The following is a 57,233-nucleotide window of genomic DNA, read 5'->3' as shown; positions in this document are numbered from 1 at the left end:
GGCTTCTACCCATCTGGTTGCTCACCCATCCAGATCATAATGTCCCATCCTGGGTACAAGAATACTGTGGGAAAGTGTGTCAAAAGCCTTACTAAAATCAGTGCAAATGACATCTACCGCTCTTGCCTCAACCACAAATCCAGTCATTTTGTCATAGAAACCCATCAAGTAGGTCAGGTGTGATTTACCTTCTCGTAAATCTGTGCTGCTTTTCTCCTTCATGTACCTGGAAATGTGCTCCAAAAGGACTTGTTCCATGCTTTTCTCAGGGACTGAAGTGAGGCCAACTGTCCTTTAGTTCCCTAGATTACTCTTTTGGCTTTTTTTGCAGATGGGTGCAACGTTCATCTTACTCCAGTCATCAGAGACCTCCCTCAGTCTCCACAACCTTTCAAAAATGATAGAGAGCAACCTAGCAAAGGCATTGGCCTGACCTCTCATCAACCTTGGATGCAGCCTGTCAGTCCCATGGACTTGTGCAGGTTGGATGCACTCAAGTAGTCCCTGACTCAGTCCTGCACTGCTGGTTGTTCTCCTTGAACCCTTCCAATGCGCACAAGGGTCTGGGACACCTTTTTTGGTGAAGACTGAAGCAAAAGAAGGCATTGAGCACCTCAGCCCTGTAGGTGTCCACTGTCAATATATCACCTGCCCTATTCAGCAACAGGCCCACATATTTCTTGTTCAGCCTATTACTACTAATGTAGAAGCCCTTCATGTTGTCCTTCGTGTCCCTTGCAAACCTCAATTCCAATTGTGCTTCAGGTTTCCTGACACCATCCCTTCATGCCTGGGAAATGTCTCTAAATTCCTTCTCTGTTGTCTGGCCATGCTTCCACCTCCTGTATGCTGCCTTTTTGCACTGGAGCTCTACCATGAGTCCTCTGCTTTACCAAGCTGGTCTCCTGGTCTACTTGTTTTCATGAATTTTGGGATGACCTGTTGCTCAGAGGATGATGTCCTTACAGACATGCCAGCTTTCATGAGGCCCTTTGCCCTCCAGAGCAGCCCCCATAGGATTTCACCTACCAGTTCCCTGACTAAGCTGAATTACGCTGCTCTCCTTCCTCACTCCAATCAGGATCTTAAACTCCACTATTTCATGGTCGTTATAGCTAAGGTTGCCATTATCACATCCCCAACCAGTTCTTCCTTGTTAGAGAATAGCAGATCCAGCTATGCATCACTCCTGGTTGGTGCGTCCAGTTACCTGAGCGAAGGAATTATCTCTGACACCATCCAGAAATCTTCTTGACTGCTTGTGTCCAGCTAAGTTGCCCTTCCAGCAGATGTTAGGTAGGTTAAAGTCCCCTGTGAGACAGACCAGGGTCTGTGATTCAGAGACTTCCTCAAACTGTTTAAAGACTTCATATGCTTCCTCACCCTGGTCTGCGACAAACTCCCACCATGATGTCACACTCACTGTCTTCTCTTCTGGTCCCATCCCACAAGCTCTCAACCAGGCTGGAACACTGTGATGAGGTCCCCACTGAGCCTTCTCCAGGGAGAAAAGACCTAACTGCTTCAGTCTTTCCTCATAGGGCAGGTTCTCCGGCCCTTCAATCATCTTTGTGGCCCTCCTTTGGACCCTCTCCAGTCTGTCCACGTCTTTCTTGAATTGTGGGGACCAGAACTGCACACAGTTCTCCAGGTGCATCCTGACAAGCGCTGAGCAGAGGGGGATGATCATGTCTCTGTCTCTGCTAGATTTCCCCACTACATTCAAACTTATTTCCTCATTTCAATCTCACTCCAGTTCTGTCACTGCTCCATCTGCTTAGAGTTGGAGCAGAGCACATGCTTATGCCTGTGCTGGGTGTGGAGCACTGGCAAAGGTTGAAATCCTGTCCTGCCTGGGAGGAGTGTGCATGGGGAAACTCTCCTTGTCTTCACAGATCTTGCAAGTTGCCCAAATAACCTGTCATTCAATAAGTTATCCTGGGAGCAATTATCCTGCTAAAACCCCATGAACATGTTTTTTTGCTAGGCTTATGGTATAACCAGACTCCAGGAAGGCTGGAAGTTACAATTAGTGCTTACTAAGGGCAAAATCATACCAAAGCAGCACAAAAACTGTAAGGGCTTTTGTTTGTGGGAACAAATGGCAGCATTAAATCCTCCACAAAGCTTCTATTCTGCAGAGCCCAGCCTAAACCAACAACTGATGACCTGGATCTAGAGAAAAACTTCCCTCCATCAAGATTCGGGAGCCTGGGTAGGGGCCCAGTTACTCTGCAGCAGGTTGTCTGCCTCACACGGTGTTACGAACCAAGTGGTAATCTTGCATTGCTTTTCCTGAAATCGGAGCAAATCAGTGTCTCTGTGTAGCTCTGGTCTCCAGAGGTATTCCTGCTTGTGCAAGGCATATGGGAATTCAAAGAAGTTCAGGTTGAGTTCACCGGATTCAGTTTTAAATGTATTTTTATTTAAACTGTAATCCTGTGAGCTAGTAACTGTCACAACTTACTGTGATGAGGTAGGGAGACATAATTCACAGTTTATAGATTGAAGGCTGAGGGACAGAGAGTTGAAGTACACTTGGATACACTCTTTCAGTTGAGCCTTAACAGCTTAAACAGTTACGACCCTCTGGCTGTTGGTTGCTGTTTGAATTCACACTGAAAGGCTCAATGTGCCTTGCACAATAAGTCACAGCATCACAGCCAAAGGGGCAGGGGGCAGTTAACAGCTGAGAAACAATAACTGGAAATTAGGGGGCTAAAACTCCTTAAAATCAGTCACAAGAGTACATCTGGAAAGGGGGGGAGAGGCCCAGATCAACTTACCTACCTTCATTGCTTGCAGATAAAGCTGATAGTCTAGTCCAATTCCTCAGTGCTTCCTTGTGGGCTGATGGGAATGTTTTAGGCACCAGAGAGTGGACTGCAAAATTATTACAAACAAACTTTGCCCTCTCAAACAATTTGGGGGGGGGTGGGGGGGGAGGGTAATAGGGCAAAATTTCAATGATTGTTTTAGTGGGCTGTAAGGGAAACAACATGACAACACTGCAGAATATGATCTGTAGGGTGGAGAGGGGAGGTTTCCCGTCCCAACAGAACAGGTTAAAAATTAAGTTTATTATGTATTTATAAAATGAGGAGAGAGAAGAGAGAGAGAAACAATACTTATTGGAAAGCTAAAGAGATCTTGAGAGCCTGACCTATCCTGTCTAGCCTGGAGGCTAAATTCAATTCCTCAAATACAGGACTGCCTCCAATTCTTGAAGGCACTACAGTTATACTGAAGACAGCCATCTACAAATTTTGTGCGCAGGCACACAGAGTGTCTAGGCTCATCTCACTGTGCATGAGGAAAAGCCACGGCTCCAGTGGACGATTCTTCCTGGAACACAAAAGTCACCTTTTCAGGATGCTCTCCATTAATAACAGAGAAGCTGTGTAGAGGTGCGTAGACCTAACTTTCAGGTGGTTAAAATGAGGTGGAACGGCTCCCTAATGACTTCCTTCAAGGAAGCTTCAGTTATCCCTAGCTACCAACCTCTGTAACCATTCTGCTCAGTTTCTCCGACGTAGGACTGACTACAAGATCAGAAAGCATCTCAGCTATTTTTTTACTTTCACTCCTACTAAGTCAAGTTTGAACTGTTTATGAAGAACCTCTAGCAATGCCAGCTACACAGGGAGTTCAAGAGGAAGCGGCTGGTGGTTCCATTCACAACCAGGACCAGCTTCACACATTTGTAGAGTTGCAGAAAGCTTTGATTTTGGCTGTCTTCAGCAATGTGGGTGCCTGTTCTGAAACCATTTGCTTGGTTGGCCTGAAGTCAAGGGGAGGTGGGGCTGTACCAAGTTAGCATCTTTTGAAAAAGATCTTTTGAAAAAGAATCAGGCCCTCAGAGTGAAAAGACGAAGGGTGAACCCAACAATGAACATAACCCCAAATTAGAAGCCAGATTTTAAAGCACGGCTTTTCACTTTTCTATTAGCTTCCCTTTTTTAAAATTGATGAGCCTCACTGGGGCATTGTTTTACCTGTGATAACATTGCTTGCTTTGCAACTACCTCAGGGTACCGAACACATTTTAAAAGGGAGCTTTGGAAAAATTAGGGCAATTTGCAATGTGACAGACCCTAAGAGACGTTAACAGTTGTGCACACAGAGGGTACTAGAGAGCTAAGCTTAGACACTTGAGCGATGGAAGTTCTTTAAAGACGTAAAGCAATGTGCCATTTTCTTTAGTCTTTGCATTACTTTGCAAATTGACTTTATTGAGCTAAGCAGTGTAAACGCTATTTCATATTTAAATAGAAGCTGCCTTAGTGCTTTGTCCTTAGCACTGGTAATTCTGTTTCTATTGATAAGTGCTGGCGAGTGATGGGTTTATGAAATGGTACAAATCTTACTCCTTTTCTTGCTTGGTTCTCAGTAATATCAATAAACCAACTTGACCGCCAAATAAAAAACCCACCACCCTTTGCATTGCCCCTTGTTCTCCGGATTTTACAAATGAAATGGCAATAACTCTCCTAACAGCCTTGAAGCCTCATGTCAGCACTTCGCACAGCATCATGGTGATACCAGTATAATGTTTTGCCAGAGGAACAGCTTTTCCTTTGAGTTTGATTAACATGGAAAAGAATTGTCTATCAGTTCTGTGTAAGTCTGTGACGGAGCACCTATATACTACATATGTGATGGCGAATAACGCAAAATAGGTAAAAAATTACATGAATATCACATCATTCTCTTCACCCCAACTCTCCTCGTCCTGCCATCGCTCAGAGGTTCACCACCATGTTCATGAAAATCAAAATGGCCAGAGTACTTAGGCCAACACCTATATGTACACAGAAATGGGTTCTCACTAGAACATCTGTACAGTAAGGTCCTCAAGGATTAGCCTAATTGCTTCATTGAATCTGTCTTAATGAACTTTTAGATTCGTATCTATCTCAGGATTCATTATTTCCTTCAACTCAGTCTAAGGATTACTGACTAGCTTGTGGAGGCTAGCAGTATCAGTAGCCTGACTGCACTGCATTTTTCTTTGTATTTCTGTGAAATTACTGAAGTAATAATCAACAAATTATTCCAAAGGTATTTATTTCTTTCTTGTACATGAATTAAAAATAAAATCTTACAAAAAAATGGAACCACACTTTCCTGAAATATGTAACCTTATTCATACATCAAGCATTTTTTTTAATATAAGCTAGGAAAATAGAAATTTCACCTTGGACCCATAAAATATGTTTGCAGTACCGCCTAGAAAACTGTTAAAATAAGTATTTTTTCCTTGAAAAGGGACAGTGCACATTGCTTAACCAGACAAGCATAAAAGTAACAAAAAGAATTCAGTGCAAATTTCCAAAATAAGCATTCAGATCACATTTCCGTTCATACATGATTTCTAAACGGTTAACAGTTCAGGTCTTTCATATTCTGAAACAGAGTTGATCAGAATCAGTTGAAAAGAAAGTTGACTAAGCTATTGCCTCTTTGCCTTGGAATTGAGTTTTCAGCAATGTCCTAATAAACTCTTCCTGGAGCTCTCGTTTGACTTGAAGTTAGACAGAATTTGCCAGAGTGGAAGCAAAATTTTTTTTTACTTCTTAACTAGAATGCTTCAAATATATTCAAGCTTTACAGAACATTTTGGCCATTTGCTGTAGGTGTCTGTGAACTGGGGTCATAGTTAATATTTACAGAAGTACACATTCATTATGTTCAAAATCCTGTCAATTATTATTTTTTAAAAGTTTTGTAGCAAAGAGTCAGATATTAATGGCAGTTTGATAAACAGGTATTTAAGTTCAAAACATCAGACTGCATCTGACACAGATCACATAAGGATCTCATTAGCATCCATTTTCTGCATGTTTTATGTAGACTTAAGTTGACATTTTGGTTGAAGTTCACTCCACAGAAAGTGTCTCTTACATGATTTAAAAAAAAAAAAAAATTAGGTCTTTTTTTTTACCTGGAGGATTACATACGTTTTGGGTTTAGTTCTCAACACAAAATGTACATGTTATTTTATACATATTTCTAAGCTTTCAATCCCTTAGAAAAAAAGAAGTAAAATCAAAATACAACTTCTCCATCTGCCCTTCAGAACACACATCCTACCTCAAGCTTTAGCACTTCAAGAGTCAGACTGTCTGCACAACCAGAGCTAGGTGACATCTTCTGGATAAAATGTCAGGCTTGGACAAAACCATTTAAATCAAACTCTAATTTCAAAAAATGTAAATGTCCTAAAAAAAAGAGAGTTAGCTTTTTTTTCATTTTGGATGATTCTAAGTCTGAACATTGGACTTCTAGTCCAAAAACGCCATCTTGCTGAATTTGGCTAGATTTTGAAAAAGAAAGGAGGAAATTGCATACGACATATTTTGCTATGCAGCTGCTAAAACTTGTAATTATGGCCACTAAAATCATATACTCTGTTAAAAAACAACGAGTACAAAAAAGAAAATTCATACAAAAGCAAGTAATTATTTAAGACTTGGTCAAGGGTGCTGTTGGTCTGACCTTGCAAAATACTTAGGCAGGTGCTTAACTTTAAGCATGTGAGTCATTGTGCCAAGAGAAATCTTACGGTGAACACTAATGCACAAATATTAGTTAGACTGGCTCTTCCACTTCAAGATAAGCATGGATGTAAGTGCTTTGCTGGATATGGATCAGGATGCTCAGCACCTAACAGGACTTTAGGCGCTGATCCAGCAAAGCACTTATCCACACGAACACCGCTGCTGACTTTAAGATCGCTGCTCATGTGCTTAACATTAGGCATGCTCGTAAGTGCTTTCCTGGAAGGGCCCGACAGACCAATAGTGTATAAGCTATAAAATTTGAAGCAGTGTATATTTAACACACCGCATATTTAACAATGTTAATCTGCTGAGATTTGCTTTTTCTTGGAACAGGGCATGTCTAACTTCAAGTATTTATTTTCAGAAAGTGCGTAAAAAAAGCCTTTAAAAGCTGCTTTGAGATTATGGCAAGTTAAAATAATACTAGCGAGTCTCCTTATGCTCCTTTCATTTCTTCTTTGCATGTCTTTGCGCAGGCATCTAAAAAGGAAGGAGAAAACCCCAGTCATAAACATTAATCTATTCAAATAAGCATCCATGCATTTAGTTTCCCTCTAAAAAACCATCAAGTCAGATGCAACTGAACACCTGAAAACAAGCATCACTGAACTCTTCTAAATTTCAGATCTGAATGCAAATTCTGCCAACTATGCCGCCTTTTCCACTGAAAATATTCAAATCACCAATTGCCACTTCTACAAATAGAACTAAGTTTATTACTTAAGGCTGAAAATGATGTGCAAGTCCAACCCTTACATATCCCTAAGTCGGTGCTGGTATTTCCATATGAAGTTTTCCGTGCCCACCGATGTCAATCCATTTCAATGTGAAGTCTAAAAAAGCGGAAACGCAAGAGCTGCTTAATCCCAAAACAACAACTATAAAAGCATCACAACTCATCAGATATTTACATGAACATGTAGAGGTGGCATGTTAATGCCAAAAAGAAATAAAGTAAGATCACATTTCTATAATAGTGCTGGCATATTGCTTCACACTAAGCTCACCAAGGAAGAAATAGCAAAGCAGCACTTCATAATGACCTACTGCTACTGCTGGCCAGGCATAGTAACTATATTTAAATCCTCATTGTGGTAGGAAATATTGTTTTATGTATTTGGCACCACATGCTCTTCATAACTTCTTACAGCTACATGTTGAGGAAGTTTCAAAGTTACTAAATGTATTTCATTTTTTCCTAAAGGGAAAAGTTTTTTGTTTTCACGTGAAAGCTCTAACGGCTTTTGGAAATGGCTTATTTTTTTTGTCATGCACAAATTCCTGCTCAACCAAAAGCACAGTCACTAATAAAATTACTATTGTTGTAAGTTACGGCATAGCTGACAGCTGAAGTCGAGATGTGACACACTAAAGCACAACGCATCAATGCACAGAGGAAGAACTCTAGACTTAGTCCTTGAGGGCAGGGGCAGATGTGAAAGTCATGTACAGAGAAAGAAAGAAAAAAATCGGTACCCCAGATCAAAGTCAGCACAAAGGCCTCCCATCTCTATCAGAATTCTCCTCCTTCTGTCCTAAATTCCGACCAGAGAAACTGCGACGTTTTCTTAAAAGAAAGGTTCTTGAACTGCTCAGTCGACGAAAAGACGCATTTCCAAAATTTATTTCACAGAACTTTTGAACTATTAAAAACCAAACCCCTAAAACTAGCAGATTTAAATATCTGGAAGAAAAGCTTCTACCATGTATCTGTCCTACCTCATAGTTCCTGTTTCTAATACAACTCTTTCCCGCTCTTGGTTTTCCACTCAAATGTCCATCCCATGCTTGTCTGCCTTCTCAACATCTTCTAGTGCTTGGAATTGGCTTTCCATTAATAGATATACAACTCCTTTCCTCTCATTTACCAAAATACTCCCTAAGATGTTGCTTACTGCACAAAACTTCTCCATTAACACGACAGTATGTGCCTGTTCTTTTTCTTCTTCTTTTCATAACATTATCCTGCACTTTGAGTGGTGGTTTTCAAAAGTTGTCATCACTGGTGCCTCCCTTCTCCTGCTGATATGAAGTTGGGGCGTTTCTTTGACTGTCAAATAAACTGCTGGGCTAGGCCGAATGTTTTTCAAAATCTAACCCTTCCGGTTCATGACCGCAGTTGCTCATTCCGGGCTCACCAAATGCTAGTTCTTTCCAGTCGCAGCAAGGACCCATTGGATAAACCAATACGTGCTGCTACAGGGCTGGTCTTCACTTACAGACTGGAGAAGTAAGGTAGGAAAAAAGCAAGATGGCAATTCTAAAGGTGGTGCACGTAGAAACTGTCACATACATTGACACCTACTATTAATTTTTAAACTCGTCTGAGAGTTAATGTCAGAAAAGGAAACTTTACTGATAGGGCTGGTGAAATTCTGCTAAAGACAGATGAACAACAAGGCAGTGTGGTGTAACAGGAATTTCTCTATGGCTCCACGTAGCAATTCCTGGGGTTTTTTGTGTCCCCTACTGCCCCTCACCCCCTTATATTGTTTCAGAAAGTTGACATTCACGACTGGAATTTTATTAAAGCACCAAATGGCTTGGGATAATGATTCTAACTGAAAAATCAAATAAAGTCTCTGCATCGAAATCACGCACTTCTCAACCTATGTTCACACACTAGTACTACGGGCTGATTTTCAGAGATAAGGAAGACTTACAGTAGTGATTCCTTAGAATGCCTGAAAAGCATTTTTTTCTAAGGAACTTCATTTTGGTTCTAGATAATCCACTTCAGACAAACATTTTTAGAGCTGGGAACACTAACTGTACGCTATTGGGAGGCCATCCACATTTGTTAAATAAAACTCTGTAATCAGAGATAATTCCACAGATTTCCAAATATTTTCCTCTATCTGGAATTCCAACCATACTGACTTCCCCATTTACAAACTATGCCCGAAAAAAACACTGGTTTGAAAGGGATACAAACCCCAACAACTGCAAAGCTGCACACAACACACAGCAAGGCTTCTCATTCATTTCTGGTTGGAAGAGAATGCCACAGAGCTCTTTAACCGAACAGACACCACTGTAACCCATGGGTTGTAAACAGCAGCAAGTCTGAAGTGGAAAAATGGCAGTTACTAAAAATGAAGAAACTCCCAGTTTCTCTGAAACTCCCCATTATCAAGGGATACAGGCAGATTCTCTACTGAGCTGAAGTAGCAAAGAATGATGTATTTTAAGAGTGTCTTTCTAAAACACACACTGTAGTTGATCCACAGTAATGGCTCAGTGCAACAACTGGTGGATGAAACTATGAGTTAGTGTCATGCAGAACTGGCCAGACCTATACAAATGATCCCAGTGACTCCATCTCTTTTTCAATTCTGTGAATCAGGGAAGTTGCAACATAGCAGACAGCTATCCCTCTGAATATATAGGAATACTCCGTAATGAGGAAAGAACACACCCAAGAGTGAGCAGTGCGTTTTAAGTGCAGTCCTACCTTGTGCAAAACTTGATAAAACTAAAACTTATCCAAGCCACTCATACTTAAGCTTTTGAATTGCACATCCAGCTCCAAATAGGCTTCTTTAAAAGCCCCAGTTTTGCCTTTAAATAAATCTTTCCCTAATTATTTTTGTAAGGACCTATTGACCTTGGAACTGAACATAAAAATACCCCTATATTGCTATGTGTTAAGAGATTTATCATGTAAGCCCAAAGTAATGTTGTAATTCTTTAAGGATTAAAATTTATACACAGGAAAATACCAAAACCCCTTCAGAAATGTCCCGAAGCCTAATCTAACTCTTGAAACATACAGCAAATACAACAAGCACAAATTTGTTACACAAAGCACTTTATTGCATTACATGCTCATTGACATTTATTGCAATTTGTTTCTAACATATTCAAAACAACCAAAATCCCAATAGAGACACTATCTTTGCCTCGATAAATTGCCACCAATGGCAATGCTTACATCAGCACTTAGATTGGGGTCAACATAAAAATCTAACGATGCCATCCTACTCTTGTGTTATACTGGGCAAAAATCTCCAGAAAGTCTCAAAACATAATGCTCCTTAAAAACAAAAAACCCTCTCTTTAAAAACTCATCAAAGGAGGGCATGTTTCCAGCCCAGAATGGAGTGCAACGGAGAAAACTCTGTGGTGGCCTTGAGGGAGCTTACTCTAGAACAAGCAGCAGTACAGTATGGTACCATGCTAAACCTTGCTTCTCAGTTCACAGGACCATGCTAATGCAGCTAGGCTGTCCTCCTGACCCAGGCTGGAACATCTGCACGGTACTGCCTTGCCCCACTGAGGCGTAACAGCTCTGGCCAACGCCAGCTCACAGATCTCTTCATCACACTCCACCACGTAAGCAGACATGCCCTGCATATACTATACTAACAAAAAACCCCAGGAGACATCTTTAGCTTAACATAAAAATAACCACTCTTTCAAGAACAAGTCTTTATTTTGATGCTTTAGGTTTGGAGCTGAAGAAAGTAGAAATGGCTTTCATTCCACTCTTATCAACTTTGGCCAGAGCCTTCTGTGCTGCAGACATCTTGCTGTTTGCCTGTTAGTGAAATGATAAACGGAAAAAGTTAAGCAGCATCTCCTAAATACAGAAGTCAAGCAAGAAGTCAAATTGCTTTTTTAGCATACAGCAGTAAAGATAATGCTATGCAGGCTTTAAATTGTAGGACAAAAACCTTACTAAACAAATCTGAGATCATTCAAACAGAAAAATACTTGTCACGAATTACTTAACCTCAGACAAAGACAGAGAATCAATTACAAGGACAAGGAGGTGAAACATCTTTCCTTTCTGCAGAATGAGGTATCCCAACTCAAACGTTTACTTTGGGATAATCCCTGAGTGTACATTAAGAGGAATAATGCATGCAATATAACAGATGCATACTGTACCCTCCGATTCAATCTCATGATTATGCTGTCAGCAGGCTGAATTACAGCCTTGCATTACAGATGATGAATAATTCATACTGATTTATTATCAAAGACTCTACGCACAGTGAAATAAAGGGAAAAGAGATGGAAGAGCTAAGAATGAAGAAGGTAACTAACATTTGCAAAGCACTTCGAGGCCACTGGGACAACTTCCCAGACTTTTACACCTAAAACACATTTTATGAGCCACATTTTATAGAGCTGACCTCTTTTCTTTCTTACATTTTAAAATGTAAGATGTTTTAAATCTCTAGCTGTTTTCCCTATTAAGAAAACTTTGCATTGACCTTTCTTTATGATACTCCTCAGTCTGCAGGACTTCACAATTACAATACTTGGGATTAGCTAGAAGGTTATGGATAGGATGAAGACATGCAACAACAGTATGATCGTCTGTGTTACTATACAAACAAAAACACTGCCAAAGTATTTAAGAAAGAGTAGTACACTGTATAGACTCCAAGAGCTATCTTTTCTTTCCCAGATTCTCTCATCAATGTGCTTCATTATTTCAGAAGTAAATCATATTTAACGTTAAAATGAATTATCTCTCCTCAGTCTATTTCTACCTTTACGCTCAGTTCAAAAGCTATAGGTACATAATGGGGGAAAGGGGGAAACATGCATATTTTAAACTATCACCTTCACTTAGGGAGCAATCCTCTTCTTACTTCAAAACTAGCATGTGCCCTGAATACAAAAAATTCTGGGGGTTTTGGGAGGAAGAAGGAATGCATCTGTCACCAGCTGCTTCTCTTTGCAAAGGGATAACGAGTAGTCAGCATTAGTCTGAAGGTCACAAGACCAGCACAGAGGGCCTTTTTGGTTCCCGATGGACTGGAGAAGGATTAATTTTCTTTCAAGGTTCAGAGGAATAAGCCAGTGCAAGCCTCACAACTTTGGCACACACAGACAGAATCTATTTCTTTTCACATCTCTGTTGGTCTCCTAGGAATAGTACAGTGGCAGACACCACTGGACTCAGATTTGAATTGGCCTCCAAACCTGGGTTGGAGCTGGCAATCAGCAAGCTCTGTGTTGATTTAACTTCATTAAGTTGACATAAGTAAGCGCACAAGCAATATTTCTAGGCAAAAATAAAGCCTGTCTTAGCATCCCTTGGAATTTAAGTGAATGCTGCCATCTTTGTTTCTTTTCCAAATAACTGAAATTTAACAGTTGCTATCACTAAGCCATAGGATTTCTCATCTAAAGATCTCAGAGAGCTTTGCAAACATTAGCTGAGCACCTTAATACGTGTCAAAGTCTGTGAGGTTCACTGGAATGTTCACTGATAAAATAGTCAAACAGTAACAGTATAGAAGAATTCAGAATGGGACATCAAGACTATCAAAGTCAAATTAAACGTGAATGAAAAGTTCAAGGAGATATAACTACAGACATCTGCCATTTCGTATTTGTTTTTCTGATGTGTTTTGGAGGAGAAAAATAGGCACTCTTTGCTAATGTTGGATATTAATCTATGCTTCAGCAAAACATGTATGAATGCAAGGCTTGCTTACCTTTTTGGTTTTCAGATTGCTGCTGTTAAACTTAGTATAGTCTTCTTCTGCTTCCACAGGGACATCTGATAATTTCCTTTTCTGAAACGTTAGAGTGAGGAAGTTGCTCTGTCAACCACTTTTATGATGTACACACATGGAAGCTTAAAGCTTTGGCTTTATAATGTAACCATAGCACCAAAACAGGACTGGCAATCAACTGAAGAATCTGCAGTAACAGTGGAAGATTTCTCTTTGTAATTGTCTTCTTTACATGTGAATATATACCATCTCTACAGTATTCAGAAGAGATCATTCAGTGTCATGGGAAGCGTTTTCTTCTTCCCAGCCTTCTGAAGAATGACTTCTGGAAATCACTTGAATCCCGTTTTTAACTTCCATGACTGTGACTTTGGTGTCAGAGTCTATTTAGAAAACCTTTACGGAGCAGCTGTTCGAAGTTAGTATCTAACAGCCAGGGAACCTAGACTCTGGTCCCCATGGTCTCATGGAACCGTGCAGCAACTCCAGTGTTATTGCTATCTGCCAACACAAGTGGATCATCATCTAGTCTATTATCTGTTTGTGCAAAACTTTAGAAGTAATTAGTTTCTACAGTTTGGCAACAGTGAAACACTGACATAGTTCTGCTGACTGCTTCATCACTTGAATCCAACAGTATATTAAGAAGCTTGACTCTGCATGTGCTGGGTGCCGTCTAACTTCAGAAATAATGGAAGTGAACGGTTCTCGGCACTTCACATGATCAGGCTGTAAGAATGAATATTTCTTTCCATAAACTGTGAGCATGTGTTTAGTTTAAAGGTGAAAACTTCTTGGTATGTTTCCAAAAGGGGAAAAAAAGTATATAGTATTTTACAACACTATTTTTATTATAATTATATATCTGATATTACTACCCTGTCCTTAATATCCTGTGAAATCTAAACTGTGGCCTTCCTAGATTTTGTGCCAAAGAGAGTGATTTTGCAAGCAACTTGGATGGTACCATACATTTTAAGATCCTGTTTTATTCATTTTGTTTATGGTGCTTGTGATCTCTCTCTCTCTCTCCCCCCCCCCCTCTCTCTTTGGCACAGAAGCCAGGTCTGCAGCTTAGATTTCTCAGCTCTTAGAACCAGATCCAACAGCAGCCTTTTGTTTTTGATTTCAATGGGATCTGGATCAGCCTCTCTAGGAGGCTGTTTACTATGCTGTGATTACATTTTCAAATGACAATCTAATGAACAATTACTATTCTCCTCTTTTTGGAATCTGATAAACAAGTTTTTAAAACTTATAACAAAATGTTTGCATTTCAGCAAAACATTTGCTGTTTAGTTGTAGCACAGCCTACATATTCTTTGTAGATATCTGTCATCATCTGCCAATGGCCAGACTCCCTATGCTGACAAACTGGACAGTATGACGATTACAACACAAGATCAATGGCTTACAATTAATATGAAGAACATGTAATTTTGATTTAATCATTAAATCACAGAGTCCAGACTGTACCCAGTTTACTCTTGTACTACAAGAGAGAGAATCTGTCGTAGCTTTTCTGTTAACCACTGAAGTTTCTAAATCTCTCCTCTCTTCAGAATGTATTTTAACATCATTTCTAAACATTCAATTACTTTACCGTAATAGGAAATACATTTTAGACCCTTCTTTATTTGCAATAATCCTATACTATGTCTGTCAATACACCTTGCCCTCATGAAGAGAAATGTCAATGTAAGTGAATAAAAATGGTCTGAAGGGTACTAGAGGTTCCAGTGTACAAGCCTGCCTTGCTCCTCTGAGATAGTGAAATAAAGGGGTGTTTTAATCTCTGAAGTTGCAAAGACTTAAACACAGAAGCGTCATACGCACCCTGGTCAGTGCTCTGGAAATTAATCAGATCCTCAGCAAGATTTCACTGCCCAACAACTGAACAGTTCTAAGCCTCATTTCCTCTGTAACCAAACTGCTGAAATAAAACTATTTTTAAAAATAGATTCTCAGAACTATCCCAATGGTATAAAAGCTATTCGTACATAATATGTAATGTACATCACATGTAGTTTAATATAGTTGTTGTAACATGCTTATATGGCTAATGAATATCAGTTGGCTCCTGATGTGTGTTTAATATTTCTTACAATGCATAAAGATAATTCTTAACTGAATCAAAGGGCCAAGTAACTGTGCAGCCAGAACAACTGTCCAACCACATGGAAGTAACTTATATCCATGGATATACATTGGAGAACAAATGCTATTAATAACAGTAGGGCCCAATTATTCCTGGATGTGCTAGCTGACATACTGCTTAACAGAACAGTCACTGAACCAGCCAGAAATGAGGTTATTTTAGACTTTGTTTCGGTAAGTAGCAGGGATATTGCAGGAAAGGTCAGTGTAGTAAGTAACCTAGTTTCAGTAGACATAGGGTGCCTCATTTTAAATTAAATGGAAAGGATAATCAAAAGTGGGGTTCTTGATTCTAGAGGGGCAAACTTTGCAAACTATATGCCTTACTTCTCTAAGCCAAAGCAAAAGGACTTGATGTGTGAGGAGGACACTTGGAATGTAAAACAAAAAGATGGAAGAAGTTATTTTGGATCTTTTACTTCAAACAAGGTGAAAAATATTGAAGGAAAGAGCTTCTCAGACTAAACTATATGAATGCTGCCCCTTGCTCACACAGATGCACACATATTCCTCCCCCCCGCCCCCCCCCAAAAAAGATACTAGGAGTAAGCAGAATTCTACAATGAACCAGTAAAAAAAGACTGCCAAAAAAAAAAATTGTTTTAGGAGTCAGGTAATACTGGGATAAAGTGAGAACTGCCAAAAAGTCAAGCCGACTTAGACCTTGGAAAGGAAATTAAAAAAAAAAGTAGAAGGTTGTTTAGCCACAGAGGCAAAAAGGGAATCAAAACCTGAAAAAGTGAAGCTGCTAAACAGTAAGGATTGGATAAATATTAAAGCTAACCTATGTGTAGCCCCAAAATGGAATAAATCCTTTGCCTCAATAAATTGTTTTCAATAAAGATGAAGAGGTTAAACACAGGGGCAGAAAAGAGAATAGAAATCACTCCATTCAAGATAGAAGTAAAACTCAATGTGCTGACACTGTTGGGAGACTGCCTCAGAAATCACAAGTCCAGAGGCAAAATCTGGCAACTGTTCTATCAGGTAGGGACTACATTGCTGCAGAATAGCCAACCACCCATCTATATGTAAGGAGGAGCAAAAAGTGATAGTAGGCCTCAGCAGAATGGAGGGGGGAGAAAAAGTGAGAGACGGAAGAATAATTGAAGATATAGAGTAAATGAAAACTAAACATAGGTAATGCCTACCAGCTTATCTTTTTTTCTCAAAGATAACACATTTTCTGGTGACAGAAAAGGATTGCCAGAGGACTTGACATGATGCCACTTAAGCAACTGAAATTATAGAAAAGAAAGATTGCATAAGAATTTTAAGGTAGGTAAGAAACTAGGTAAAAGGGAAACAAAGGCAAATAATGCAGAAAGGGATGTCACTGGATCAGATGGAGATTACTAGTGGAGTGCCACGAACAATATCTATTCAAAACGGTCATTAATTGTTAATTAAAGATAACAGCATGCTAACATTTGCTGAATATACACCACTGAGTAGCATTATGAATACCTAAAGAGCTTTTAATACTATGAAGGAAGAGCCAGAGAACCTTCAAGATTGGAAACATTAAAAACGGATGAAATGTCCTGAAGTACAAGGTCATGTACACAGCAGCTAACTGCATGAATTTCTTGTAAATCTGAATGCTGATCAGCTAAAAATTGCAGTGGAGAAAAAAAACACAACTGTGTGTCTTAACTGTTCACAGCATGACTGTGAGCTATCTGGTACTTCATACAGTAACAGAGGCAAATGGGATTCTAAGATGTAATGAAATAAAGTACTTCCAGTTAAGACAAGAAGGGAAGAATGCCATCATATTGTCTCGGTAAAGGTTTTATCATGAATAATTATATATGATTCTGGTCACCTGCTTTGAAACAATTGAATTTATCTTGGAATAGGTGTAAAGAAATGTTCCTGCAATGATGAGGGAATGAAGAACCCATCCTACACAATCAAGTTTGGCTTCACAAAATGAAAACAGAACGAATATATGTTTTCCCTTTACACATTGAGAGAACTAATGTTAGGGAGGGAAAAGAGCCATTTCAATTAAAAAAACCAATGATAACGTTAGCACAAAAGCGCAGGGGAATAAATTGGCCATGAATAAATTCAAGGTGGAATTTACAGGAAGGTTTCTGAACATCAGAGGAATGAGGTTATAGAACAGTCTTCCAAGACAAGTAATGGAAATAAAAAATCCTAATGAGACTTACAGTGAAGAATGGTCAGTGTATGAGAGATTATCCAACATGGTTGCCTGGGAATCCATGACCCAGGAGGTCCCTTTCAGGGTCCTCATAAATTACATATGAAAGAAAACCTATGAGGTCATATTGTCCCATCAACCTCAATAAAACTAAATAAGCAAAACACATATGAAAAGACTGCTGACCAAAACCATAAAATACGTCTCTCTCTTTCCATCCCCTTTTTTAAACAGGAAAACCAACCAAAATATTCCTTATAAAAAATACGAAGTACCCAGTAAATTTCTTGTGTTCTTTCAGACTGGCTTTTCACAAGGCCAACTTATTTATTGTATTGTACCCAGTGCTTGGCCTAGTCTAGTTTTAATAATAATTCAGAGAAATTAGCTTACAACACAATGTATCTGTCAATATCTTAATGTTCTCCTACCTTCAATGGTGGCTCTGGTGCTGGGCTTTTAAGTTCTGGGAGCCTGTAGAACAAAAGATTTTAAGTTATAAATTAAGACAGCTGGATTGCACAACCTAAAGCTTATAATTCCTTCCCCACAAAGGCTGCTTTGGTTATCAGCTGCTCACACATGGCATGCGTTTGCAAAAAAAGCAGCTCACGGACTCTGTATTTCTGACTTAGATACTAAAACAGAGCCAGGCACCCTACAGAAACATGGGCTCTTTTAAAAGTTCTTAGATCTGGCAACCAAAACAGGAGAACTCCGCCTTACTTTTGAAAACCTTGGCTATTAGTAAGATGATATTATAAAGCACATAACATCTCTTCAATGAAACTGTTAAGCTATGGGACTTCAAGCTGCAAATTGCACTTTTTTCCATAGGCCACCATAACAGAACCCTTTGAACAGAACTGAACTGAGGGGCAGGTGCAGGGTCCCGGTGATGCTCCAAGCAAAGTCTGCTGCTGGCAGGGAACACCAGGATGAGGATGCTGGCTCACCTTCCAGATTTAAATATAAACTAACACAGGTTAGATATGCGAAGTCAAATCGCAGCAGCACTGAGTGAGTAGGGAAAAAGAAAGAGGACTGGGGATGAGGGTTCTACTCCTGGCTCTGGTGCTTGTGCTTGACAATTCTGGACAAATTGCTTTAACTCTTCAGATTTCCTTCCCTGCCTTGCTTTAAACTGGGATACATTGCTCAGGGTTTCATGATGTAACTGTGATAACAGGCATATCAGACTTATATATTACATCTCTCCTCCAGCCCATGGTCCTTAGCATCATAGGAACAACAGAAGGGCATAATCTACGTTTGAAAAAACCACATTTTAAGTGTGGCATATACAATCTCATTGTGTCATCCACTGTAAACTTGATGAACAAATCTCAGTATTCAACAGAAATGACCAAAAGGACACTAATGCATGCCATATAAAACTAGCAGCTAGCTGGAACAATACTTACGCTAAATATTTTAACAACTCCTTACTCAGATCTTCCGGGATATATTCTGATATTAACCCATGGGCATACCGTACGTAGTCTTCAGGAACAGGGCAGGAAGTGGGAAGAAGAAAAAGAACATTCACATTATATAGTCACGTTGCCTTAGCCATGTTCCATGCGCTACCATAAATCATAAGGTTCAATTAGTAGTAAGATACTTCTAATGGATATACTGTGATGGTTCTCTGTGTTGAGTAGTTTATGTTATATGACACTTGTAGGTTTATTTAAAAAGTAAAGACTTACTATACTCACTTTGTCAGCACATGTTATTAATATCTGCTGTATGTACTTTACAAAAGCGTTCACTTTCTGAGAATACTAGATATCATGTATTTTTCCGAAGAAATTAAATTTTAAAAACCTGCAAAAGTAAAAAGCTGACTCAACAGAACACGCAATCATTAATTTTAAAGCATCTGGATCTTACAATTATTTGGCAAGGGCTTCAGGACTAAAGTACATTTTCTGGCTTCAACTGAAAACAATTAGATGAGACAATGAGTCTATTTCAAAGTCTTGTACTTAATTTCAGTACTTTACGGAAAATGCCAAGGCCTATCTAAACATCACTGGCAAGACAGGATAATTATCTATGGAAATATGAACTACTAGAAGCTGTTTTCAGTACAGGGCACTTCTGTTATAAATGTTTTTGTGAGAGACTGGGAAAAAAAAAAGTGACCCTCTTATAACATGAAGTCCTAAACCAGATCTTTTCCAGTCACGTTGTACACAAGCACTTACTGATCAAGGGCTGGATCTTTTAAACTTGCTGTTGTTGGGGCTGCTAGGGAGTAACTGCACCCATGCACAGGAAGTATTTGCCAGACAGACATTAAGCTAAAATCTCGCCTCTGAATTCCATCTACAACAGGCCAGCTCTATCTGTTCATATGCCTACACACTCAGAGAGTTCAGAAGCATGTTGTAAACTAGCCTCAGGGTGGTAAAGAACTATTTCTTCTGTGCCAGAGATATTTTCCTCTTTTTTTTTTTTTAATCTAAAAAGCTCAATGCAAACTGGCATTGAAGCAGAAAGCATTAACAAACTGACACCAGCATATGCATTTCAACTATACTGACATCAAATTCTTAGTATCTCCTGTTGGCACTTCTCCTTCCTCCACTGCCTAGATTCATCAAGGATTTGTCACTCCCTAAGCCCACTTCAGGGTCAGGAAAGAACAAGAAATAATTATAATCCAAGACAATTTCACCTCAACACTTAATATGTCCAATTCATTGCTCAAGAAAAATATTCCTATCATTTCTCTTTGCATTATGACACTGAATGGTGAGTCCAAGTCAACTGCTATTATTTTGTACTAAATACAAAATCCATTCTCTTTCCATTTCTGCCTTGAAGCAATCTTCACTGACTTCCTTTGCCAACTTTCAAATACCACTGTTTGCCTTCTAGGGAGTCCGTGTTCTCACCCTAGCCTTGCTTTGTTATTAACCTCCTGTCAAACATCAGGAATACTTGCGCACCTCCCTTCTATGTCTTCTGAATGATATAGTCAGGTCTCACATGTTAAACCTCCCCTCCTTCCCCATTTGCACTCATTACATCCTCCCAGGTTTCTGCCCTACAACATCTGTAGATGCTAACTACATATACCCATCTATTTATAAGGTACTGAAATTTCATAATACCCCTATGAAAGCAATTCTCTACAGAAATAAATTGCACTGCCATGACTGTGAAAGGATAAGAAAATTAGTCTTATTAAAAATAAGTGTTGAGTAAGGTCCATTTGACTTCCTGTCATTCACCTTGCTATATACAGTGGGACTGCCTCCAAAACTTACCTACTTTTAACTCCCAGTATTCCCTATTTCAGTGCTGCTCTTTTAAATCTAAAAAAGGCTTAATAAAAGACTACTATATCCATGTTACTATAAGTAAGGAGGAAGGTGGAAAAAACACTGCAGATGAGCTATTTAATTACAAATTTCAGAGATAAAGCATTTAAGCATAGTCAAGATGGTTGCTGTCAGGACAATTTTCCTTTTCTTTAAAAAAATGGGGGTGGGGAAAAGGATGAAAAGCTACTGTAAAGTTTAAGTCACAAGTTTTGCAGCTTTGCCTCTTTTTAAAAACCATGTATTACAATCTCTGTTCTATAAAACTGTCTAGTTGCCTCTTAAATCTCATTTATGTTGTTTCCTTTGATATCATTACTTGGTAACTCATTTTCCACTTGGTCAGCAAGTTGCTTTGTTTCTCCTTATTTTTCAACAGCATGCAGACTTCTGAATGTCTTTGTAATAAGAAACAATTTGCTTTTGTTCGTCTTGTTCTAAACTTTTCTTAATTTTCATTAACATTCAAAGAATTTATTCCGAGTCCATTTTCAGGTTTCTCTACACAACTTCATATCCCAGTAACATTCAGGACATTGCCCTCCCCAGGGAAAAGGTAACTAGAAGCAAACAGGATCACTCCAAACTTTTTGGTACCAGGATTGTCAATTTCAGGGCAATTTAATACACATTATTACATATATATGTAGTGTATATATACATACATACATAATACATATATTACAAAAGTTTTTGCCCTTAATAAGCACAGACTTGTGTATTCTACACATTTGTCACATAAAGTAATGTCTGGACCAGGAGCTTTTACTCTGTGACTATGACCTCCTAAGATGCCTTCCCTTTTTGGAGAATTCTATGAAGACCATTTGCATGCTAATAAAAATAATACTAAAAAAGAAGTCTGTTCTAATACAGAGACACTTATTGGGTGGATACTCATACAAATCATAAGCATATGTCCTACTGTCCAAGACAGTCTCAGTTCAGCAAAACACTTCAGCATATATTTCACTGAGAAAAAAGTCTTCCCCTTGAACTAAGGAGAAGCTAAAAGAACTCCAGCTGAGACCTACCGTTAATTACAATGTAATCCGATGAAGATACCAAAGAACTGAGAAAAATCAAGGCACGCAGTCACAACTTACATGGAATTTTCTGTACAAGGAATAAATTTACTGCAAAGGCCAATTTCAATACATTTTAGATTCTAATCACGTGTTTTATCTCCACGTATGCCATTTCACAAAAATGGAATTCATTACAATGTTTAGTTTTCTTACCTTCTTTAGTATCTGTGATCTGTTTACCGCTGATAAATGTAGCTGCATGTACCCTTTCACCTACAGATATACTGTTGCTTTTAAGTGCTTTCACTGTTTGATTGACCTATAGGAAACCACAAAATGAAATGTCTGTATCAGTGTTGTTATGCACATGTTAATGCAGTGACAAAGCTCTTGTAATTTTGTTTCAAGCATATAAAACACTCAAGTTATGGACTGTGGTGAAATTTAATATACATTTGTAATGACTAGCATATGAGCTCAAAAAACCCAAAGAAACTAGCATGTCTTTGAACATGTTGCCTTGGCAACACAGCACCAGTTTTGCAGCACCCTAAGATGAGCTGAGCTACTCAGATGCAACAGCCATGATTATACAGGTGAGAAATACACCTGCTCGGAGAACAGAGAATGCCTGAGCTCAGCTGGATTGCAAGGAGGCAGTCCTGATGGAAATCAAAGATTAAGGACTTTACAGGGCACTGCTATACTGGATCTAACAGAGACATAACTGGCAGAAGATATTTTCAACAACACAAACAGGTACTTGTTCAAATGTAAAGATTCAGGTATTCACTGCAAAATGGATATCTCCATGCCTCATCGTTGCAGAAAGTAGACCAGATTTTGTGCTTGTGTTGGCTAATTTAAATGACAAGGCTTCCTTGTATCATGTGATGCATACAATCTTTTTCTACAAAGTGGCATTATAGTAGGGGCACTTGTGCGTGTGTGAAATGAGATTCACCTTCTTTATACCAAAACACAGACCACATCAAGCTTAGCTGTAATGATAGTTTATTTTCTGCATACTGTACAAACCTCTTGAACAGCATGATCGGATCAGGATAGCAGCAACCATACCAGGACCATTCTGAGAGACTCTGCCAAAACTTCATGAGGAAACCCATTTGTAGCACAAAACCAAGGCATTTCTGTCCAGCTTTAAAGCGTGGCAGAATTTCAAAGTTGGAACAGTCAAAGCTCTCCTCTAGCCCATTTGTGAAGTGGACAAAGCAAAAGACAAGTCCCTCACCTTATGCAAAGCCTACAGAACACAGCAATAAGCTGAACTTCAGCTTCTGCTTCTGCCTCCCCACACTCCATGAATCCCTTTCATGCCAGCCCCGTCAGAAAGAGAAACGTAACAACCTTGTCATTTCTCTAATACCTCATCACATTCCTAAGTACAACAACTTTACTGTGATGTCTGTCCTTCTTGGACAGGACACGTACCTTGAACTGAGGCACACCACATGGCTCAAATGCAGATATGGACAAGGTAATAGGCATTTTCATTTTAGACATAAGCAATTTTGAAAGCAAAAGAGAAGCACGATACCTTTTTCTTTAACCACTTCAGTGTCTTCTCCTGGCTGTATTTGTGGAATTTCTGACTGCCAATCTCTGAAAAAACAAGGAAGGGGAAGAAAGTCATGACTGGTTTGGATTGCATTTTCAATACATTTAAAATCTTTTACGTTGTAGATACAGCATCAAAGTTAATTTGCGGCTTTCACATGTTTGGTATCAGGGCAGTAAGTTTCAAAAATACTGGAAAAATAAACAAACAGACTGAGCCGATATGCACAAGTCTGAACAACTTGACAATTCTTTAATTAGGCCCTAATCCAGCAAAGCACATATTTTTTTTATTTATGTGTAATCTTGGGCTGTCTGAATTCACTAAGACTCTTCTCAAGCCCTTGTAGTTTGCCAAACCTTCACTGCCCTGTGTCACCAGACTGGTCATTTTAACTACAAAGTTCACCACACAAAATGTTGGTTCCACGACTGCTTTTTTCTTTAAACATAGTATCTTAAATCTTTACTTATTGAATTCCAGCACCTAGTAAGGGGCCAGGACAGAGAGTTGGTTAGTGAAGACAAACCATCCACCCTTTCAATAAACCCTTTTCCGATCAGTCCTCCCAGTTCTCCCCTCTCATTTCACAGGGTGACTAAAGCAAGTTTTACTTCTATCCCCCTTTTACGTAGTTTAATATAGTGTCAAAAGAAAATACAGAATCCAAAACAGTGAAACACACTCCTTGTGGGAGGAAGTACATGATTCATTTATGATTTATTGAGCAACATAAATTAACTCAATGATATAAGAATTTCAGAAAGTGTTTCCCCTGTGATAACTAAGGTATCATGAACACTTGCTATTCACATGTGATCAGTTATCTGGAGATATGAGTTCATGATGCTGAGGCAAAGGAGAGAAAATTACAAAGGCTCATGGAAATTTCAGTATAAAAATTCAGTATTAATTCACAGAAAGCTACATTTTGGAACTGGAATGAAATGCCTAATAGGATTTCACAGGAGATTTTAAAGCCCACTGTGTCTCAGCCTTTTTCTTTAACAGGTATTTCAATAAGTTTTAATCTCCTGTATACCATTCCCGTAAATACCTACATCTGTTTCATGTCATTTACTGATCCAGTATCATATTCCAACACTCAGTTCATGGAGTTTCCTTCTCCCCTTGCAAACAACAACATATTATTTATGATTCCTTCAGCATTTCCTTCTTTGGGGCTTATCCTGGCTCTTTCAAATTGCATACAAATAGCTAACTATTATGTGCTCTTTGTATATGCATGGTAGGGGGTAGGGAGAGGTCGAGCAAAGCTGTTTACAAATCTATCTCAACAGTTGTAGAACAGTAAAATGCAAAAATTCTTCAGAGCAAAAAGGAAAAACCACAAATACACACTTTTCTTCATAAAGTTAATGAGTTGTAGGTAAAGTAATTAGCTGTGACATTGCTGGCTGCAGCCTTTAGGACTTAGAAGCTTCTAAATGGCTCTGAAAGAAAAGAAGCAGAAAATGGGGGAGACACTCTGAGTACTTGAACCTGCTTCTCAAAGAGCTAACATGGTTTGGGTCCAAGTACAGTGAGTACGATTCGTGGATTCCTCTCTTATCTAAGAAAGTTCGAGGAAGGGACATCCTCCGGCCACCATCCCCCAACCCATGCTGAAAAGTAATTCTAGTTTGGATTCCCAGGCAGACTCCCCCTCTACAGCATGATTCAGAGTGACTCAGTTAGGGAAAGGAAACGTAGAACTGTGAAGCCATTTTCATTAAAACGTGAAAAATAATTACACTGAACCCTTCAGAGATCACTTTGTTTGAAAATATTTTGTGTGCTTGACAGTTTTGACTATTAAACTTTAGAAACTGACAATATTTGAGACCTCTGAAGAATTAAAGTGAGTTATGAAAGTCACAAACTGCTGACAAAAGGATTCAATATTGGAACGTGGATTTAACATGTGATGCACATTTGATATTGGTGAGAGTTAGCGACTATGTTTGATAATATGAGTATATATTGGAAAGCCTTTTGTTCCCTAATGTGTCTGGTGCCTATAAAACTGGTCTCAGACATCTGGAAAGATTGGGTTTGAGAAATACAGATGGAATATAAGTGGTTCTACAATTAAATAATATGTTCAGCGATCGGGTAATCGCTATGTAGACTTGGAAGTTTCCCTGATGTATTGTTGAGCAAACTGCCTAAAGCACATTTTAACATCCATTTTCTCAGTGTTTTCCATAACTCTGAAACTCATATGGCCCCTTTTTTCCTACCTTGTGGGAATACAAGCTTGGCAATATTACTTAGTTATTCTAATCAGGTAAGTTTTCTTGGCTCTTCATGTTAATCACATCAGACAAGATCACAGTGCAGTTTTTGCCTTGCAAAATGAAACAAAGACTAACACTCTAGAACTGGAATTCATAACCCTTTCTTAAACTTTCTCTATTGTACTTTCTATCCGATGTTTGAATTTATTAGCAAACAACCTTCCTCACCCAGATTTAGCGAGCTGTAACACACCTTTTCCCCAACTACTAAAGCAGGTAACTGGGAATTTAATCCAGCAAAATGAATTTTCAGTGCCCTTCAACACTGAGGCCAGGGAAGGTGGACTTTCTGCTAATTCAGTAAGTGTAAACTGTGAGCGCTCTAGGGTAAGAATTTGTTAGACAGATGTTAAATGCCTTAAGATTAACATTAAGAGTGAAATAATTACATTGTTAGGTTCTGCCAAACAGATCAGGGCTGCAGAAGACTCAACACAACAGGTACTTCTTGCCCTAAAGCCCTACTCCTTAAACAAGAAAGGCTACAAAGTGAACAACAGGTCTTAGAGCTAGAAAAGAGTACCTTAGTCGTAATATTGGTGTTTTTTACAGGCAATAAAAGACATGAGAATATGAAACACATAGAAGTGGATTGAACAGAAAGGTGATCTGTGCATGACAGGCAAGCAAATGCCAATGTGTTTGTTGCATAACAATATGCTTGGTGTTCTAAAAAAATAAAGAAATCCTAAGAACAAGCCCCAGTGTTACTTTCAACCCAACCCAAACCTGAACAAGAAAAGAAGCAGCAGGTCCATGCAGGTACATGCCTAGGGACATCCAAGAACATCACATACAGCTGGTGTGTGCATGCGTGTACAGCTTTAATGACAAAAGCAATTTTTACCTTACATTTCAAAACAAAAACCAGGAAGTGAACATAACTTTAACAGTTAATATAATTTGCTGGCAAAATGACACAAACTTATAGGTGTACATAATACGTTATTAAAAACATCAATGCAAAAAACCAAGCAGTAAAGCATCTTCACTACTGTCTAACAGAATACAGTTTATCAGAGGATGCTCTGATGGATAACAACTGCAAATACGATTTCAGAATGGATACAGAGGTTAGACCAAGATATAAGACCTTATCTATAGCAAATACTTTTTTTTTTTTTAATTTTTATTTTGCTTTTAAGAAGGGAATATAAATACTGCCCAAAGGCAGCACTGTTGCTTGGAGGAAATGCCCCTTCAGAGAAATAATCCAGACCTTGTCCTACATTCCTATACAGACTTCTTAGTTTGACAGCCAAGAAGATCTGGCACGATTTTTCACCTTCTCAGATGGGTGCACAGAAGTTTAGTACCCCTTCCTCTCACCCCTAGCTCCTTAGCCAGCGTTAGACAAGTCGTAGGGCACAGCAATTGCCTAAAAGCTTAATAATAGTTTTTACTGGAAGTATTTATCACTTCATGAGAAGGCAAAAAGGGTTTTGCAGTTCAGATGCACCTGTCTTACAGAAGCCTTCTCAAAAGTCAGAACTCACCCAAAGAAAAAGGTTGCCTGCTCCCAGTGATACTGAATGTAACTAAATGTTTTCTGAAGGTTCTTTCGGAAATCCAAGAGTATCACAACAGCACATAATTCCAACTACCCCAGTCCCAGCAAGAATGTAACAACAGTCTTGCTGCCCAGATTTCCTGCTCACTTGTTAAAGTGATCATTTTCAATGGAAACTTGTCCTGCCCTAAAGTTCAAATTGATTTTCTGGGGGAAGCAACTGCCCAGAACTGCATATGCACTATATCATACAGGAAATACTTAAACTTGTGCATCTAAACCTTTCAGAAGCTCACAGCCCCCCCCATTGATGTTCTATACACCAATAAAGAGGTCTGGTGTTTCACCTCTTAGCAGGGTTTTCATTCTTCCATCACCTTTCCTTAGCCACTTCCCAGTTATCTGTAGATCACCTAAATATTTCTTTTTATATGCATCAACGACAAGGGCAGAGTGCTTCATGAAAGCAAATTCCTAGTATTTCTGGCTTTTAATCTGTGTACCTCAACTCCTTGGAGGAGCTCTACATGCATAAGGGTCAGACAGCTTAGTTGTTTTGCACTTGGTGGTAAATTCCATGTCCTCAGACTCCTGTACCTCCTCCTGGAGATCTCCATCTGCTTGTAGGTAAATCTCCATTCACTATCAGGAAGTCAGCAAGCATAGGGAGAATGCTCTTTAAAGGACTGAATCTAAAAACTGAGGTCTTGCATCTTTTGCACACCTGCCAAGCTGTGAAAATTATGTAATGCTCCTTCCTCTTCCCTAGAAAGCATATATTATCCACAAGTAAAATAAAATCCCCCATACCAAAGGGAATTCTGGGCAAAGATTGAGGAAACTATGTACAGAATTGATACTTTGCTAATTTTTTTCCATTTAGATTTTCTCCCTCATACACTTATGCATCCCAATCAAGAAGTCTTTGAACTTAAACCCATAACACTAAATTATGCAAAGCTAGAAAACTCGTGCTCTCCTTTCTCAGCAGGATATTCTCTCTTCTCCAGCTCTTTCCTACTTATTGTTTGAATGCTTTGTGACAAAGGGAGCAAAAAAAGCCAAATGGACAATGGTTAACTTCTTCCACCCCAGACCATCCTACACTAAACAAAGAATTGAGAGAGATGTAAAACTTTCATCAAAAGGCAAAGAAAGTTCACAACACATACAATAATGTCAAGAAGCCAGCTCTGATCAGTTTATCACTTTTATGACACCTAGCAACAAGACTGCACAAGTATTTTAGAGTTACAGCAGATAATGTGGGATCCACACATTACTATTCACAATACTGCAATGACGACTTCTAAGCTTAAGCTTCTGTTTTTAAAGTACAGCTTCATCCGGCACCTTGGGTGTTTGGTAAAACAAAAGCCAATATTAAAATCTATCTTGTAGTGAAGTGACACTAACAAATCCAGTCTTTTTTTTGCCCCCCAGCCCCTTTTTTTCACCTTTTTCTTCTGTTACATGATGTATGTACTGTTTAACATCTGCACACTTCAGCAGCAATGGGCAGCTAGGGTACTCTGAGTCTAGCACAACTTGATCGAGTGGCTGGAACTTTCCTGGCTGCTGAAAATACATCAAAGGGATTATAAAAGCATTATTATAATGTTAAGACACATATACACACTACACATATATAGAAATATATATGCACGCAATGGCCATAGCTTTAAAATAAAGGATTTAAAGAAGATCATATTTTGAATGATAACACATGACACATTCAGAATCTGATTACAAAGCAAGCTATAAATACTTATTTCAAACTAGTAAATACCTGCAAAATGCTGAACTCTTCAATTACTGCACTTAAAAGACCAAATTTAAAACAACATGGGGAGAAACTAATGTGAAGTACAGTGGGATTTTTTGGAAGATGACATAAGACACAGTAGTCAACGTGTGCCAATACTGTTTTAGACCAAAACCTGTTGGATTAAACCCAGTGTCATAACTTCCATTCAAATTTTGCTTTTCCTTCCATAAAGATAAATCTCAAAGGAGCAGGGTAGCTTCTGGAACACAGTATTAACCTTTCACCTCTGCAAAGTCAATTGCAGTTAGGCCAGAATATGTATATAAAGTGATTTTGGCACAACTTAAATAGCCCCACACATGACAGAACCATCAAACAAATGTTGCCGTTGCCAAACAATGCATAATCATTCAGCACGGTTTGGCACAACTGGCAGCCTTCCCTTTGGAAAGATCCTTTAGCGCATCAGTACAAAGACTCTGTGAACTCTCCATCCTTAAGAGAGTGCACGGTCTCAGGAGCCAAAGCTGAAGTCATTATACCGGTCAGCATGAAAAAAACACCACTTGGGTATACTGCTTTCACTATTAATTAATCCATTTGCTAGAAAGTCAGATGCTTAATAAAAGTAACCATCCATTGTTCAATCACAATAAAAAAAAGCAAACCCCCCCAACAACAAAAAAAACCCAGAAAGCCTTTAAAGTTTTGTTTCTCCTGAAAAAGAAAAGGCACAATAACAATGGCAAAAAGAAGGTTATGAGACACAGAAATAAAGCTGCAATAAACTGTTTCCTATAGATAACTTACCTGCACAAACCTGCTTGTGTCCCAGAGCAAGACAGCCATATTTATGTTGTGCAGGGGCACAGAGCCCAAGCTAAGAAAGCCTGCTGGATAGGAGATGGCTCTGCTCAGAAGACACATTAAGCAACCCTGCATCACACTATCAAAGGATGGTGCAGAGGATGATCCTAAGATACCCAGTGGGTACCTTGATACTCATTAGTTCAATCCAGAAGTGATTGTGCTGCATTCAAGCTGGCTTTGCACAAGGTATCTGCAACACGATCCTCAAGACTTCCCTTTACTGAAGAATACACTAACTTAGGCAGGGCACTGCAGGAATGCATTTGCCCTGATTTAGGACCCAGAACAGCTCTATGCATTTATCTGGCATCATGCCTGGCCTAGAAAACCAGAAACCCTAGAAAACAATGTACTGAGAAAGTGAAGGGCAGTACTGGACTGGTCCTGTGCACAGAAAAAGCAGCAGCAGTTGTCCTTTACTCAGGCTACCTCAACACTCTACCACATAGACAGAGGAGATTTACTGTTTCCCTAATTTAAGCTTTGTATAAAGCTTTCAAAGGGATGCTGAATTCAAACAGAGCACAGTGCCTAGAGAACGAGCTAAACTATTCCTTGTGAAATGACCTCTTCTGATGGGCCACCCTGAAGCAGGAACAGACCACAGAAATATAGAATACGTTTGCACATCCTATACCATAAATAATTTAAAAATAATTACAGAACAATAGGTTACTATTACAAATGTGTAGTAGGACTTTATTTCTTCACCATACAAAAATTGTTCTCCTGCATTCTCCACTTGCAGAAAATAGCAAGCAACCTTACAGCAAAAACTCTTAGGATGCAAAAAGTAAAATTATTGCCTCCATGAAACAAAAAACAAGGATCAACATTTACATTTTATGCCCTTTTTTTCCACAGGCAGATTATAAACAATAAATCAATAATTTTGCCTATGCCTTTTGATACACTTCAGAAATTTAAGTTAGGTTTTGCCACACCCATGATAAATCAATTAAGCCATTTATTAATTATCCAACTTTTGGATACTTGATCATCACATTGCTGTTCTATGATACAGCATCTCTACTAATACTGGTTCTAAAAAGGCAATGTTTCCTTTCAAGTTCAAACTGCCACAGAAATGTTCCTTCTTCCTCCCCCATAGCATCCAAATTCTCCTTTCTTTTTCCCTTCTTTCCCAAAATGACTCATCTACTGATGCCTCAGAAAGGGCACTAGTTTGTTTTACTCTGATGACATCTCATCATTTAAAATTCAATAGTTCTGGGATAGGCTCTCACAAAAGGACAAAAGAGATTCTCTGCTTCTCTTAAAAAGGAGGTGATTAGAGTTTGTTGAGATTGCCAGCTGACTCCTGGAATATACTTTACTGACCAAAACACTTGATGCAAACAAAAATACTTCTAGAGTGGATATCTCTGCTTTAAATGCAAATTAAATTTCAATTATTATGGAAGCCCCTCTTCGTAAAATTAACATAACTTCTGCAGAAAATAAAGTCAGAAATAACGTTTTCTCCTGAGAATTCCAGTGAAAAAATAAAGCAGGCTTACCTCTTTGTCTGCCTTTATGAGGTAGTAAAGTATCAGAAATAAGGGGTCCATTGGTGTAACAAACAGCAGGCGCCCATCTAAGTGACAGATATGTAAAAGTAAGCTTAGTACCAAGAGGCACAATATATTGACCTTTTTTTTTTTTTTTAGGATGTTTTTCAGGAGTGTGGGCAAGAAGAGAATATTTTTTTTTTCAGTAAGTATCCCAGTATTTTAGTAAAATAGGCATGAAAATAGTATTTGTGATTTTATATTAAAAATACAGAAAGAACTCAATTCTCAACCCTGCCAAACCAAAGCACAAGCTCCACTGCAGGTCTGCTGGCTTCAACCACTCTTAGTTTTGCCTTTTTCTGGACTATAAAAACAGCAAAATTGAAGCTGCCCTCTATTGGCAGATTTGGGTGTAACAGAAACTTGTGTTGGGATACCAGATATATCCAGTATACTCCACCTCAAACACTGGGTAAGGCAACACTGTGCTGGCAGAAGAGGTAGGCAGGGCAAGAAAGAATTTCAAGAGCTGGTTAAGTTAGAGCTGCCTCTCATCTGTAAGGGGAGAATCTGCATGCAGTCTCCTAACGGAACAAAATAAACTTAAATAGATCAGAAAATATGGCTTAGTATGTTGTATTCAAAGTTACACACAAAGGAAGAACTTGGTCTCCCATTGAAACAGACACCTCTGCCCATCTGGAGCTCATTGCAGGACAATGGCTTAGTCAGACTTTTTGTATAATTGTAGATAATTGGAAACAATGTAACATCAAGGAAATTCACTAATTAGACCCAATAATTGATGACAATTTGACATTAATTAGCAAACCAAAAGCAAATAAATGCAATTTTTTTTGTTTCAAATCACATGATTAAGATAATTAAAGAAAAGGAAATCCTATTGCGATGGCCCTAAAACTAACAAAAAATGGGGTGGGAAGAACGTGGTTTGCACAAAGCTGATACCCAATCTAACATCTGTATTACTAACATAATGCATTGCGTGATGCAAAGCAAGCATCAGGACTACTTACAAACATGAAAGCTTTGATAATAAAACTGGAGGGGAAAAAACCACTAGCCACTTTCTCAAAGCTTCCATTTACATGCTTTCCACTGTACCTCCAGGAAGAGGTATTTTTATTTGTTCTAAAGAGTTCAGACTCACTATAGGTATATAAAGACCTCTGCCCTTCCCTGCAGATAACAAGATAATTTGCTTTAACTGCAAACACACAGCTTTTTTGTGTTGTTCTTCCCCTGACCGTTTCAGAGATGCAGCAGTCCTAACATTCAGGAACAATTTTTCCCCTTGTATCTTTTAAAGAAAACTGAGGCGATGATTCCTTAAGGCAACTGTTTCCCAAGGGCCAAAATAGAGGTTAGAAAGGGAGGGGGAGAATACAATGCGGACGTAATTGGGAGCAGGGAGCAGACCCAGTCTTTTGGCTCACCCCCAGATGGAGCAAGGAAAAGCTCATAGACATACCACTTGCATTGCTATATGCACCTGCAGAGGATGTTTAAAAGTTAACACACGCTTTGGGATATTACCATTAAAGAAGGCATATGTCTGGTGGGGTTGCTTTTATTTATTACTATAAATGGTCTTTTTTCTAGTTAAAAAAAGGACAAAATAAATACACCTTCATCTCCTGAATTAATACTTATTGCTTGGTCTATGGACATGCTGGCAGAGAAACACTACTCCAATGACAACCTTACTGATAAAGGATTGTTAAAGCTGTCACAAGCAGTTACATAAGTTTCCTCCCCATTTTCAGAAAGGTGAGCTAGGATCAGAGAATGACTCGGATGGTATAGATGAGCTCACTTCAGACAAAACACTGAAACAGCACCTTCAGACAGCAGGCCTATCCTGAGATCCCAGCAGTCACACAGGGGACTACAGAGGTAATTAAAAGAAAGCAAGACCATACATTCCAACGCTTGGAGCTCTAACACACTGCTTACTTAGCTAGCTAAGGCCTTCCAGCCCTTTTTCCCTCCCGTAGGATAACACATATTTTACTTACACTGAGGACTTGCTGGTCTGATTGACAAGGCAAGCTAAGTATTTTATGGCACTTCAGTTTAAATACAATTGAACGACTTCCCCCCCCCCTCCTCAAAGACAAATGAACATCTGTCTAATTGAGGCTGCCAAAGGCAGCCTTTTAAAGAGAGACCACAAAGCCCCCAGCCCTGGTTAAATCCAGATGGCAAATGAGTGTGTCAGAAGGTGGGGATGTGATGCAGCATGCCTCAAACAACTAGAAAAAACACCTGTAAATTTACTAGAAGAGAGAGAGAAGGTCTGTGTATGAACGTTAGTCACAGTTGGGGGAAGGATACGTTATATTACTCACCTTGTTGAACAGTCTGACCTATAAACCAGGAACGATATTCCTCATGAAAAGCTTTTACTTCAAACAGCTGCTGTGCACCACTATTGAATAAGTAAAGGGTTGCTTCCCCTGTTGAAAAGAAATCTGGTTTGTGTTTGTAAGCTTTCACAAAAATCAAAAGAATACCCAGTACGTCTGAAGAATGTGCCTTATATACATACAGACACACAAACATACACACATTCTACATAAACTCACTACAAAGAAAGCTCATACAAAGAAAACTATTATATACAGATGTTCATTTACCAGCTCTATAAACCAAACTGAATTTGAATCAATAAATAAGATGTGTGAATAGTTCATCTTACAACACAAAGCCTTTGATCCAAACCCAAATCAAAATCACTCAAGAAATCAGCTTTTGTCTGTACTGAAGGGGGAAAGTGGAAAACAAGAAAATTCCCTCTCCTTCCATCATGTCTGTCTCCAAGATATCAGACTCTGGGTTAGGGGAACAAAAGTCTCAAACCTTCAAGTGACAATTTGAAATCATTTTTTTTTTGTGCATAAAAATGGATTGCCAATGACTCAGTATGGGTAGACAAATAAGGTGAACAAGGAAGCTAAAAGAAGTTGCTCCGAAGTGCCCATCAGAATCTTGATAGTTTGGAAAGGAAAAGGAAAGCTCTATTTTAGGCCACCCCATAGCACAGCTCTGCCATTTCACATTAGTTCTGGGTTATAATAAAAGGGTGACAAATATGTTGCAAACAGGATTGGCATTTTCCATATCTAAAACAGGAAGTTGCCAGAACTACAGAAGTGGCCACTGAAATTTGGTCAGCTGAGTCTGTTGGCTGGACTGGTCCTGACTTGGTTATCAATCCATCTTCAAGAGACAAGAGCAACTACAACATCGCAGTCCTGCTCAAAACACATAAATCGCAAAGCTGCATCAACTTGCAGATCATGGGCTAGCTCAAAAAAGCCTCAATGTAAGCCCCTGCAAGCTGACATCAGCACTGCTGTTCTCAGTCTGCAGAGATCCCTAGGTGCGGAGGGAGGTCAGCTAAAATGGGCAGACACATCTCTTCCCAAAAATGACTGATAATGCATTTTTCCCCCTTTATCCAAAAGGCTGACCAGATGTTTAACCTCACCTAAGGATATAGTTTCAGTTCTCTGATAATTTTTCTTTTGGGGAGGGGAGGAGAGGAGTGAAGAGTACATATAAGGGGGAGCAGGGGTTTCAATCATTACCATGTAATGGTCTACACCATAGTTTGATCAGCGCCAGACATCGAACTACTCACAGAAGTGTTCACTGAACAACTTAAGACTCCTACCAGTGAGCGCACTAGCCAAATGTGGTAGTGAGCTACCAAATTTTGGGATAGGGACCATTCCTACTGCCTAACTCCAGCTCCTTAATTTATTTGCTTATGTTAAAAGGACAGTCACCACAGGTTCCCAACAGTGTCGTTAGACAGAAACTCTAGGGGAAGGAGAGAGAACCTAGGCAGCTTTGCTCACAACTTTACCACTTCAATTTGTTACTTACTCTTGTGGTATGGTTATTTCCCTTCTTTTAGTTCAGCACTTTGAAAAATGCTTCTTGTGGTACTTCTGAATTGCAGGCTGAACCCTAGTTTATAGTCTTTGTAAGGGAAAGAAATCTTGTCCTTTTTACCTGTCTATAAAAAGGACCATGCATACTTTTATTTAATAAAGTGGGCGGTGTGAATTCTATAGTGTGCTGAGTCCTTCAGTGCGTATTTATACAATATCTGGCATCAACAATTCATCTGTTAGACCCAAACGTAAGGAAAATACATTAATAGGGTGTTCTCAGTTCTTCCATTTTCAGACCCTATACTTATAATAGGCTACATAACTGAAGGTTTATGCAGGTCTATAAATAAGCTCCTGTAAATTCTAAAGGAACACACCCAGGCAATCATTGTACTTTAGGTTTTCCTCAGAAACCTTTCCCAAGATCTCTGATGCTACAAGGTAAACAGATCTCTTCTGCCACAGAGAAAAGCAAATTAATATCTACGCTTTTAAAAACATAACAAATTAGAAAGCCAATATAATACAGCAGGTGGAAAATATCCGTGGCTATATATTCCCACTGTAAATTTGAGCAATCAAAAAACAGGTACCATGATGAGTAAGTGATTTCACATTCTGTACCTATTGTATTTAATTATTTTCCTCTTTCAAGAACAAGTAGCAGTTACTATATTGTGACATTAAAATGTACGTGAAGACTTTAGTTACAAACATATATAAATATGAGCAGTGAATTTCAAAACAAAAACATACAACTTAAATCTATAGAAAACAAATGAGCTTATGAAAAGAAAAAAAAACAGCATGAAACGTGTTTTGCAAACAAAATACGTTAACCCTAACAAAGGCTTACTGCAAGTTTCTGTTGCAGTATCTCATACTCCAATTATTACATTACTCTTACAGTAATAACAAATCCTTGACAAAAAGAACAATCTGACTAGAAGAAAGTAACTGTGGGATGGTGGCGTCATTATATCGCCTGCATTTGCTGGTCTTTCCAATGTATTTTGAATGCAAAGTGCCTCATCATCTATTAACGAGAAAAGAGATACCACCACTTGGACCAGGGAAAGAAGAAAATTAGATTTAAAAATGAAAAGACTCAAAAAGCTTGGTAAGTATAACTGAGTAACTTCTTCTAACTCTGACTATTTATTTTACAGCATAAGATGAATGCTATGAAGCCTAAATTTGGATTAAAAAAAAGCCCAGGCTCAACACCCAACACTGTAAGCTCCCCAAAACTAATGCACTTAAAAACAGAACTTAAATTACACCTCTTTTTTGTGCTGCCAATATTCCTGATGAATAAACAGTTCAACCAATTAAAATTATAAAAGAAATCCTAAATGTTTGCACAGCATTAACTATCTGGCATCACCAGCAGTATCTTTGGCACGTGAGACTTACACTATCATCATTATTTCAGCTTGCAAAATATGAATCTTTTGGTGGTGGAGGGAATCAACCAGAACATTAACAGGCTCATGTCACAATTCCAAAACTTGCCTGTGCTTGGATTACGCAGTTTTGTAAACAAAGGTTCGCTGTCAGGTGCCTTAGGGGGGTCAGTAGCAGCCTCTGTAGGGGGAGAGGAAAAAGTTATGAACTTGTAAACTGAGAAGTATTGCACGTTCTGCCATGCTTCTCCAAGACATTCAGAATTAATTGGATTGACACTTTTTGAAAACTCACGTATTTTCTGCCTAAAAGTTATATGCCTCAGCCCAAATTCATCCTACCTGATCAAGGCACCTAAATTATGATTCCAGATTTCCTGGCACTCTCTATCTGCCACAGGAAAGATATGCACCTGGGGATGATTTAGATTTTGAAAACCACTTCCCCCTAGAGAGCCTCAGGCAAGAGAGCTCCTAAGTTTGACATCTCAGTTAAGTGAGATTGTCGTGATTTAACCCCAGTCAGTAACCAAGCACCACACAGCCGCTTGCTCACCCTCTCCTCCCCCCCACTTATATACTGAGCATGACGTCATATGGTATGGAATAGCCCTTTAGCCAGTTTGGGTCAGCTGTCCTGGCTACACGCCCTCCCAGCTTCTTGTGCACCTCCTCACTTGCAGAGCATGGGACACTGAAAAGTCCTTGACTTAGTACAAACACTGCTTAGCAACAACTAAAACATCAGTGTGTTATCACATGATTTTCATGCTAAATCCAAAACACAGCACTATACCAGCTACTAGGACGAAAATTAACTCTATCCCAGCCGAAACCAAGACAGAGATGAACTGATATGTTGCCCTGATTAGTCACAAAGACAATGAGAATGCTTTGGTAAGTTAAGCCAAGCACAGTGTGGACATTAAAAAGTTGAAAGTGCAAAAGGTAAAATATTTGTGGGAAGAAACAGTGGTCCTCTAAAGCTTTCAGGCAGTCAGATTATGCAGGAATATGGGGCAGGAATTGTCTGAGTGGTTGTTACTTCTGTGAAAAATATGCACACTTGTTTATCTGTTATGTATAATCTTGAAAAATAAAGCGTGCATTTAATCCCCCCCCCCGAGGAGAATGAAGCTGAGAGAATACAGCACCTCTGGCTTAAGCCTCTGACAGTTGTTCTCTTTTCTGTGTCTTTATGCAAAAAAAGACAAAAAGCAGAGCCACAAAAGTATGATTTCTCTGTGAAATTAAAAAAAAAAAAAAATTAGAAAGGAAACAGCTCCCACAAAGGATGCTGATTCAAGTCTGAAAAAACATCTATAAGGGTCCCCAGTTAATTATATCCTATCCAAGTTCTCTTTGTAGGGAAAGTCTAACTTATATTTATGAAAACAACTTCCCACATCTGAGTGAAGAGCAACATGACAGTATCACCTTTCTTAGCTTGCACACTGCCAGTTCTGTCCCAGTTCCTTTCACATAGGCATTCATCAGAGCAAGGAAAATTATTAAAGCATTTCACATACATAACCAGTATCCAGACCCCAGAGAATGGACTGACAGGGATCAGGCTGACATTTGCGTTATGGTGCTGCTGAGGAAAGCAGAGAGAAGCAGCAGAGGTGGGCTGCACAGCTATTCACAAGGGAGGCTGTTGGGAGAAACAGAAGTGCCACATCGTCCTTCCCCTTTCAGTAGCATCCAGGAGGTTTGCAGAGAGGGAGATAGCACGGTTCTTTTCTATGGAAAACAGGGAAGTAGGAACCTCAAGTACAACCAAAACCAGGTGTCCTCCACTCTGGTTGAAAGCCTATCCCCAACACACCTGGAAAGGACAGGTGGACTTCTCACAGGCTGTTCACTAGCACCTCAGTGACAAAAAAAGCCCCAAATAACCCTCATCTTCACATCCACTCCTGGTTATTCAGTTGTGTCACAGACAGAAATTGCCCAGATAAAAACATAAGCAGGGCTTAAAAAGCAAGTGCGTTTTGTGATAAAGTATTGGAGGATAATAGTTCTCAGAGCGGTTCGGAGAATTTACAGTCATTTTCTTCCCCTGAATTTTTAGCTGAGTCTTCAGGTGGCTTGAAAAAGTGTTTTAAAAAGTTTCAATATAAGTTGAGGGTTTTTAATGGAAAAAGTCCGTATTTGCTAACCAGACTTGCTTCATATGCTGATACATAAACACACACGGTTGTCAAGCTACATTTGTCCTGGCAAAGGCAAACTTCAAACTTCTAGAGCTGTGTATATTTCAATTCTTGACCACAGTTTAACATTAGTGTATTTTTTGTTACTTTTTAAAACACTACAGTGATTAATGACAGTGAAAGAAACACACTGCATGTGTTTACTTTGATGTGTTTCACATGAACATGTTAAAATATACACACTAAATGTGAGTTTCAAAATTTAAAACAAAAAGCAAAACAAAAAAAAGAACCCCAAAGGAACTTTTAGCGCTCACTTGCTCTGCTTTCTTCATGCATAGATTTATGAACACTGGGAATGAGTCCAGCTGAGCCCTAAGTTGCATCTTGTATAATGTGAACTATTAAGTAGACAATCCTTCCTAATGTAGCTGTTTTTAATGAAGTTCACATCTTTATTTAGTTGATATGTTCTTTTCCTAACCTTCTAGTAACACACTGAATTCATCCATCCCCGCTAAGCCTGGGAGACACCTGCACGTAGGGAACACTCAGTGTAACAAACCCAAGGGGTAGTGTCCCATCTTTTCCTCATCAATCCTCTGCCTTCCCAACCCAGACAACCACCCTCCTTCACTAAGGCCTGCCTCATGCTATCCCAGGCTCAGCACCCTCTGCTCTGCCCCTTTGTATACGTAGCCTGGCCCTGCAGCTGCCTTGGCTCAGCCAGTAGCTCTTCCCCATGTGAAGAGAAGCACAGCTCTGCCCACAAGAGAACCCCAAGCTCCGTGGGGTTCATCACTGCACAGAGGACAGCAGTAATCATACCCTAACGAACAGTCTGAGTTGCAGCCTTCAGTCCCAGTATCTCGTGCTGATGGGATCAGAGTACGCGTCACGTTCTCCACACAGCTGCCACAGAAAATGGTTTACCAGAAGGGACATGCACGTGTGCGCGCACACAAGAAGGGAGGAGTGGGCAAAGGCAAAAGTGGTTTCTCTGAGTTTCTTTTACCTTCAGTCTCCTCAAAATGTAGGCAATACCCCACCCCATTTTTCCAGGGCATCTGAAGTATATTTTTGTTACAGATTGGCTCTACTAGATGTCAAGTTGGCGGATAAAAAGAGGCAATTGGGAGAATGCCTGCTTGGAAAACTGGATGCAATATTAACTTGGCCTTAAGGGTGAAGAAGGCCCTATTTACCTGAATTTAAACACTTCATGACTAGGAAAATGCTGAGCAAGGGATTTTTGAAGTTAGGTGTCCAAACCTAACTTGTGTGTGTTCTGGCCTTTAGCCAGGAAAGGTAAGTGGATTTCTTTAATGTCATTACATTTATCAGTCCTTGTATTTGGGCAAGGATCTCTTATAGCTAAATAAATAAAGACTTCTTAAAAAGCAGTACGGTAGCAATTTTCTAGCAAAACTAAGAGTTAAACTAGGTGGTTTGTTTTTTTTTTTTTTAAGTTTTAAGATTCACATCCAGATAAGAAATAATCTTACAGAAAATAAGCAGACAAAAGGGACATTACAGGAAGAGCTTTTTTGTTAAACCCTAAAGGAAAACATCAGATGATTGCCACTACACTTACTACAACAGTCTCCATAGCTCAGCCCTGAGAAACTTGTTCATCTACAAGAATAACAAGTGAGAGAGGTAAGACCTTTCTGACTGAATATTATACTCCCTATCAACTGTCTTGCAGCTGTAAGCTGCAGGTAACACACAGTCAGTACAGGTCAGCTTACTAACAGATGTGCCAGTACAGCATGCTATTCTCTTAGGACAACATTCACTACAAGGATACAAAAAACTGGTACAAGGGTAACAGAGAGGTTCAATTAATCCTGTCCCGAGAAGGCATCTCAATTAGCGAGCCACTCTCTAAATTGCCAGGGAAGGCAAATGACAGGCACTTCCAGGAGGCAGCTGAACCCACCTAAAGCCTAAACGCACCTGTATCATCCCCTGCAAGTATATGCCTCTGTCTCCATTGAGCTTACAGACACCTCCAGCAACACAGAATTAATCCGGATGCCGTACTGCTACAGCTATACCAGAGGAGGGAGTTCTGAGGTAAGCATAATGCAGGACAATTAAATGCCAACACTGGGCTGATAAGTATGTCTACTTTGCTTAAATTATAGTCTACTGTTCATTCACTATTAATCAAATCACAGGAAGTCCATCTAAAAATGTGGGTGATATATCCATCAGCTGTACTGGAGTCTACAGACGGAACCTCAGAATCCTGAAGCTGAGAGAAAGAGACTATAAAAGCTTAAATGAAGCTTTCCATTACAGAAAAGGAGAAAAGCCTATCATATTTCATGGAGGTCAGACATACAACCAGGCAAACTCTATAAAATATATAAACAGAACAAAGTGAAAATGAACCAGCTGTCAAAGGATTTCTGGAAATAATTTCTTCCACAATGGATAGATATGAGGCACTAATGAATCTGGCCATTAAAAAAAAAGTGTTAGCTGGTACAGCAACATGAATAAATTGGAAAAGAACATAAAACTCCCACTAAGATCTATGAAACTGTTATGGATGATGCAAGGTCTATTCACCTTTTTTTTAAAAAAAAATTGCTTATAGTGTACTATATATAACAGACTAATATCAAGTTATATGGAATTCCCATGCAAAAAGCTGCCAGCCAAGCAAGCAAAAAGGCTGTAAATATCTGTCAATTGCGTAAGAGGAAAAAATCCTCTGAGAGCACAAATTTCCCTACCACCATCACCCTGCAAAAAAAGAGGATTATTTAAAAGTCTGGAAATATAAAGTTAAGATTTCATTTAAAACCAGATATTAAACCATACGTCACTTACACAAGTCTTTTCCATTCCCTTCTTAACTTCTAACCATGCACAAAAGGTGTGTCAGATGGAGACATTATGATGGAGCCCATTAAATGGACATTTTATGGAAGACCTTAAACTATGTAGTCTAAGGGTACAGATATGTTAGATCTAATAATCGTTTTATTTATGTTCTTTTTAGAATCAGTCAACCCTGAAGTAAGTGGGTTTAATTCAGTGCCTGTGTCCTCTGTCCTGCAGCATGCCCTGAATAAAGCCCACTGAAAATTAATTAATAAATCCAGTACTTTGTATCACTCAAACTTTTGACAATTTTTTTAAGTTACAAGGTAATAAACTATTAGCATAAGGAATGAATTCAGGTATGCACAGACTGAAGATACAGTTTCATGAATGGCTTCAAATGACGAAAGATCACAGGTCATTGGAAAGCGCAGTCCTGAGGGCCCCACCTCTGCTCCCTCCCTGTTGCGCATCTCCACTGCTTTCTTTCCATCAAAACTAGCAATCTCATGGCCACACAGCAAGTCAGCTCAGTTCACTGATCCAGCTGAGAAATAACCAGTCACAAAAAAGAAGTATTAATTTTCACTCAGATCAGTAAGGTATTCTCACTCACCATATGGTTACATGACCACCAGAACAAAAGGACAGGACCCATGGCAGGAACAGATGGTATAGAATATAACCTACTCTATATGTGACACTGGGGTCTTTGACCAGTGTCAGCTAATTAGAAAACTAGATTGTGTGTGATGTTACAGAGGTGGGAAAGCAAGAGCCAAGGGGCTCACAATACTCTAAGGGGAGTACTAAATGGCACAGAGCTCGATTTACCTCTGCAAACAGCCTCTTTTGCAGGTGCTTACAGATAAGGTATGGCTTTGCACTTGCACACACTTGATTTTTGGAAATATTTTCTTAGTTGTTATGCAGTTATGTTAATTTGATGTTATCTCACCACCTTACCCTCTCCTTGACCATACATAGTACTAGCTTCAGTGAGGGGACTTTTGCCATGCCTGTTGTAAAAGACAGAATGGTTATCAGTCTGGTAATCACAGCATTTGTTATTTGGTGCCCTAAGGAAATAACGTTTAATGTGACGTCATTTACACCCCTTCAAGTCTTTCTGGCTCCCACTTCACCTGAAAATCCTACGATAAAACACAATGATATCTAAAAATGGCACTGTGCTCTATCTTGAGCAAAACTTCGCATGGAAATGCTTCTAGATGGTTTGAGTGGTCTTTTGCTCCAGTACACAGCTATGCAATACAGCTAAATATTAAGACTTCTGCCTGAGAGCATCTTTTGGCTTCTCCTTATGCTGGCACAGTTCACTTTTTAGGCCAAAAAAACATGTTCATGGACTCACTGGCAGCAATGGACAGTACTAATTCATCCGTTACTGAAATCTAGATGTTAGGCAGATCATGCAGGGGTTTGAGCTGAATGAAGGAGAAGTCAATCTTGAGAAGTTCAAGAACAGGTTATCACTTGAATGGATAAAAACTTCAGACTTCCCTTCTCAATATTTATAGGGTCAACACTGGTGCAGCTGTATTACTGGCTGAATCAGCCCTATTCCCATGTGCAGAGAGGCCTAAGTTGGCATAAGTTGGTCTCTTCCAAGCCAGATGGCAGAAAGCAGAAGTAGGAGATGGTGTTACACATTAAAACATCTCTTTTCAGTTATTTTATTTGCTATGCTTCCTTCTGGCTCCTTAGCTTGCCAGTTATATCTGCTTTATACACAGCTGAGCTCAGTATGCCTTTTAAGAGATGACATATAAGAAATGGTGCAAATTACCTGCAGGCAAAAGGCTTTGTTCAGGAGATGCAAATGCCAATTTAGGGGGAGGTTAAGTAAAATACACCCACAGAGTGCTAACTTCTAAAGTAAGCGTATTCACATTCACTTTATTAAAAAGGTATATAAATATGTGCACATATTTTATATAGTCTTTCTAATGTTTTGTCATCTGTTAAAAAACATGTATTTGTTTATTGTAAACACTATTTCCAAGTTCTTTATCTAAATTATTCTGTAAGTATTAATATTCAAGTATCCTGCTCAATTTTGACATTCATTACAACTTCTGAATCAAGCTCTTTAACAGCCCAGCAGTGGTCTATTTTGTAGCAGATAAATTGAACTGTTTTTTAAATGCTAAAAATAAAAGCACGTATCAAAGTGTTAACTGCAAGGTGCGAGAATGGAAAAAAAAAACCAAACCAAAACCTGCTTAGTTCAGATTTTAAAGCAAACTACTTTTATGCATTAAGTATTCCACAGCTTCTTTTGCTATGACATCTTCTCTCAATATGACCCAAAATTTTCAAGTCAAATGCTTCCTCTGTTGTTGCACAGAGACAAGAGTTCCTTAGTCTCATTTGAAAAAAACGAAGGATTAATTTAATGTGTGCTGATGCCCTATGGTTTGGCATCACAGTCCATTTATTTCTGCCTCCATCTGACTTTTGGCATATATGAGATTTGTTCAAACAACTTGCCAAGTCTAATGTGAAACTGCTCCTTTTATTTTTAAATAAGTAATTCCTAAAAATAATAGGATTGTTAAATTTCTCTCCCCCCTTGCAATCCTTCCAGTGCTATTCATATGGCAGTTCCCATGAAACAATAAAAAAGCTAATCAATTTACTGTTTAAGAAAACAGCAGACTAAAAAAATGTAGTCAAACTAAACTTGTCTAGTTCAGAAAAATAAAGGTTGAAAATAATTTTCAGCTTGCAGCTAACCCCTACTTCTTTTCCTAACACAGAGAAACACAGAACAAATTAAATACAGCAGTCTTAACTTTAGGTGTAGACTGGAACACCAGACTTAGAAAACTGCCTTAAATTCCTGACCTCTTTGCTAAAACCAGTGAAGGATATAAATAGTTCCAGCTCTGACATAACACCTATCCCTGAGAAATTGTACTGAAAAGAGACTGCCCTTCACACCCATCCTGTTAAGCAGCTAGTGTGATTTTGGTTGCTATTGGTAAGACCAGTTTGAAGCTATTATGTAAGAATGTTTATTTATTATACAGAGCCCAGATAAGATCTATGTCATGCACAGCGACTTTATCGCAGTATTTGAGGGTTTTCCAGACCCCTGCCCTTAGAACCCTACAATTATGTGGGGTCTCAGTATTATTTCTCTGTCTAGAAAATAATTTCTAGTACTTATGATTTTCAGAGAAAACATTAAAAATGGTAATTCCATGGGCCCAACTCAAAAAGCAAGTACAAATTTCCTATATGCACATAAAAAAAAATCTCATTGGTTCAGGTAGTAGGATTTTAAAAAAATGTACATGAATACTCAGTAAACACAGACAGAATCTCTTCTACTAAAGCACATCATTAGCAACTTTCTGGCTGCGAGATGGCCAGGTTTTAATCCTTAGGAGCTACTTCTTTTCCCTTGTACCTGTTCAGTAGCTAGACCAATACAACAGGAAGCCTGTATAGGAAGCTCTACATTCTCAAGGGTAAAGGGGGGCTCGGACACATGGGTAATAGAACATCCCTGATTATCCAGCTACTACAAGAAATGCAGAAAAACATAATCTAGAAACTCGGCCACCCACCAATGAAGTCCATGTGGGTCCTTCAGGACTTACTAGGACTTTGGTGTCTCTGTTCCATGATTCCTCCAGAACTCCAGATTTGGAAGGTCTTCTTAACCATCGACATCAACTACCCCGCACAAAGAAAGTTCAGATCTGGATTTCCAGCCAAGCTAATAAAATCCCCTGGAACGTGGAGCACAGCACAGAAACACCCAAGTGGGTCTGCACAGAGCCAGCTTGGGTCCATCAGGACTTATTAGTTCAGACACTGTCTGAAAGCAGCTGCACTGCAAAGCTGGTCCTGGAAATAGCAGAGATGTGTTAACATGGCACAGCACTTGAACTAATAAACTGTTAGTGCTGAGCTGAGTCTGCTCTAGGCCAAATCTGGTGCCTGTATATCCACAGCATAGCTAATATGCAACTGCAGAAACTGCCCAAAGAGTTGACTCTATTTCGAGCCCAGCATGCACAGCTCTACCCCTACCCACGTGCCCAAGTTTTCTGTCCTCATCACCTCCCTCCATATGACCAATCCCTCCATCTACCCTCTTCCTGTTTGTTCATCGTTTTCTCTCTTGACTATTCTCATCCATTTCTCAACCTTCCTCTAAATGTCCATGATAAGGCTGCACAATGTACACCAGCGGCTTCCAGCCTTTCAGGAGTGATTAACGTGGTTACCACCGTCTCCTCATCCTACCTTCTCCACCAGACCAACACCTCCTAACTCCTCTCCCCCTGACTTCTGGCTTCCCCCTTTGTCCTGCCTTTGCTGTTTCAATCCCTAACATAGTGGTTAAACCACGACACATAGGAACAATTATGCTTATAAAAACAAAACAAAAAGATGATTGTATTGGCATATCAAATCATCCTGCCTCCATGGAAAAAAAAAAAGTATCAGCAGAAACACCATCACAAGAGCTCTCACTCACCAGGACAAGGGTGGGCTACCATTTCTAAAGCTAAAATTTGCTTACCTCACCTAGAAGCTGCTTACCAGCCAGCCCAGGTATGACTGCCTGAGGCTCTCCTTTCCCCTTCCTACTCAGGCTTCCCTTGTGTGACTCTCTCATACCAAACAGCCTGAGTGTCTTGGTGTGGCAAAAGGCTGGTGAGAGCAAAGACTGTCATCAGGCTGCTAATAAGAACAGTGAACAAGGAAAGAATGCCATAGGAAGGAATGAAAGTAGGCAAAGACTGACTGAAATGAAGCACAGGGTGACTGGCCTGCTCACTGAACATCAACTCTGCCTCTCAGCTCAGGCAACTCCGCTCCCCCTTCCCACCTTCACTCACCTCTATAATCCATGCAAAATACCTGCTGAGCTGTGTGGTTTGTAGCTCTGTCCTATGATGTGTAGGCATGAGATGGACACTAACAATCAAAGTTTTACAGTACCGGAAATATAATGATAGAGTTAACCACTTGCAACAGAAAGTGACAGAGTCTGGCCCTCTAGAACAGTTCAAGAGGGCTGGGATAACACACATCATTGGTAAAACCACCACTCCAACTGCATTACTCCTCTAGCCATAATCACGACTTCAACAAAGAACATGGGCAGTTCTACCTGACAGAGGAGATTCCTTGTTTCTGAGCTCTTTCCAGACCACTGAGATCAATATAAAAATTAAGAAATCAGAAACAAAATTGAAATTTATCTCCTCAGTCATCAAACATGCTCTGAACAGCAGAGCAGCAATTTATTGTCTATGCAATATAACATAGTATATAAATGTGTACTGAAACAAGGAAATTATTACTAATTTTATAATCTCCAATACTAAAGCAGACAAGCATACTCTGCTCACTTTCTACGGCAGTTAGAAAATGAAATCTGCCTGCTTTTTAGCTGCTGTGTTCCAGATATCAACCGGATGTTGTCAGCTGAAGTCCAAATAAGAAAGAATCTCATCTTTCTCTTACATGTGCTTTCTACACAGTTAAATGTTTCTACATGTCACATAAGCAGCAAAAACCACAGTCAGAGACTTGTGCAAAATCAAACAGATTCTCAGAATGATGTAATAACTAGGGAATGAGAGCAACACATGCACCATCGTTCAGAACTCCAGCCATATCTTTGCCTTGTTCTAGGAAGCTACTGTTGAACCTCTAACAGTCTAAATGATTGAAAAATACGATACTTAAGAAAGCAAGTTTCAGTTCTCATTATTTTACTTCTATACTTCTGACAGACCTCATTCTTTTTTAGACTAGGATATCTAGCCTCTTTGCAGAACTAGTCACCATCTCCATCCATACAGGAACTTTTAAGATGTCACAATCAAAGCAAGATGAATGGCATATATCCAAGTGGAGATGCTATTAGGCTGTGCAGGATGGTATACATTACAAGCTGTTCTAGAAGGCAGACTACCCAGGTGAGTAGTTCAAACTAACTTAAGCACTTGAAACCGGGACCTTATGAAGTGCCTTTATTACAAGAAAAGTTTTGGAGCTTTTTGCATAGCATTAAAACACAGCTTGCTCCTTCCTCCCACCACGCACAGGATAATGGCCACAGATACAAGAAGACAAATAGGCTATTTACACCTAGAAAGTGTTGGTAGACTTATTAACAAATGGTATTAAACTCACACCCAGAACCAGATCCTGCAATTATTTACACCAGTTGTTTTTATGCATGTATGCAGCATAATGGCATGTGGTATTATGAAAATATGGATTGCCATATGAATAAAATCTTACAGTCAAAGAAAAACCATTTTTTTTGTTATAAATCCAACCGCATCCATCTTCATTCCTAAAAGTAATCAGGTCTTCCTACTACAAATTCTGCTAAATGGCCAATGAAGAACTTCTGAGATTCATTCAACAAAGCAGTTAAGAAATGCAAAACTTTGAAAAGTGATAGATGTTAACTTAAAAAAATCTCTTTTCTGAAAAAAATGTTAAAACCAAACTAAAATCATTAAATCTAGTTCATTTCAGCAGTCCTATTCATAGGATTGGCAAGTCTCATCAGCTGTGGAGTTCTGAAATTATCAGCCACAGAATTTTTTTAAAATCACTATGTGCTTTGAGGTTCTACTAAGGCTTAATAAACTTTCTTACAGGTCTGGAGCACTACATAAATTTTGTCAGAGCTGTGCTGGCATAATTGGTAATACAAACTGTCTGGCTTCATGAAAGTTACAAGCTCTGGCTCCAATCCTGCAAACACTTACTGAAGAATTTAACTCACTGCACAGAACTGACTACTCATGCGTAAGTTAAGCGTATTTGTAAATATTTGCACAGTATGGACATCTGTTGGCATAGCCAGTCATCTGATACAAGATTCAGCTTTAAATCCTAGTCTGCAGAGAGTCAATATTAAAAAAAGGAATTCCTCACTTACAAATTCCTTTCTAAGGCATCAAGTCAGATACCAAAGGGTAGAATTGAAAAGTTAAAATCAGAGGAAGAGGAATCAGTGAAGTTGTAACAGTTGGTTCTGTTTCTCATGTAACTAGAGAAGCCTGGCTTCTTTTGGATGCATGTCTCAAGACTGAGCTCCTGCCTTGTTTTCAACCTTTGCTGAACTAAGGTCTTGCTATACTTTTCCTTCAGTGGTGCCATTTATAGCATTTCTCACATCATCACAGACATTTTCACAAAGCTTATAAAATTGCTCCAAAGAGCTCCTCCTTTTTTATCAGGTTTGGTTGAAATTAACACTCAAAAGTTTCGGGCGAGGTAAGAAATAGGCACTGTACAAAGCTGACCCACAGATAATTGTGGAAGTTGTATTTCCTTAGGAACTCAAACTAAAAAAAGCATTTATGAAATGCCTCCTTCCTCTTAGTGTCTTGGAGTTTGAGCACATCCTGTTTCACTCATCCTCTTTAACACAAAAATCTTTTGTGATCTGTGAATTTAAAATTTTAAAACCTGATACTAGGCAGAAATAAACGTAAAGGGGGAAAGGCATCTTCCCATTTATTCAGCGCTAAGTGAGATAAACTAAGCCTACAGTGTTTAAGGCCTTGCGTATATTGCATCTGCAGAGCTGCCATGTGGAGGTCTGCTTCTTTAGCCTATAGAGAGGAAGAGCTGAGATCTCACCCTGGCTTAGGCCTTATGGTTTCCAAGGAGTTTGTTTTAAAGCTGAGGCTTAGAACGCTAAACCGTTTCCATCAAAAAACGCAGGAATGGACTAAGGGGATGGAAGCAAGATTGGCTGCCAGCAGCAGGGAGATGACGGCAATTCTCTATCAGGGACCTCGGTGACAAGATCCCTCTTCTACAGCTCCTCTCCCCCAGGCTCACAACGCTGTTTGTAAATCAGGGGCGAACTGACCTCTGGAAAACCCTAATGGCACACAAAAATAAAACGCATAGATGCACTGAGTAAACAGGGCCCCCGGAGAGGAGAAGGGGGGTACTCTGTAGGGCCTTGTGTAAAGGCTGTGTCTCAAAACGTCCTTACCACACCAGGTCTGGGGCTGGCTGCACACAGCAACCCAGAGACCTGCCCCAGCCCTCGGAGAAAGGCACCCGTCTCCTGCCCGAGCGACGGCCCAGCCCCGCCGCGATGTGGGCAAGCATCGCCAGGGCCAGTCAGCGGGGCGCAGTGGAGAATGAGAGATCGGCGCTGCGGCAGAGCCTTTCCCACCTCGGAGCGCCGCTGGGTTACCTGGTGCAATGAGCACCCACTGGCCAGGGTGCGCGTCCGGGGGACGCTGCTTCGCGCCGTGCATGCTCCGTACACCCCGGCCGCCGGCCGCGCTCCCGCCGCTGCTCCCGCCGCCGCCGCAACATGGCGGCCGGGGCGGGGCCGCACAGGGGGGGACGAGAGGCGGGAAGAGGCGCCGCGCGTTACTGCCCGCCCGGCAGCCGCGCGCTTCGCAGCCCCGCGCGTGGCGGCAGGACGGCGCCACCCCGCGGGCGGGAGAGGGGGGAGGGCGGCAGTAGGGCACTGAGATGGCTGGGGCTGCGCTGCCGCTTCCCCTCTCCCCCCCCTCGCACGTCGAGGGAATGGTACAAGCCGAGCGGCAAAGCCTCTCCTCTGGCACCACTCCGGCAGTGGAGCGAGCTAGCTAGCTAGCTGCGGGGCCCCTCTCTCCGCTCTCGGACCAGGAGCATACAGACAGTAGGGCTGCTTTCCCACACACGTCTTCCCCCTCATACCCTGAGGGCTGGCAGGCAAAGGCTTACTTTTAACCCTGTCCCATCGCAGGCCAGGAGGTAACCGTTTTGCAGGGGTCTGTGGCAGACGCTCGGGCGGCTGTAGCTGAGCGGTGCCTGCCACTGCCCCATCGCCGCCCAACCCCTGGCAGGAGGCAGCACCTCTGCCAAAAGCTTTGTCTTGAGGGGTGCACAGCTTGGCTTAGGTGTGATGAATTTGGACCTAAAGGCAGAAATGCAGGACTGCAGAGGTGATGAACAGATTTGAACGCCTGATGTGAGGAAAGGCCGAAAGCTGGGGCTGTTCAGCCCGGAGAAGGGAAGGCTCGCAGGGGGGAATCTTAATCCATGTACATAAATACCTCATGGGGGGAGTAAAGATGATGGAGCCAGGCTCTTCTCTGTAGCGCCAACTGACGGGGCTCAAGGCAAAGGGCACAAACTGAAACACAGGAAATTCCATTTAAACATAAGGAAAAAATGCCTTTAGTGGTAGAACACTGGAGCAAGTTGTCCTTAACAACCACGGAGTCTCCATCTGTGGAGATGTTAAAAACCCGACTGGACATTGCCCTGAGCGCCTGCTGTAGCTGGCCCAGCCCTGGGCAGGGAGCTGGACTAGACCCTCTCCAGAGGCGCCTGCCAGCCTCCGCCGTTCTGTGGAACTACGGTCCTCCAAGGCTGGGCATGGGCAGAGCTAGAGTCTTCTTGTAACAGTCATCCTCCCCGGTGTATAATACAATCCTGTTAAATAGGTTCTATACCTACAGATCGCACCAAGGAGCCATAGTCACAAAATAAGATCCACACTTACGCATATTTTCATACGCACGTACATATGTATATAAACTTAGCTTTACCAACACAAGAATGGGTTGATGGCCACCGTCCCAGAGATTTAGGAGACAAATAGTATATGTTATCAAAAGTATTAAAGTATACATATCAATTGTAAATCTCAGATAGATGAAACAAATATTAAAAACATACTAACATCTATGCCCCAAAACAGAGCAGAACTAACCAAGGCAAACATATGCAAAACAGCTGAGTTGATATAAGGCTGAAAAAAATAATTTCCTGAAGTTTGAGCATATACATTCATAACTCTGAGATTACATTAATCTAAATTTGTTTTATTTTAATTTTCCTGATTTTTTTCCCTGCTTGAAGTAGGGCAAGATCTAAGTGCCAAAGACCACACCACACCATGTGTTTTGAAGAAGTCCCCACTGAAATCACTTGCTTTCAAAGTGATTGCAATTTGCCGTAGCATATGCCTGGATTGCAACATTCACTGACGGGTCTTGTAAAACCCTCCTCGGTACTTGTGTTAGCAAAGAGAGAAAGAGGCTCCCGACTGTTCCACTCTAATTGTACAAGAGCACTGGAAGAGCAGAACAGAGCTGGTTGCTGTGTTTGAAACCTTCCTAGAAGGAGAGCCTTCCGTATGGAGAAAAGGCTCTCCATAAATAACAACATCAACTTGGCCTCCAGTCCTGAAAATGACAACGAGTTGCAGGCTGTTGTGCACCACTGAGCTTAACAAAGCTCTGGAAAAGCCGGGAATCCAACCCTGCAAGCCCTGCAAGATGCAGTGTGTGTCAGGGTCAAGTCTAGAGGCATAACCTGCAGTTGTTCCAGACATCCTATTTCCTCCCTGACTGTGGTGTGTGATGGAAATGTTTTAGCAAACATTGCTGTACATTTACAAAACTGACTTATTAAGCTCACATTTTTCAAAGCACCAATCCATCCTTATTTAGGCACCTGGCAAGCAAGCTAATTTTCAGAGGTGCTGAGTACTCCTAACATCAATTGAACTGAATGGATGTTCCAGCTCTTCGTTTCTTTTGATTTATGAGCATCTCCCACAATCTCTAGATGCATATTAGCCCTGGGATCTATAATGTCCTTTTCCAGGAACTTTCAGATAGAAATGTTTTTCTCAGATACTTCAAAATGCCCCAAATGGAAATTCTCAAATGGCCCTGAATAAGGCTCTAGAATGACATCAGTTTTGGAATAAAAATAATGCAGTAATTTATACATATTAAATATTTAAAACTTTCTGTTGTTACTCATGCACATCTGAGATGTACTATCTGTCTTTACAAACAGAGGATATACTATATCATTATAAACAAAAGATATACTAATTAGGTATTTCTGTCAGGAGCTGATGATACTAGAATCTTATTTGTTTAAGAATTAAATACTTTCCCTCCAGGCTTGCCAACGCTTTTAAACCTTAGTGATGTCTCCCAGGAAGAAAATGCTGAAGTTTAAAACGCTAGACTGATCTGAACTGCTGTGGTGATATCATTGTAAATACTCAAATCTTAATTTTACACACATGGGTATTCTCATTTGGGTCCGTATGACTCATCACTTCCAGAAAGCTAAATGCATGCAATATGGGACTGCATTGTATCTGAGGACAATCGTTTTACACATTTCGGAGCCATTTGATGTGTGTTCAGCCTTCACCTGCACGCTGTCCATTCATTCATTTCTGCTAGGGCTGCTTCTCATAATCCAAATGTCTGTGCAAATGCAAGCATCCCTTTTTGCCAAACAAAAATGACTTACTTTCTGCTGCCAAAGAAACGCTACCTCTGTCCACCTTCAGCTGCGGAATTTACCCCTTCCTCCTCCCCTACACGAACTTTAAGTGAAGCAAGTTTTAAATCTTGCTCGGAGCAAGAAACAAAACAACGTTTAGAAAGAAGTGTGATTCATTGTTAAATCGAGCTTGTCATTTAAAAGACAAAAATGTTTCCACTTATGATTATGTTTCATTTTACAGTGTTTCAACAAACAAATTACATTTATGGACCAAGTCTCTATTTTATGCTTCAGTGGTTCAAACATTTACATGCATAACTTTAAATCCATTGATCTGCACATTTAAGGGTCAGCTGTGTGTATGCAAGTGTTACATTTCATCCCGGTAAAAAGCCTATTGACACGTGTAACTTTAGCTGATGTACCAGGATAATTATGATTCATTTTAAGTTATCTAGTTTGAAATACTGTTCCCTGTTCATCACAGGCCAAATTATTGTTTTGTTTGGTTTTATTCAAAACATGTGTGGCATTGAAACAAATTGAAAGTATTCTATTCAGTCTTTTTTTTTTCCTTATTTTTCTTCAATAATCACAAGAATCACACCCCTTTATCCTCACGACTAATGGTGGATCCACACAAAAAAAGAAAAACAACAGATAAATATGAAAACTGAAAAGCCTAATAAAGCTGTATAAGGAAACATGAATCATGCTTCATTGTACATTAAAATAAGCTCATTTAAATGACAAATGGTATATTCTTAGCGTACTTTAACAGAACATAAACTGGTGATGAAGTATCTGTGCTTTGACCCACCAGAGCAAATCATAGTGCCTCCTCTTTGTGTGACCAAAAATACTCTCTGATGTGACCAAAATGCGGCATCCACCTCCCTCAGTTCAGGTAATGGGATCATCTCACCACATCTGCCTTGGCACAGTCTCATTCTGTGGCAGGAAAAATTGCCATTTTGGTCACATGAAACACACACGTGCTGGCACACAGGAGGGAACAGGTCCAGGTGTGCAGTCTACTTGTCCTGCAGAATAGGTTTGCTTGCCTCACAGAAGTTTCCCAATCTCAGTTTTTTTAAATTCAAAAATTCTTAAGAGCTGGTTAATCCCTATATTTAAATCCTAGTGACCTTAGAAGGTTCTGCTGTGACTCAAACGAACATATGGAGGCCTAACACAGAGATGGCATTGACCAGAAAGAATGCATACAGGCATTACAAATCGATGAAACAACTCTCAAAACCATGTTTGAATTTCTAACTGAAATTCCAAGCCAATTTTTCAAGCTGAAAAAGAATTATTTGAAATAGTTCTTCGTGACAGTATTCACCTAAGCAAGTACTTCTCTTATTGAAAATAGTCCATTTTAAGGAAAATAACCATTCAAGCAATCATGAAAAAGATTCTAACCAGCTCTGAGCAGAAATCGCTTTGTCCTTTGCACTAAACAAGGTTGCGTCACACCTATAGGTAACAATTATAAATTTTTGCCTTAACAGAAATAACCTACTGGGTTCCAAAGTTTGCCTGTATGTCAGGTCATATAGGAGTAAGAGAGAAAAGGAAAGAAATCAGAATTAGATGGGGAAATATAGGCACACCCACAGAAACCATGGGATTCATATTGCCTAATTTTATACTGTAAATATCTAGCTTCAGGCTGATTATTTAGTGTCTTTTTATAGTTAATGGAGAGAAACAGAGTAGCGTCCATCTGACCTACTTTGTAAGTTTATCTCAGAGTTAGCCCATCTATCTAGAGGTAGATATCCAAACTGCAGATACCTCAGATCAGCAGGTAGGAACCTTTCTCCATTACCTTTCTCTGTACTGGGACAGGCCCCATTTTACATACAGTTGTTATCATTATCTCTTACTATTTTTCCCCATCTTTTGTGCATCCATCACACCCTAAGGGTGGATGAGGACCTTATTGTGGGGTTAGCACAAACAGATATTTGTTGACCCACGTATGCTGGATCTCAAAATTTTCTTTCAGGGCACCTAAGAAAGATTATTTTTCCTCTGTTTAATCAACCAGAAAATTCACTTATTGGAGGTGTGTTGCTATAGCAAGCAGAACTTGGTCTGTTTATAGAAGCTGCTCAGAATGATGTATACTGTTTGGAGAAAAAAGTTGAATGAGTATACAGATTGTGAGCTGGCTTAAAGTGAACAGTAGCAACACTTGTTTAATGTGCATGATACATTCATCCACAGCAGTAAGTTACTGCAAAATACCCTCCAGATTATGACTCAGACGCTGGCAAAAAAAAAAAAAAGAAAGAAGACACTAACATGTTTTTAAAAAAAACCCACCAAACATATGGAGACTTTTCTAAACATTTTCAAATCAAAAGTTGTTGCATTGAAAGTGTTCTAGTGGCCACATTAACCCTGCCTTCCTGTACTGGGGATTTCAAGGGATTTCTCAGCCCCATCAGAAGAGTCTCAGAAAACACGCATTCACTTGAAAAGCAGAGCATGAAAAAAAACCTATGTAAACAAAATGTCCGGGTTGGTAAGAAAGAAGACAATACTTGAGTTTGAATATTACAGTGAACCTCATAAGTGCCATGTGACGGTATTATTATTATTATTATTATAAGCCAACAGTACTCTGGCAGTCTTGATGCTGCCCTTTCCTTCCACAGTATCAATGGTTAGAAATGTAGTATCCGTAAGGTAAAAAAACCAGAAACAATACCTTTCTACCACAGTTCATACACACGGATACATATACATATATGTCTGTGTACACATACACAACCATTTAAAATATATATAGATGTTTTCCATATAAAACATGTATATGTATATGTCTGTGTGTGTTTGTGTGCACCAAAATGTTTCAGAAGTCTACGTGCCAGTCTGTTGGACCTGAGGCTTCGTCCCTTTGATGTTGAGGAATAGAAGCCTCGATTTCTCAGACAAATCAGTACTATTTATCCTAGAATGCTATCTATCTAGTCCAGAAAATGCCTCCTCTTCTTCTCCTCATCCATCTTTAAACAGTTATAATTCCCTTTGATCTTCTGCGTTCCTATTTTTCCCCTTTGAGGAATTCTCTCTGAACGACCACTGTGTGTTTAATGGTTTAACTTCTGCCAATTTTTTTCCTCCTTGCTTTTTACTAACAGCAATCCTGTTACTAAAGCAACACATTCATAATTCTAATACCTGGCAATAACTAAGACAGCATTCCATGTTCAGAAATCATTACAGACGTCCATCACGGTTAATTATGAAACTTAAATAGTTAACTTCTGCTTCCAGTCATACAAGTGTAAACCAATAGACTTATCCTCTTCCAGAAAACCCTCCAGGTGGGATCTCAAAGAACAGAACTGTTTATAGTGCTGTCTTCAGAAAGATCCTTTCATACAGGCTCAGTTTCTTTCCTAGCAAATACTGTGTGCCAATCTGCCAAGCACAATTGTCGCCAAAGATGGTCATTCACGTGCTTCAAACCCAGACTTAGTCCCCCAGCCGACTCACTGAATTTCTGTCACTGGGGCTGGCATAACAGTCCTCCTCTAGATCACGTAGAAGGTCTCTGTCCTCTACCATGGGTAGAATGGGACAGGGAACTAACAGCAACAGAAAAATAATTCTGGAAGCTCTGCGTGGTGTTTATAGCCCAGTCTCGTAAGGAAGCAGGGCTTAGGGGAGCATATTGTGTGGATGTGTCATGTCTGAGTCCTCCCTCAGTAAGTGATCACTGACTTCAGCCATCTTTGATGCAGGTTCATATTTTATGAGAACACACAGCTAGGTTGAAGAGAGAAACACCTTTCAGGTAACATTCAGCTCGTACTAAAACAGATGCCCATCTCTGGACAGCCCAACAGCTCTCTCAAATCGATGGCATTTATTGACTGAAGGCTTGATTTGGTTGCAGAGTGGGAACACCTGGCCATCCACTTCTGGTCCAGCAGTGCTCTGGTCTCCCGTAGGTCTTTTGTCATATCCTCTAGCTCCATATGCATGTGTCAGATACCTTAAGGTATCTTAGATGGCATTAGTGACCTTTCTGGGGGAGAAGAGGATTATGAGATAAGAAACACAAATTCTAAACGCCTTAGCCATGAGTATTTTGATGTTCAGGCCCCACAAGGCAGTGGAGTGTCACGTCATAGCCAAGATTTCTCTCTTCTAAGAATTCTTTCATGTCAAACTAGGTGTGAGTATTCCTGAAGGCTTCCCAGCTATGAATGATAGCATTCATAAAATGGCTAGCATCTGCATGGATTATCTGATGTCTAATAAGAACTTGAGCTCATGCCACAATTCAAAGGAAAGCTCAATCAGCTATGGGACACAA

The 57,233-nt window shown here is 39.8% G+C and overlaps 1 protein-coding gene across 4 annotated transcripts; it reads right to left on the bottom strand.

Moving 5' to 3' along the window:
• Positions 1-5,058: 5,058 nt before the first annotated feature.
• Positions 5,059-49,937, bottom strand: RNASEH2B (ribonuclease H2 subunit B). 4 transcript variants are annotated; one of them, XM_076364059.1, is made up of 11 exons: positions 49,833-49,937; positions 36,718-36,789; positions 33,649-33,756; positions 31,283-31,359; positions 28,582-28,702; positions 23,294-23,358; positions 21,949-22,054; positions 18,797-18,875; positions 17,804-17,846; positions 13,022-13,102; positions 10,347-11,103 (listed from the first exon to the last, which is right to left on the bottom strand). In XM_076364059.1, exons 1-11 carry the CDS (start codon positions 49,894-49,896, stop codon positions 10,996-10,998), a joined length of 924 nt encoding a protein of 307 aa, XP_076220174.1. In that variant the 5' UTR covers positions 49,897-49,937; the 3' UTR covers positions 10,347-10,995. The 4 variants fall into 4 exon arrangements, with proteins under 4 accessions (XP_076220187.1, XP_076220174.1, XP_076220180.1 ...); XM_076364065.1 differs by having other exon boundaries at positions 28,582-28,699; XM_076364072.1 differs by lacking the exons at positions 10,347-11,103; positions 13,022-13,102 and adding an exon at positions 5,059-7,043.
• Positions 49,938-57,233: the final 7,296 nt, after the last annotated feature.

The sequence above is a fragment of the Aptenodytes patagonicus genome, chromosome 1 (assembly GCF_965638725.1).
Source record: "Aptenodytes patagonicus chromosome 1, bAptPat1.pri.cur, whole genome shotgun sequence".
Classification (NCBI taxonomy): Eukaryota; Metazoa; Chordata; class Aves; order Sphenisciformes; family Spheniscidae; genus Aptenodytes; species Aptenodytes patagonicus.
The sequence above is the reverse complement of the archived record's forward strand: the minus strand, read 5'-3'. Positions and strand labels throughout refer to the sequence as shown.

Coding starts and splice junctions, on each gene's coding strand:
- RNASEH2B (XM_076364059.1), bottom strand. CDS start 49,896: ATGCACGGCGCGAAGCAGCGTCCCCCGGACGCGCACCCTGGCCAGTGG. Junction 36,790..49,832: donor GTGGGTGCTCATTGCACCAG/GTAACCCAGCGG, acceptor CTCCCCCTACAG/AGGCTGCTACTGACCCCCCT. Junction 17,847..18,796: donor GAGTTGTTAAAATATTTAGC/GTAAGTATTGTT, acceptor TTTGTTCTACAG/GCTCCCAGAACTTAAAAGCC.